The following is a 72089-nucleotide window of genomic DNA, read 5'->3' on the forward strand; positions in this document are numbered from 1 at the left end:
AGATATCTTATAAACTATATGAGATATCTTATATGATATATAAGATATCTCATATACTATATAAGATATCGTATAAAAACTAGATTATATAAGATATCTTATATATTATATGAGATATCTTATATATTATATAAGATATCTTATATATTATATAAGATATCTTATACATAAAAAATATATCTTATATATTATATAAGATATCTCATAAAATTTATAAGATATCTTATATAGTTTATAAGATATCTAATATAATTTATAAGATATCTCATATAATTTTCTTAATAAGGTATCTTTAAATTATATGAGATATCTTATAAACTTTATGAGATATCTCATAAAATATACAAGATATCTTATATACCATATATAAGACATCTTATGAAGTATATAAGATATCTTTTATACAAAATTTTATAAGATGTCTAATAAACTTTTATAAGATATCTGATATACTTTATAAGATTACTTATAAACTTTAGAAGATATCTTTAAAGTATATAAGATTTCTCATAAAGTATATAAGATATCTTATACAAGAGTGCACACGCTGAAATGTCTCGGCTGCTTTTCTTGCCATTGATTTTATGCTGATAGTCCTAAATATAAAGTTTTACTAAAAATTTCACATAAACTTAACAAGATTAAAGAAAATGAGGTCAAGGTCAGATAAACCAAGCCAGAAATACATGTACAAATCATTCCATACACCAAATATAGTTGACCTATTGCTTATTGTATACAAGAAACAAACCAAACCATGAAAACTTTATATTGAGCAAAGAACCATGAAAATGAGGTCAAGGTCAGATGATAACTCCCAGACAGACATATACACCTTACAATCATTCCATACATTTGGTATGCATATGCAACATCATCCACGCAAACTAAATATGAGACCGTGGTTAGAAATTCACAGGATCCAATAACAATTATTTTCTTTATGAAAATAAGAAGATGCATGTGATATATGATTATAAGATATCTTATAAACTTGAGAAGATATCTTATAAACTTTAGAAGACATTTTATAAAGTATATGAGATATCTTATAAACTATATGAGATATCTTATATGATATATAAGATATCTCATATACTATATAAGATATCGTATAAAAACTAGATTATATAAGATATCTTATATATTATATGAGATATCTTATATATTATATAAGATATCTTATACATAAAAAATATATCTTATATATTATATAAGATATCTCATAAAATTTATAAGATATCTTATATTGTTTATAAGATATCTAATATAATTTATAAGATATCTCATATAATTTTCTTAATAAGGTATCATTAAATTATATGAGATATCTTATAAACTTGATGAGATATCTCATAAAAATTTACAAGATATCTTATATATTATATGAGATATCTTATATATTATATAAGATATCTTATACATAAAAAATATATCTTATATATTATATAAGATATCTCATAAAATTTATAAGATATCTTATATAGTTTATAAGATATCTAATAAAATTTATAAGATATCTTATATAGTTTATAAGATATCTAATATAATTTATAAGATATCTCATATAATTTTCTTAATAAGGTATCTTTAAATTATATGAGATATCTTATAAACTTTATGAGACATATCATAAAATATACAAGATATCTTATATACCATATATAAGACATCTTATGAAGTATATAAGATATCTTTTATACAAAATTTTATAAGATGTCTAATAAACTTTTATAAGATATCTGATATACTTTATAAGATTACTTATAAACTTTAGAAGATATCTTATAAAGTATATAAGATTTCTCATAAAGTATATAAGATATCTTATACAAGAGTGCACACGCTGAAATGTCTCGGCTGCTTTTCTTGCCATTGATTTTATGCTGATAGTCCTAAATATAAAGTTTTACTAAAAATTTCACATAAACTTAACAAGATCAAAGAAAATGAGGTCAAGGTCAGATAAACCAAGCCAGAAATACATGTACACCTTGAAATCATTCCATACACCAAATATAGTTGACCTATTGCTTATTGTATACAAGAAACAAACCAAACCATGAAAACTTTATATTGAGCAAAGAACCATGAAAATGAGGTCAAGGTCAGATGATAACTCCCAGACAGACATATACACCTTACAATCATTCCATACATTTGGTATGCATATGCAACATCATCCACGCAAACTAAATATGAGACCGTGGTTAGAAATTCACAGGATCCAATAACAATTATTTTCTTTATGAAAATAAGAAGATGCATGTGATATATGATTATAAGATATCTTATAAACTTGAGAAGATATCTTATAAACTTTAGAAGACATCTTATAAAGTATATAAGATATCTTATAAACTATATGAGATATCTTATATGATATATAAGATATCTCATATACTATATAAGATATCGTATAAAAACTAGATTATATAAGATATCTTATATATTATATGAGATATCTTATATATTATATAAGATATCTTATATATTATATAAGATATCTTATACATAAAAAATATATCTTATATATTATATAAGATATCTCATAAAATTTATAAGATATCTTATATAGTTTATAAGATATCTAATATAATTTATAAGATATCTCATATAATTTTCTTAATAAGGTATCTTTAAATTATATGAGATATCTTATAAACTTTATGAGATATCTCATAAAATATACAAGATATCTTATATACCATATATAAGACATCTTATGAAGTATATAAGATATCTTTTATACAAAATTTTATAAGATGTCTAATAAACTTTTATAAGATATCTGATATACTTTATAAGATTACTTATAAACTTTAGAAGATATCTTTAAAGTATATAAGATTTCTCATAAAGTATATAAGATATCTTATACAAGAGTGCACACGCTGAAATGTCTCGGCTGCTTTTCTTGCCATTGATTTTATGCTGATAGTCCTAAATATAAAGTTTTACTAAAAATTTCACATAAACTTAACAAGATTAAAGAAAATGAGGTCAAGGTCAGATAAACCAAGCCAGAAATACATGTACAAATCATTCCATACACCAAATATAGTTGACCTATTGCTTATTGTATACAAGAAACAAACCAAACCATGAAAACTTTATATTGAGCAAAGAACCATGAAAATGAGGTCAAGGTCAGATGATAACTCCCAGACAGACATATACACCTTACAATCATTCCATACATTTGGTATGCATATGCAACATCATCCACGCAAACTAAATATGAGACCGTGGTTAGAAATTCACAGGATCCAATAACAATTATTTTCTTTATGAAAATAAGAAGATGCATGTGATATATGATTATAAGATATCTTATAAACTTGAGAAGATATCTTATAAACTTTAGAAGACATTTTATAAAGTATATGAGATATCTTATAAACTATATGAGATATCTTATATGATATATAAGATATCTCATATACTATATAAGATATCGTATAAAAACTAGATTATATAAGATATCTTATATATTATATGAGATATCTTATATATTATATAAGATATCTTATACATAAAAAATATATCTTATATATTATATAAGATATCTCATAAAATTTATAAGATATCTTATATTGTTTATAAGATATCTAATATAATTTATAAGATATCTCATATAATTTTCTTAATAAGGTATCTTTAAATTATATGAGATATCTTATAAACTTTATGAGATATCTCATAAAATATACAAGATATCTTATATACCATATATAAGACATCTTATGAAGTATATAAGATATCTTTTATACAAAATTTTATAAGATGTCTAATAAACTTTTATAAGATATCTGATATACTTTATAAGATTACTTATAAACTTTAGAAGATATCTTTAAAGTATATAAGATTTCTCATAAAGTATATAAGATATCTTATACAAGAGTGCACACGCTGAAATGTCTCGGCTGCTTTTCTTGCCATTGATTTTATGCTGATAGTCCTAAATATAAAGTTTTACTAAAAATTTCACATAAACTTAACAAGATTAAAGAAAATGAGGTCAAGGTCAGATAAACCAAGCCAGAAATACATGTACAAATCATTCCATACACCAAATATAGTTGACCTATTGCTTATTGTATACAAGAAACAAACCAAACCATGAAAACTTTATATTGAGCAAAGAACCATGAAAATGAGGTCAAGGTCAGATGATAACTCCCAGACAGACATTTACACCTTACAATCATTCCATACACCAAATATAGTTAACCTATTGCTCAAAGTTTAAGAAAAACAGACCAAAACACAAAAACTTAAAATTGAGCAATGAACAGTAAAAATGAGGACATGGTCAAATAAAAAAAAAACCTGCCAGACTGACATCTACATCGTAAAATATTTCCATACACCAAATAAAGTTGACCTATTACATACAGTATTAGAAAAACAGACCAAAACACAAAAACTTAAATTTAACCACTGAACCATGAAAATGTGGTCAAGGTCAGATGACACCTGCTAGTTGGACATGTACACCTTACAATCATTCCTTACACCAAAATAGTAGACATATTGCTTATAGTATCTGAGATATGGACTTGACCACGAAAACTTAACCTTGTTCACTGATCCATGAAATGAGATCGAGGTCAAGCGAAAACTATCTGACAGCACGAGGACCTTGCAAGGTATGCATATACTAAGTATAGTTATCCTATTACTCATAATAAGAGAGAAATTAAGAATACTAAAAATCTTAACTTTTTTTCAAGTAGTCACTGAACCATAAAAATGAGGTCAAGGACAATGGACATATGACAGACGAAAACTTCATAACTTAAGGCATTTATATACAAAGTATGAAGGATCCAGGTCTTCTACCTTCTGAAATATTAAGCTTTTAAGAAGTTTTTAACGCCGCCGCCGCCGCCGCCGGATCACAGGCTCGTCAAAAAACTAGGTTATATAAGATATCTTATATCTTATATGAGATATCTTATATATTATAAGAGATATCTTATATATTATATGAGATATCTTATATATTATATGAGATATCTTATATATTATATGAGATATCTTGAAATTAGAATAAAAAGTAAAACGGCTTGCCATAGGTGTTAGTAAGTTGTTACTTTATAGACTGAATTACGAGTTATCTTTGATATTAGAAAAATAGAAAGCCGCGGGTTAACGGCTGGTCCGGATATGCTTGGTAAAAAAGGAGCGGAATCTTCATGGGGAAAAATGTGACCCGGAAAACATTCGCATTCAAGTATCTTATTCAAAAGAAGTATATTTTGCTTCGGCTCATGATATTTAATATGAAAAACAAGGTAACTGGGCTATACGCCAATGAGACAGCAACCCAGCAATCGATACAAATAACCAAAACAAAACTAGAGGTAAACTTACTGTATTCTGCAATAGACAGACGTATTTACAATGTCAAGCTCTTTTTACGCTGTGTGCCTCCAAATTTAATAAAAATGTAAAAATCAATTAATCCTGTCTTTTAAATAAATCGGAATACTAACTAGTTTTTGTCCAACTACTTTAAAAGATAGTTGTCAATTAGCATGTAGTGATTGTGCTAGATATAGTTCTCACAGTCCTCTTCTCGTCATACTGACAAAACAGTATATTGTTTAGCGCTTTCCTTGTAGAATTGTTCATGAGTCCAAATATCATCCAATTTAATGCACAATTTAACAAGCCAAATGTTGTGAAGTATGTTTTTAACAGCTTTACCAAATTGCTTTCTTCCAAAAAATACACTCTTAATATAAACAGCACAGTAAAAGGGGCCCAACATATTGCAAATAGTCCCAATATAAAAATCATTGCCTTGGTCTTTTTCATGTTTCTGTAGATGCTCGAATTGAGGTTTTTGTTGACACAAGCATTACTAGTGTGATTTAATCTGCCAATTTTGTAATATTTAAGATGCTTTAAGATTTTTCGAGCAACCAACGAATACAAAACGGTTGATATTATAATCAGTGTTGAGTAAAATGTCAGTACAAGATCTAGGTATCCTTTTGGGAATATTAACTTGGATTTACACTTTACACCAGCCGTCCAAATATTCCAACCAAGTAGCGGCAAAAGGCCAAGAATTATCGCAATTGTCCATCCGGTTGTTATGCTTATGATTAATCTCGTCTTGGAGGCTTTTATAAAATGTTTTAATGGGGACATAATAGCTGAATATCTCTCAAGACATATTATAAACAAATTTGTAACTGAAGCACCAACGAATGTAATAAAACATGTATATTGTAATAGACAGGTTATTTTCTCGTCTTTTAGATTGGTGAATATCATGTTTAAGACATCATATGGTAGTACTATCCCTCCTATAAACAAATCCGAAACTGCTAAACTACCAATCAAAGCATTACTACGAGTCCTCAATGTTTTACGAGTGAAAAAACTTAAAAGAAGCAAAATGTTGCCAAAAACTGTAGGCACGATTAATGTTCCTTCAAACACTGTTAAGCAATATTCGTGTAAACTACCTGGATACATTTCGTCATTTGTATTATTATTCATATTTTTATCCAAACCTCTAAGTGTTCAGTTTTGATGAAAAATCAAATACCTCACATCAACATAATTACACGTCCATCAATCATAGTGTTATTACAAATCATGATTGCATGTAAGTAATTTGTAGGCGAAGTGTAGTTGTAATAAACCAGTTAAAATTTTTAAAAAAATAGAGCACACGCTGAAATTTCTCGCCTGGTTTAGTAATCATGATTAAATTTATAATGAAAGTCTTAGAGAAAAAGGTTGTACAAGTATTACATAAAATTAACTTTATCAATGATCCATGTAAATGAGGAAATGGTCAGATGAACCCTGTCAAACGGACATGTATGCCTCTCAATATTGTGTAAAGCTTCTGAGAAACGGACCTTACCAAGAAAACTTTACCCAATGAACCATGAAAATGAATTCAAAGTCAGAAGAACACTGCCAGACAGCTCGCAATGGTCTTGTTCATTGTTGATGGCCGTAGGGTGACCTATAGTTGCAAAATTCTACGACATTTGGTCTGGTGGAGAGTTATCTCATTGGAAATCATACCACATCTTCTTATTCTTTGAACACTTTGTAATCATTCAATACACCGCATTAGTTAACATAGCTGATAGTATCTGAAAATAAACTGCTTCGCTGAGCGCAGCTGGATACGCCCGCAGAGGTCCAACCCTGAACAGTTGGGGCAAAAATGGACACAATATTCAAGCTTGATACAGGTCTGAATTTGGATTGTAATTAAATATTTGACATATTATAGGTTTCTGAATAAATGTAGTCGAAGAACTTGAAATTGGTGATATGACTTGAATTTATATTCAATTAAAGATTTCTTGCTGTTGTTCAATACACTGTACTGTTGCGCAATACTTAGTAAATCTGTTGTCAGACTATAAACAAACAATAACTTCTCAATATTTTATCAGAAATTTATAAAAAACTAAAGGGAGGTTATCTTAATAGATATAAATCAGTCATCAAAGTTTAATGAAAACTGCTCTAAGCACTTTAAGGATATTGTCCAAAAACTTGAAAATCAATCCTTTTTTTTATTAAACAAATCTTATAACTCGGAAACGTAAAATCTGAAATTTATAAAAATCAAAAGGGAGCTTACAACAATAGATATAAACAATTTACCAAAGTTTCATAAAAAATGCTGAAAGCATTTTTGAGTTATTGTCCGAAAACTGGAAAATCCCCCTTTTTGAAAAGAATAAAACCCCATAAATCAGAAACGTATAGTCTAAAATTTAAAAAAATCAAAAGGGAGCTCATGTCGATAGCAATAAACAATTCACCAAAGTTTCTTGCAAATTGGTGAAATTGTTTTTGAGTTTTTGTCCAAAAACTGGAAAATCCCCCCCTATTTTAATGAATAAAACCCCAAAACTCGGAAACGGTAAATCCGAAATTTATAAAAGACGAAAGGGAGCTCACGTCAATAGATATAAACAATTCACCAAAGTTTTATGCATATTGGTTAAAGCGTTTTTGAGTTAATGTCCGACATGTTGACGACGGACGGACGGACAGACGGTCAACGGTATACCATAATACGTCCCGTAAACGGGCGTATAAAAACGGACTTAACCATGAAAATATAACGCCGACTTTGACCCATGAAATTGAAGTCAAGGTCAGATGTCCGACAGAACTGTACACCTTGCAATCATTCCATACACCAAACATAGTTAACCTATTGCTTATAGTATCTGAGAAACGAACTAAAGAACAAAACACTTAACATTTACCAGACTCATGAAAGAGGCAACTGAAACCTTTTAAACAGATATGTTCATCTTACAACATTCCATACACCAAATACATTTTACTTACATATAGTATGAGATATGGACTTGACCACGAAAACTTTACCTTGATCACTGATGCATAAAATGAGGTCAAACTGATAAAATCACCACTTTTAAGATATGATGAACAACTTTACCCAAAAGGAAGTCTTGTACTTCTTTCCTATCCCTCATCATTCCTTTGATCAACTTATAAGGCGGAGGATCGAAAACATCCATACCAAACTTATCCCCACTTCATATTGTTGATTTATTCTATATTTATATGAATCAAGTTCACTGTACACTGTGTATAAGAGTTCTATAGATCACCTTGAAACAGTTATAAGAAGCTAACAAGCGTTATAAAAATGTTATAGATAAAAGTTTACCAGGCCAATTGGAGAGCAGCTGGCAAAATCTATAAAATTTCTATAGATCAAGTATATCTGGACACATATGTATGTAAGAAGCTGACAAAATTCAATATATCTATAGGTCAAACACACCCCAACACACTGATTACTAGTAGTAGCAAACAAACTCTATAGCGTTTCTATAGATGAAACACACCCTAACACACTGATTAGTAGCTAACAAACTCTATAGCGTTTCTATAGATGAAACAGACCCTAACACACTGATTAGTAGCTGACAAACTCTATAGCATTTCCAAAAATCAAACACACCTGAACACAGATTATTAGATGACAAACAAGCATTTCTATAGCTCAAACGCACCCTAACACACTATTTTGTAGCTGACAAAATGTAATATTTCTATGAATCAAACACATAAAAGATTGATTAGTAGCTGAACAACTCTATAGCATTTCTTTAGATATAAGTACAACTTGTTCCTTTTTGAAATGACCAGAACATGGCTCAAACCCCAAGTATAATATTAATTATAAATAAACGAAGACTGTTCGACTAGTTGTAATTTAATGTTTGTTGATAAATATGTTCCAACATATGTAACAAAATATGTAAAATCTGTTTGTAATATAATAATTTTACAAACAGAATAAAAAAATTATACAGATAAAGTATATTTAAATAGATCTAATGTTGTCTTTTATAATATATTTCCAATAAACAAGTATTAGAATTCTCAGAATAAAAAGGTTAATTGATTTCTATAAATTGGTGGTAATAAATAATATAACCAGTTAAAAAAATTATGGCAATTAAAAATTAGCCCTTTCCCATTAAATATTTAAAAATTTACAATGTATATCAAAATCACATAACTATTATAAATAAAAATAAAAATACACACATTGTTAAGTGATAAAATATAATTCATTTGAAAGACAAATTTATAACAATATCATGAAAATATAATAAACAATTTTAATTATATAGTAACAATTTAACAAAAACAATTATTGATTGTCTGATAAATTCTGTCTCTTTTAATACCTGATAATATTACACAATATAAATATGTTGATCTGTAGATGTCTTTTGTTTTTATTTGAACTGTTAGGTTGCTGTCTCTTTAATGTATACCTTGCAACTGCTTTTGATTCATAAGAAAGACAAATTGTTTTAGCATAAAACAAAAATACTTTTTAAAATCTTTTCATATGAAAAAGTAAACAAGATTGCATCATAAAAAGAAAATTACATAAAAGCTTAATGAAAACTTAAAAGTAACCTGTAGTTTTTATCTTCCTTATGGTTTAGTTGTCTCATTAGAAATCCTTCCACACCTCTTTGTTTTCATATAAGATTTCTGTACAAAAATGTATAATTTGGTAATCACTTTCCCAAAATATCACTCAAAGCTAATGCTTAAAACAAAAGCCTGTCAAAACAAGAATAACATTTTAATTAGTACCATTGATAAAGCAATCAAGGACCATTACTCCTGATTAACAAAAGTGAAATTTGTTAATATCAAACTTGACCTCCATTTTGTCATTAGTAACAACATATATCAAAACTTAAAACGCATTAGTCAAAATTTTCTCAACTTATTGCAATGGAAATGACTTAAAATGCCATTTTCCAATCAATCAAGGACCATAACTCCTGAAAAGCAAAAGGGAAAATCATCAATATCCACCTTGACCTCCATTGTGTTATCAGTAACAATATATTAAAATTTGAAAAAAAACTTGGTTGATCAGATCTCAAGTTATTGTATAAAGTGGCATTTTCAAATCAATCAAGGACCATAACTCCCGAACCGCAATAGTGACCACCATCAATATGAAAGATGACCTACAATTTGTCATCAGTAACAACATAATAATATTTGAAAAGCATCAATGTAAGGTTTATTAGTTATTGCACAGAAACAAATGGAGATAAGCATCCACATGCCCTACCCTTCTGTTGTACAACCCCAAATCAATAACTGGAAATCCAATGGAAAACATGTGAAAAATTAATTGTGAAATATAAAAAATACTTTCATTTACTTATTCACATGAATTAGAGAAATCAAGCACTTAAAAAAAAAACAGGAAATAAAATTTACATATGAGAGAAGAACAATTGACTTCATGCAATTAACAGGAACAAGCATATATAAATAAGGAAAACCAACTGTAATACACATATTTAACATAACTATAGTGTGCAAATAACAATCTGTGGATTAATATTTATAGCTTTCTTCGCATATCTCATCAAATATACTAAATATTAATGTGATTCCATAGTCTATTAAAAACAGCATGCTGTGAAAAAGTCTTTCTCACAACTGTCAAAAACAAATAATAGTAGCAAGTCAAATAAAAAATTTATAAGCGGTTCCTCGAAACCCAGTATCTCGCCTGCTATTTGCTGCTGTCAGTGTAAAAGTGTTATATTGACTTTAAAAAGTGAGTCCATTTATCAGTACAATACAGATATTAAAAAATAATTCAAACTTTTTCTTTAGATGCTATTTCTTGGTATTGAAGATTAGCTAATCTGTCCAAGTTTCATAACAATCCATGAAGGTTTACAAATTTATCATGTCAAACAAATTTAATCCAAGACTGTCTGTAAATGTTTACTGTAAAATAACTAGGTCAATCTATCAGAAAAATACTGAAAATGAAATAAAAACATATTTTAAAAAGTTTGCTTCAGACATTATCTCTTAATCATAAAAAAGCTTCTGCCAAAGTTTCATAAAATTATATAAAGCTTTGACAAAGTAATTGACCTGTAACAAACTTTAATCCCAGACTGTATCAACTTGGTAACTGTTAAATAACTAAGTACATTTATCAGTAAAATATGGAAAAATGAAAATGAATATTTTCAAAATTTCACTCTGGATACTTTATTTTGGTCATAAACATCTTAGCTTCTGTCCAAATTTCATAAAATTCCATGAAGGTTTGACAAAGTTAATAATGTCTAAAAACACGTTAACCACAGACTGAACCTAAATGTTGATGATGCTGACGCCGACGACAGAATCTAGGATCGCTATGTCTCGCTTTCTCGACAAAAATATTAAATAGTTTAAAAATCATATATTTTATATTTTTGAAACTACCCTTTTCAAAAGAGATATAGTTGAAGACAATAATAACTTTGAAAGCATTAATGAACTAAAAAGAGTCATGCTTTGAAATTGGAATCTTTTTAATACAAAAAAAACCTACACATTGCACAATTATAGTGTAAAAAAAGTTAAGACACTTACCCTGTTTAAAAGAACACAATTAATAAAAAAACAGTAATAATTAATAAAATTTCATAACAAAGAATTAAATGTTTCTAAAAATATTTACCAGTATTACACTATTACTGCATGAAAAAAATTAAAACTAATGATTACAAATTTAAGTTATTCCCATTTTTTTATATTGTTTACTGTAATATTTTTGTAGTTCAATGTAAATGGGTAAACCCTCTATATAGGCAAAAACTAAGAAAGAAAATTAGTTTAAATGATCTTGATTGATTGAATGTTCATTGACTGCATAATTTCCAATCACAAATATTTCATACATTTTCAGGATGATCAATTTTCTTGTCAAAAGTGAAATATTGCAGATTCTTAATTATTCGTGGGATACTAATTTTTGTGGATTTCGTGGGTATAGGTGAACCATGACTTTCAACATTCAACAAAGTATAAGTTTCTATAGACTTGTATGCAGACTTTGGCAAAAAAACAAAATCAAATATCTACGAAAATACAATTTTTCCTCAGTCCACGAAAATTGGTTTCAACAAAAATAAATGAATCCACAGTAGGGCAAAAATATTAAACCCATCTTAAATAGAAAATTATAGAAAAAAATCAGAAAACCAATAAAAGAAAACAAATATTTTCCTTTTGATCATACTGTAGAAATGATTAATGACTTATTTGATTGACAATTGAATGGTAACTTCTATGATGTATCAATATCAAGTACTAATTCAATCTAATGCCCACATTATCTACATCTGCTACTTTTGATCGTTAAATTATATGTTAATTTGTCTTACAGCATCTGTAATTACATGTAAGTGTCATATTAACATCAATTTCTGTATTCTATATAGTAATTGTCTTTACAGCTTCAATAGTTTTATAGTGATGAAAACTGCTTTGTATATCTTTAACTCAATAGATTCATCAGAATCTCTCAAAGCCTTACTCCTGGTTTAGAAGTGTTATCCCTTAACTTAAGTCATTTTATCCAAGACTAATCTCTCAAATACTTAACTTCATTTAATTTATTTTAATAAGAATCTTACTAATTCTATCTTATAAATATCTTGTTACATTGTTTAACATTCTTCGCTATGCCTATCAATTTATTTCCCAGTTTTAACCATTTTCCTTGTTAATTCTGCCACAAGTTTTTTGTTTAAATTCATAAACGTTCTATGTCTAACAACCTCTGCCATATGATTCTGCATAAAAAGTTCACACACATCTTTCATGTTATCTGAAATCATAAAACAAGTATTTAAATGATTGATTGATTGATTGTTGTTTGTTTTACATCCAGTGGTGTTTCTCATTTAAATTGTTGCCTCAATCTAATGATGGAAGTAATAACTTTGTATTTATGTACTAGAGAAAATAAAAGAACAGCATTTAAATTACCCCGGTCAATGCAAATATTTTTCTGCCCAAGGGAAATAACTCCAATTTGTAGGTGTGAGATCACTAACAGTGCATTGCTTAATATAATTTTTGTTTCCAAGTGGCATAATAACCAACTGTAAAAACAGATGATCAGCACTGATTATCCAACTAGTCCAAAAACTTGCAAAAATAAACCTTTGATAAGGATTTCATAAAAGTCTGACAAAAAAAATAGGCGTAAGAGTTCTTACTATGCAATATTCTTGATTAACACCATTATAATATTCTTTATTTGACCTTTTGATCTATGTCGCTGAACACATTGCAGGCAGAGTTGCCTCGATGTTATAGAAGCATAGGTTGTAATCCCACTGTGGAAGGACAAATAAGCAGATCAGACATTATTGGGCTAAATTTGAGATGCTGTTATACATACTGGTTGGTATGATGTTTCTTTTGAAAAATATTCCATTCGATTCCTCTTTGTAATTCTTGCTGTAAAAAGATTTTGGCTTCAAATTATTTTCCATAAATTCAAGGAACAGATGTTTGATTGTGATTTAAAAATTCAGGCATCAACCCGTACGAAATATTTAGCAGGATTCCTACCAGACTATAGCAGGAATTCACACGGAATTAGCAGGAAATTTTAAATTCCTGTTACTTTTTAGACATACTAGGAAAAACTTCAGTTTTTCTGACAGGATTTTTCACTTTCCTACAACAACATTCCTGGTTTGGGTAACAGGAATATTTTTTCCTGCCAGAAAATCTTTCTACCAGGAATGTTTTCTTATCTAAGCAGGATTATTATCTTGACTGCTGTTGGTTTGTATTCAATTATCTTTAACTGGATTCCGGTTTGCTTATAACATTTATTTTGCTGTGTAATAAGAGACCAGGTTCCAGTTAACAAATTCAAAAGTTGGAGGGTAAAAGATTCAGATTGTGTATAAACAATACTGCAAAGATTGAATAATTACCATGAGGGAAATATTTGAATGTAAGACAGGATTGCTTATGAAGGTATTTAAATTTAAGCTACATTTTTTCATGTTTTAGAGGAAGTTTTTAATTTCTAATTTGCATGATAGTCAAATTAATTCAACTTATCGAAAAATGGAAATCTAAGTCTTCAATCATATTTTGTCTAATATATATTATAAGTTCATCTGATCTACATTTTTGTTGTAAACATATATACCAATACTTTAAAAAAAAAAAATTGAGAGTGAACAAAAAAACTGATACATCTATTTCCATCATAATTAAATTCAAAAACACATTACAAACCTGGTTTATAACACAACTTTCATATGTGGTAGCTACTTCAAAAATCTAAGTGTCAAATTTTGTAACAAGAATTTTTAACATGTATTTTTTCTTTGTTCTTTGTGGCTAAGATTCAAACTAATGAATGACCCAGTTGTGTATATGTGTATACACCTAAGTTTGTAATGTATATTTTTAGATTCCTGCTAGAAAATCAATTTTCCTGGTAGGAATTTATGAAAAAAATCCTACCAGGAATATTCAAATTAGCAGGAAAATTTGTAGGAATTTTACTTTCCTACCAAATTATTCCTGCTAATTTGAATATTCCTGGTAGGAATCACATTATTCCTACTAAGAAAATCCTGCTAATTTAAATTTTTCGGCTGTTTTTCCTGGCGGATTCCTGCTACAATCAAGCAGGAATAGGCACACTTTCCTGGTAGGAATTCTTAACAAATTCCTACTAGATTCCTTGTACATTCCTGTAGGACCAGTTCGTACAGGAATTTATGACAGCTTTTGGCCTGTTCCTTTTTAAAATTTCATTTGAACCCAAAATAAGACTATGAAAATTGAGCTCTGAAGCATACAATTCTTGCCAGATTTTTATGAAATTGATATCAAAGGTTTATATCAGCAGTAAATTTGGAAATCAGTGCCAATCAACTATTTTTAAAGGAGTTCTGTCCCTTGGAAATATAAATTATATGGTATATCGCACTGTAAGTAATCTGAAGCCTACATTTTTTTGTAGGATTTTTTGTGTCAAGGAAAGCAAGACATAGTTGATGCTTTGACGGCCGCGACGGCAGAGGATGCGTCAACAATTGTTGAGTTTTCTGCAGAAGTCAGTTTGATAGGAACTACTTGTGATAGATCAATGATACTTTCTATAAAGTTGCATTACTATCAGTACATATCAGTTTGACAACTATTTTGAGGCCCTGCCCCCTAAGTCAAGGTCCAGCGACTTTCAATTATTAAGCAATTTTCAATGTTAAGTTTTCTGCTTAAACTAGTTTTATAAGAACTACTTGTGATAGATCAATGATATTTTCTACAAGTTGCATAAATGACATCTTTGGGATCATCACGTTCAACAGAAAGATGTCTTGGACTTACCACTAACAGGAAGTCCGTATATCACATTTTGATAAATATCTATAACATTGTCTATTGTTAATGAAGTATTCAGTTGTAAGATAGCCAGCGCCTTTAAACCATCCATAGCAAATCTATCAGCAACTAAAAACAAGGTAAATTAGGATTACATAAAATACACCAAATATAAGTTATTCTGTGAAATTGAGGGAGTGTATATAAATTACTAAGTATGATTTTTATTTTATTTGTGTTTAATAGACTTGTGTAAATTGTATACAAAGTTGGATATTTAATATTTTCATGACTCTGAAATAGTTAGATTTTAATATGTAAATATAATTCTAAGGGAACAGCCATTTAACTTCAAGGCGGGTGTGGGTTATGGTTTTTTCCTAAAAAAATATTCTGATCCCAATTTGATGAAAAAAAATATTGTGGACAAGCAGATCACAAAAAAAAAAATTCTGAATCCAGATTTTCCCCATGCCTTATAGTGTTAAATTTGAAAAAAATAATTTTGATTGATAGCGTTGAAAAACTAAAAAAAAATGTGTGCGCTTTGCACGAAAAAAAATTTCTGACTCAGACAAAAAACAATAACCCCCCCTCAAAGTTAAATGATTGCTCCCTTATACAATCTCAAGAAAGAAAATAAACTGTAAGATTTAATGGAAGTTTATCAATCATTTTAAGCTTCTTTTTTACACATAGATTTCTGCCTATCATTATCGTCATCATCATAAAAAAAACTTGTTATAAAAAGATTTTTTTTATGGAATGTGAATCTTTAGTGAAGTAATTTAATACTCAATTGTAGGCAAATTGATATTTTTGTATTTCTAATCAATAATTACTTTCTAATATATCATAGTAAAAGTTGTAAGGTAAGTATATATCCTTAACTTACTTCTCCAGACATGTGGTAGAACATGTGGTGAACAAAATGGTCGAATTCTGTTTGTGTATACATAATGTAATACAACAGCAAATACTCCTGGCTCAACATCCTTCAGTTTTATTGGTGACTGAGCCTAAATTGACCAAATAAATAGGGTTATAACATTTAAATTTATCATTCTGTTTCAAATATTAGCAAAAAAATAAGTATATGTCAATTATACCTCTTTCATGACAGGCATTTCTGATAGCATATGTATATGAATAAAATTATGATTTTAATTGATACCCCTTTAGGTTTACCTTCTAAAATAACTTTCAATTTACCTTCACAAGAAATAATACTTTTCAATTGAAAGAAACTCTCATGGTTTCTTGAAAAAACATCTTCAACACTCACACAAAAATAAAGTAAAGAACTCAATTAAAAAATTATCATCAGGCAATGGTCAATTTATTTGACTTGACCTTGAATGACTTTTTATTTTTCATTTATAAAGAAGACCTAAGAGTCTCTCTATGAATGGTCCTTTACTACAGCTATACCTGGGTTTGTTGTTGGTTGTAATATTGAGCTGGTCCAGGCACTTGTCCAGACACTGGTCCTGAGGGCATCTCAGGTTGGTATTGAGTTACAGAGTCATACGATGGAAGTGCATTACACATCTGTTCAGGTTGATACACTTCTTCAGATGGCAGGGGAGGGGCAGTTGGTTGTGTTGTTCCTTGTCCATGAGCCTAGAGAAAGATAAAAATTATACTCATACATGTATATATATCAATACTCTAATTTTCAGCTTAGTGATACTTTAATTTTCTTGCTGTCTTTGGGGTTAGTTATTATGACACAGTGAATAAAGGCAATCATGCATAGTAGGATCACCCTTTAAATGAATTTGTTAATTATTTTTGTAGATCATCAGAGGGAAATTAAAAAAAAATATCTACAAATAGTCTAAAAATTAGTATATAATAGAAACAGATTCTTCTGCCACTTCTTGTATGATCATAATCCCACCACTTTCAACAGTTAAATTTCTATCATTTAAAACACTAGGCACTCCTGGTGTATGGTCTTCAGTGGCTGAGAGGTATGTAGTTCATCTACAGCGATCACTAGCCTATCAACTTTAAGGTTGTGAGTTCAAACTCCACTCATATTGAGGTGTGTTTGACTCCTATCTTAATTGACAAGGATTGCCAGTCTTCCTTTGAAGGTCAGTGGTTTTCTGCGGCTTCTTCCACCAATAAAAACTGGCCTACATGATACACCCAAGAGCACTGAAAGTGGTAATAAACACCAACAAACAACCCTGATGTATGTTTTTCTATTAACCTATTGTTATTTCTCTTGATAATGATTAAAAAAGAGGGAAGAGTGAGTACTAAAAAAACCCCTAGTTTAATACAGCATCATTTAGGTGTGTCTAGTCTAGTTCAGAAAACTTAATCAGCAGTGGTTATCTTTTATTATATTATGGTGTTTTTCAACTAATAGATTTCCGTGTTGAAAACAAATCTGGAGTAGTCTCTTTTAAATTTTATTCACAACCCTCCTAGAATCTAGGTTATTCCGAGTTTGACATATGGTATGGTATAGTCACGCTTATCTTTTATTGTTGGGGACAGTAGTTTGTACACCTATCAACGTTTTTGTTTTAGGCTATAAAGTTACTGTTTGGTAGCTTGAATACCATTTTCCTTACTCTTGGTGTCTTTTGGTTTTTTTTTGTGTTGTCTCATTTAAATTAATTTAGAACTTGTCTAGACTCTGGACAATTTATGGCTCACTGACCTATGCTACTTGCACCTGTATTTGTTCCAGACAGAATGTTGACCTCAAGATGTCTTTTGTGCACTTATTTTATTGTTGGGTTGTTTTCTTATTGATGAATTCCCACATATATCATTTCATTCTTTTCTAAAGTTATCTAAATCTTCCTAACAATTTTGATATCAACTCTTACCCTTGAACCATTTTCTTCAAAATGAATCATAGCCCTGAAGTACTCAGATCTGATACACAAGATGGCTCTGTGAGCAAGGAATTTAACTCCATTTACATCAAACTGGATATCACTAAACACTGAACTATTGACAAGTTTGGCTAAATCATTCGTGATATCATTTGGTGCTGGTGGGATGTCTAAAATAAATCAGTTGGTTTTAAATAATGTATGACATTATACATGTATAATGAATCACACAAAGTCTACATTCATTTATAGAAATCTAAAGAAATGATTCAGTTTTCCATTGGCTTCTGACTAGATAATAGTGAAGGGATTTGTTTTCAACAGCATCTAAAGAACAAAAGAAATGTACTGTTAATGTGCTTATCTATTATTTCATGAAACTTGTAATGTTAAAAAATGAACATGTATACAAATAGTTCAAATTCAAAGACATCTAAAAAATGTCTACCGATAAAAAAAATATTCCTTTCAATCTTGTGTACCGTAAGTTGAAAAGTAAACTTATGGTCCTATACTATGGCCACAAATGGTGCAACTAATTTCATGATAATGAAGAGACACAGGGGGGATTCTGAATGGAAAATGTAGTACAAAAATTTAATCTGTCAGAAACCTATAAAACTATAGACTATGTCAGATTTGTAAGCAACGAAGGGTCAATTGTCAAATTTGTATAATAAAGCAATCATGACAAAAATCTTGAATGATAATGAGGACTATCATCAATAAAATATAGCATGTTCCAAAAATTCTTTAATTGTGTAAAATTTTCATTAGCATCAATGAAAAAATGTTGTTTGACAAAAGATAAAACTCTATCCGCATATTGTAAAAGTAATTTTGGTACATGATCATAATTCAGTGATAAGATAAACTCTAATGTATTTAACAGGGTATTTTGTACATTCTCTAGACAATTTACAGCTTTAGGAATGAAGAAATTGCTTTGGACAAGTTATTCTTATTAATCAACATTTCCTAGAAATTCTTTTGTTGGCTAAATCAGCTAAGTTCCATTCAGGGTTATCTTTACTTGAATATCAAAGATTTTAAACTGTTAAAATTCTGAATAAGCTGGTGATATGTGTGTTTATTGCTAATCACGGATGTTCACTTGTCATTTTTTAATTTTTTTGTTAGATATTTGGAATTCTCTGGTTGTACCCATGTAGTGCCATTAACTGTATGTGCCCCCTAACCCCTACTTTTTCTTTTCATAATTTCATAATATATAGTTTAAAAATCCATTTTTAAAATTCTTATAAAACCTTGTTATTTTGTCATAGTTTTTGAAAGAAAAAAAGTAACATTGTTAAATGTATGAAAAACAAAGAGAGAATCTTTTCAAAGGCTTAAATCTCAAAAACAAGGACAGGGACCTTTAATTTTTTCTGCTTTTTTAGTTCTGTTATTTACATACTATCAATTTATAGCAGTTTTTTAAAAAGCTTGTTATTTTGAAACAGACCAGTGAACATCCTTAAATAGTGTATTTAATATTGTATCATAATTCATATGAATTAAATTACATTTGGTCTGTGTTATAAATAACGTACTTTCAATTTGTAGTTGAAAAAAGAAGTTCATTTGTGTAAAATAGTTTTTATTTGAAAATTGGTATGCAGATTGTTTTTTTTATTTCTTTGTTTCTTTTGGAAATCAAGATAAATTGTTATTCTATGTTATCATGAAAGTCAAAAGAAATAATAATGATTGAGAATTTTTTTAAACTTTCGTGTCTGTTTATTATCTAGATCAATTTTTCCAAACGGCACATGCAAATGCACAGCTTAAAAAAACCTATGTAATAAAAAACAATAATAATATGTGCATGAGTTGAATCTTTTATTGAATATTAAACTAACCATAGATTATCAATTAATAAATAAATTTTTATTACTTAATTATAATCCAGTGCCCTTTCCAGTTTATCCTGCAATCAGCCAACTATTGTACAAATAGCAGGTACACAAATAAATTTTTGCTTTATTTGTACTTGTACAAATAAAGTCTCCTGTTACCCCTCTTCCATGTTGAGCAAGCGGTAATGTGAATATTTCTTTTTGTGTACCAGTTCATTTTGGGGTCCTCTTCGCGGTCCGTGATTAAACAATGTCGATTTCTTTGAAAAATTAGAGACAATGATTTAGATTTTAACAACTAAAGTTTCAAGTGTTGGGTGTAAATTTCAGGATAAAAACAATATATGTACATTGTCGGAAAATATAAAATTTATTTGTACTCGCTGGGAAACAGGAGAAAAGCTCGGCGAGCCTCACTTTTCGTCCTGTTTCTAAAGCTCATACAAATAAATTTTATATTTTCCGACAATGTACATATATTGTATATTTATTTCAAAAGTCCTCAGATCTAGATGTTCTAGACACTTTTTGAATGAACTCAGATTAGATTGCTTTAACTTACTTACCAAAATTGAACTTAGTTCCTGAGATTTTGATGGCATCAATTTCCACCCATGATCCAGATACAGTACAATCAACATTAATTCTCAGTGCGTTACATCGAAAATTCAATTTCTGTAGAAATAACAAAAAGATAAGTTGTGCATGTTCATAAATATGGTGTATCTGGTATTTCACGTTTTTGTTATATTGTGCATTATATAAAGTAATAGAATAAAACCCTAAATGCATTTACATAACAAAAAGTGATGCTTGCTATTTTTCTATCAGGGCTTTTTCACAAAAGCCCTGATATTATTTTCATATTGACCTAACCCTCTAGTCTAGAAAACAAACCCATTCTAAAATGACCATAAATAGCACCACAATGATGTCCCAGATTACAACACTAAAATCTTTAGAAGATCATAATTCGAAAAATGAATGGATCAAAACCATTTCTGAAGACATTAAGAAAGTAACAACCATTTCCTGCCTTATAAACATTCTGTCTAAAGCTTTATTATCAAACAAAACAACCAATCCTTCAAACTAAAGTTGAGTAATATGCAGTAAAACTTTCAGTTCAAATAAACAGATGGAAAGAAGAACATATAGACTGATAGACTAAATGGATGCAGTAAAACACCAGCTGAGACTTTTTCAAACAAGGTCCTTAAAATTCTCTACTGAAATTTGTATTTCTTACTTAACAGATATTTTTTTCCAGGTCCAGGAATATAATTCAACAATATCATAACATTAATATATATTTGTTTTATAAGTGAATGAGAACATTACTAGCTAGTACTTTTCATGCTGTCAGCAGGTTTGTTAGATATAAACTATTTATTTATTACTTTTCTCCATGGTATGATTTGTGGTGCTAGAGTTATTGTGCATTTGTATAGGCTATGTTTGTGGTTATGTTACTCAGCAGTGAAGTGCATGTGCCTTTAACAAGTACAAATGTAATAGTAGTGAATGGCAGAGGTTAAATTTAATACAGAATGGTAGAAACTAAGATCCTGGTTTCAAATTTAAGTGAAAAACAGATTTATCACATTATCCGAATCTTTATGAACTTTTCAGGAATTTTACACAGTGCTTAAGGAGGACAGTTAATTGTTACATAAAACTTTGATCAAGCTTAAACAATAGTTAGTATTAACGGGTCTTTGCTCACTGCTGATTACACACTAGCAATTAACTTTCCAGTTTATATTCAATTCAGGTTAATTCCGTTTGTCCTTTTAGTTTCTACTAAAGTCTAAATTTAAAGCAAAAGGCTTGAAATTCCACCTGAAATGATGGTGAAAATATCCTACTGCTGTTCTGACAGAATGCCCTTGTTGTCTCCCACACCGTACACCACTCTCCATTTGGACGTTTGGCTAAAATTTTCTTCACTGCTCCTGCATGATATGTCTCATAAATATCTATTTTTTCTATGAAAATCTTTTCTGCAAATTCTACCTAAAACAGGAAACGAACAATATCAATAATATTTTTGAACATTTAGGGAAATTAAGTTTCTTTTAGTGTTTAATGTTTAACAGTCTGAAATGAAAGGTACATGTCCAAAATTTGAATAACGATAGATCCAGTAAAAATTGCAACACATACCAGATGAGGATCCAGGATTTTAAAAAAGGGGGCCCACAAACTAGGCAACGTTAGGTGTGGAACATGTTAAAACTCTACGCATTAAGCATATATGTAGCTCCATAAGAGGGTCCCGAGCCCCCTGCACCCCCCTCCCCCACAAAAAAAAAATCCCTCCATGCATACAACATAATCAAGATGCAGGATCATTTTATCACCGTTGCCAAGATTTGTATGTATCTCTACAGACAACATAAAAAATTTTAATACTGTCAAATATACTTTTAAACTACAACAATTTTTAAAATCATTTATTCTGATATATGAAATTTACCTCAACAAACTGATTAGCATCTAAGGTCCCCTGGGCCCATGATCCTGATATATCACCATACTTTGGATAGACTCTTGGTTCTCCAGCAATACAAGATGCAGGCCAGCTGACAAATTAAAAATACTCATGACAAACATACCTTCAAATACAAACTAAAAATTACAAATTAAACAGCTTAAAAAACAAACTGGAAGGCATATCATTTTACCATCCAAAGTTGAACAGCCACAGTTATTGCAGAAAGGCATAAATTATAGCAAAATGAAATGCTTCAGGAAATACAATTATACTATAATAATAACAATGTAATTATATTGTTTTCATACCACAGTACTTAAATCAACAATGGCTGATCATGCATAACTAGTAGCAACATAAGCTAAAAGTTGTTTTTATGTATATTTTTCTTAAAATAATAAAGATAATTACAATGAAACTTCAAAAAAAGAAATATTTAAAAATTTGTAAACATTAATTCATTTTTGTATTGTAAATAAATAACTTACGAGTTATCATCATATTGGGAAGAATAGTTAACAACTCTGGATACCCACTGGTCAACATTGTTTGGGTTATGCTCTGGCTGGTTATTGATAACTGGCGAAGGTGCTGTCTGGTTGTGAGGATATGGTACTGTTCCAGTAATTTTTATAGCATCAATTTCCACCCATGATTTTGATGCTGTACAGTCTATATTAATCCTCAAAACCTTACATAGAAATGAAAGTCTCTGAAAAATTCAAGAAACATTAAAAGCTGGTGTTATATATTAAAGTTTAAAATTAAAAACATACATTTAATTAATTAAAGAACCTATTTGAGCACACTCACATACCCCCTCCCCCACGTTGTCACTGGGCAAACAAAATCTCACCAGATTCCTGAGTTCAAAGACTCATAACTCCTACAAAAGTCAACTGCTAAAAATTTCTTGTGAATATGCACATCTGCATAAATATCTCCTTATCATCTACAAAGTTTCATAAAATTTTGATTTGTTGTTAAAGAGGAGTTGCGATAACAAACTGTTGCAGTAGTATATTGAGGCCAAAATTCTAAGTTTAAAGTGGCTTAACTCCTAGGAAAAAAAATTGAAGCCTAATTTTCTGTAAATATGCACATCTACATAGTATGTCCTTATTATCTACATAGTTTCATGAAATTCTGTTTCAGAGGAGTTGCATTGACAAACCGTTGCAGCAGTACATTTAGACCAAAAGGGGCATATGATAACTCATAGAAAAAAAATTGAATCATAATTTCCTGTTGATATGCACATCTACATAGTATGTCCTTATCTACATAGTTTCATGAAATTCTGTTGTGTGGTTTCAGAGGAGTTGTGATGACAAGAACAGGACTGACGGATGTACAGGTCAAAAACATTATACCCTTACGGAACTATTATTATGTGCATGTAAATTTTGTGATTTCAGAGAGTTGTATTAATTTGTCAGAGGACAGTTGATATCATGCTCTTGTAATAATATCTTACTTTCTTAACTATTAGAAATGTGTATTATGCTGGAGTTTTTTAATTGAAGAATTGATTGTGTTAATGAAATACAATTAAGTTATCCATTCAAGATTTGTATGATCTGTCCAACATTCATTTACAAAAAATCTATCATTTCATTAAAATAACTTCTTTTTGTGAACACTGGTGTTGCAGTCAAAAACATAAATATATATATATTTAAAATGTTATTGCAACTGGTCAATTCAAAGAATTTTATCTACACTACAACTACTTAAATTTTGAAATCAATAATACTGCTCAGCTTGCTTCATTTGACTCTATTTTAGATTTTACAACTTGGTTTTAAAACTGCATGGACATTTTTTGTTAAAGTTCTGTGTAAAATCTAATTACAAGCATAAGAAAAAAGACATGCATCATCCTATTTCTGTTGTAAAGTCTTTCAATAAAAGATGACATAGATTTATCTTATATCTTATTGACTTAAAAAACACTGTTAGAATACAATTTGATTTTAAACTGATTTTAAACTGATTTCATTGTTTTAAAGTTTATTTATAAAATGGATTAAATTATTTTCAAATTTCAAATCAAAATTAAGATTTTGTTAAATCTTGAAAGTTACCTGATATAAAATGAAAATCTTTTACAACTTATATCATACACAAGAATTTAAAGGTACAAATATAAGCATATTACCTTTAAATCTGGTGAAAATATTCTGCTGCAGTTCATGTTAGTAACTGATTTTGTGTTCCATATAACTTCATAATTATTGTTTGGTTTCCTAGCAGAAATTGATTTTACAGCCCCAGCATGGTAGGTTTCATATATTTCTATCTTTTGTATGTAGATTTCTTGTTCAAATTCCACCTAAAATTTTATAAAATAAACTGTTGATATATGTCTCGCCTGTATGTAATTTGATAGTAAAATGCAAATGTTGATTTTATAATGGCAATACTTTAACATGTAAACTATGCAAAACATCCAAAACAATGAACTTTGACTGAAGGTGCAGGGCCAAAAGTATCAGTGGAAATGGGATATACCAATCCTAATACAACTTTATACCAACTATCATTGACTTATCATACATAGTTCACTTTAAACTGGCCTTATTAAATCACAAAGTCAATGAACCATGGTGGAGGGGTCGAGCCCAATAATCTCAATGCAAATAAGATATGCCAATGCAAATACACCATATGAAAATATCCTCATTCTCTATAAAAAAAAAACCTAAGGTCACTGTATATTTGGCATTCGAGAAAAAGGATAACTCTTTTCACCTCACAGCAAGCTTTACAGGATGCCCTCTTAACAAGAATACAATTAAACTAAGGAATTAAAATTTGTTTGAAAAAAAAAATATATCTAACAAAAATTTGTAATCAAAGAATGAAAATTCTAAAGTGGTCTAGCTTAATTATTATATTATTGATATAAATATCTTAAAATAGTTAAATTATGACTGATAAAGAAAACATTTATGAATACATAATGTATGAATATAAACTGCCTTTATATTTGTATCATCAGCAACACCAAAAATACAGTACTGACAACACTCCATGTATGAGTATTCAATGTGATGGCTTTCCATATACAGATTAAGGAGTTGTTGAAATACTGAAGTTTTATCTGTATCATAAAAAAATTCAAGTTTTGCCATACCTCAATAAACTGTTTTGAATCTTTTTGTCCTTGGGCCCATGCTCCAGGAATATCACCATATTTTGGGTATACTCGAGGTTTACCTATTATACTATCAGCTGCCCAACTGAAAGGAAATATATCAACCAATCAAGTTTTTGTGTTTTACATGCAATATCAATATATATATGCAAAAAATGGAATAAAACAAGATATGGACAACATCAATGAGACAGAGAGACCTAGATAACTAAAATATACATCTAGGGGTTTATTCCTGGTTACCTAACCTTAAGGTCTTTTCCTATGACACATTTTATGACAAACTCTAAATTTCAAAAAGTATGGACAAGATGTGAATAAAGAACAAAATTCCCTTTAGGAACAATATGGCCTTTGATTTCAAATTTATCATAAAATATCAAAAAGGCCACAGTAATGGTTCTTAAATGGATCTATTTCAAAAGTTTTAATGCTCAAGCTAAAAAAAATCTATTTACAAAAGTATGTTGTACTGGCTACAAAGTCATCACAATTTGGAGATAACTGGAGATATTGTCAAAATATTATGATTTTGTGGCGTTTGTGCCTTTTTTCAGGCTTTTAACCTTAGTGAAAAGCTTAGCCAAAACCTACAATCCAAAATATTATGTAACCAAAAGGTGTCAAGATTTATATTTAACCCATTGATATAATAGTTATCTGGATCAGGGATTGAGCACTACCAAAGTTAATTAGGCTAAAAAAAATTATAGTATTTTGGCTTGATTATGAAAAATTAAACTCTTAGGACCAATCTTATCCCTTCGTGAACTACTCCTCCAAAAGAATAACTGAATTAAATACATAACTCTAAATAGACATAAACAATCAAAACAGCCACAACCACTCACTTGAGACAGGTAAAATTTAAACAAGTGTCAGAATTAAAGTGATTGTACTCTTTAATAAATATTTAATATAATTCATAATAGGATTTCTCATATTTTATGAGGTTTCATCAAAAAGTTCATGTCTTTTACTTTTATAAATGAGATAGCTTATAAATCAAAGTGTTTGTTTAAACATTGAATCACAATGGAACACTTTTTGGTAATGATTGGAATTGAATTGGAGTTATCTTTCCTTGTCCATAATTGCACTTGAACTTGAGTTTTTATTTTGTTTTTTTTTTAGAACAGATAGATTCAAACACAATGCAGAACTTGCAAAATTTTTAATAAAATAACTATCTTAACAAGTATGGTGACATGCATTATATATATATCATTTTGTAACTTGAATATCTGAGTATATATATCATTAATCAATTGCTTGACATGGGTATGGAGATGATCTTCATCTCAATGCATAATTGTGTTTGAACTCTCAAAGGTAGAGATGAGGATTTAAAGATATATCGTTATCAAGCTAATATTAAAGGGTTTTGATAGTTGCATTTCATGCAAACTTCACCCAAAAATGGATGTTATAAATAATATGAGATATCTTGAACATTGAATAAATACAAATATTAAGTGCCATAGACATAAATGTTTCTGTTATATAACACCTTCAATTACGGTGCCTGTTTTGCAATTTTTTTCACCAGATAAAAATTTTCATATTTACTTTAATATTGCCTTAAGCATGACATTTGAAGTTATGATCTTTAATAAATTAAGGCATATGTAGGACCTTAAGTTTTCATATATCTGTATATATGTAAAGCAATGCATATATTTAGTTATGTTCTATTAATGGATGATGTTCCATCATGAAAACAATAGCAATTTCTTTAATATCCAAATCACAATGTCATGCATGTTGAATCTGCAGACTGTGAGTACCACATTCTATACAACAACACAAAGTTACACAATGTAATGATCTCACTACAACAGGCCATGTAAAAGTTAATTCTTACATGGACTACTGTAGTTAAATTATCACATAGATTATTAAAATGAAATCATTAAAACAGAATAAGATCATTACATGATGGACTCCAATATAGCATCAAAGTCATTAAAGACAATATGAAATTATAGTTGCAGAATAAATACAGTTAGTATAGATACCTGAAACTGATACTTTAATCATGAGCTATTGCCTATCAATTTCGGTCATTAACCATCTTTATTGATCAAAACAGGCTGCATGTATTGGATATGTAATACATTCGTACTTACTTCCCACTGTTATACTGTGATGAATAACTGATCACACGGGAAACCCACTGTTCTTTAAGTTCTCCAGTCATTGTTGTTTGCATTACTGTTTCACTACAAATATCAGTGAATTTAACAAATTTGTATATGATATGAGATGGAACAAGAATATGTCCATAGTACATGGATGCCTCACTCGCACTATCATTTTCTATGTTCTGTGGACCGTGAATGTGGGGTCAAAACTCTAAATTGGCATTAAAATTAGAAAGATCATATCAAAGGGAACATGTGTTCTAAGTTTCAAGTTGATTGGACTTCAACTTCATCAAGAACTACCTTGACCAAAAACTTTAATCTGAAGCGACCAAAAACTTTAACCTGAAACGGGACAGATGGACGAACAGACCGACGGACAAACGAAAGGACGCACAGGCCGAAAAACATAATGCCCCTAGGTGGGGCATAAAAATATTGCATGTTCTTTTGTAGTGATGGTAAGCCTATTTTTAAAGAATCTAAGAATAGTGTAATATAAAAGTCATGTATCTTTTGGTATAAAGGAAATAAAATCTACATCACATTTCAATGAATAAATGGGATGCTTTCATTGTCCATTAAATAGGAACAGCATCTGTTAGAAATTATTTATAAGTTATACCTGTAGTTTAATCAGATAATCTTGGTTTTCAAGATATCCATAGTAAAATTCTTTATTTACAGTGATTTTCTATGCACATAAAATTTTGAAAAAAAGTGAATTATATTGTCCGATATTGATAATTCAAAATTAATCTGATAACTAATTTAAAACCCCAAAACTGATTTAAATTACCCAAAAAGTTTAATTATATGGTTCAAAACTGCTTGTATTAATGATAAATCCAATCTTTATTGCAAAATTACACCCATAAGGTTCAAGCAATGACAAATAAAGTACTTACATACAAGAATACAACATAATAAAGACTATAATTTTGAGATAAATGTCACTTTTACTCCAAGTACAATTTAACTTTTGGAATACCATTTTTGTGTCTTGCATGCAAATTCTCTTACATAACAATATGGCAGATGTGATTATACAAAAGGTAGATACATTTTGTAACTCTATTCAAATTACATCCTCCATATTGTTATACAAGGACCTTGCAGACAAGATACAAAAATCTTATTCCTGAAGTTAAATTGTACTTTAATTGAGTAAAAGTGACATATATCTCGATAGTTTAGTCTTTATTATCAATAAAAGCTGTAATAAACCATAAAAAATAAGAGTTTTGGGGTAATATCTATCATTTTGAGGGGTTTTTAATCAGCTTTTTAGAGTTTTCAGGTAATATCTAACATTTTTGGGGGGTTGTGATCAGCTTTTAAGAGTTTTCAGGTAATATCTATCATTTTGGGGGGTTTTAATCAGCTTTTAAGAGTTTTCTTGTTATCTGAGTACCGGTCCCATACTGTAGTTTCAAATAAATTGTTATATTGTTTTGTTGGGTTGCTAATATTTTGTGTGCATCAATAAGACAGCAACCCAACAAAACAATATAACAATTACAGTTACAAACAACAATGATTGTGTTTAAACCAGGGTTGGCAAAAACCTCTTTTTATGAGTATTGCCCAGCCCAGTGGGAAATACTTGGAAAACCCGGGTTTTATTGGGTTTTGTCGGGTAATCCTGGGCAATACTGGGTAATATGAAATACTGGTCTGAATTTTAAAGAGAATCAGTGATTAATCACAAATGCAATACATTAAAGATATTTATAGATAGAAATAAAAAATAGTATTTTAATTTATGATATAAAATAAGAAGATGCATGTGGTTATGATTCAGACTACACGAAATTTGTCGGACGGACAGACAAATCCGGTGAATAATGGATTGGTCTGGTAAAATTTTGTTGAATTCCAGTCCGAATGTCCGGTGTTGTTTTTTTTCATGGATTTTTCTAGCATTCTAGCAAAATTCCCAAATGATCTCGAAATTCATTTTCATCATTATTATTCATGACAGCGATGTTTAATTTGTTCAACCGCTAGCTTTATGCCGAAAATCGCCAACAAGTAATGTGTAAAATTATCCGAGTAAAAACATATCTGACTGTAGTCTCGTTGCACCAGAGTTATCGTTCTTACTGCAAACAATAAATACAATAAATAAATTTTAAAAATCCAAGCAGGTTACAAAATACAGCTATGAAATATAAACACTAGAATTGAAAACCAAAAGATATATGAAAAAGACGGAAGAAACAGGAAATATTTTATACAGAAACTCTAAATAGTTTTAGTTCACAAATAATTTTCAGGTCAAAATCCAATAAAATGTGACATTACTTTTCTTTATCACTGAAATGCATTCAAGCAATTGTGCACAACTTTTATCCCTTTTACACTCTTGTCACATGATTTCGTTTTTGTGCATTTTTGGAGAGGAGTAGGGCACAACAAATCATAAGTTTTTTTGTATTTTTTCGGATACTATATAATTAGATGTAAAAAAAAAATTGGTCTGGTAAAATTTCTTTCGGTCTGGTAAAGCTAGGTTGTTTACCAGACCAAATGTCCTGTAAAAATAAAATTCATTCGTGTAGTCTGTATGATTGCCAATGAGACAACTCTCCACCAGAGACCAAATGACAAAGAAGTTTACCACTATAGGTCACCATACAGCCTTCAACAATGAGCAAAACCCATACCACATAGTCAGCTATAAAAGTCCCCAAAATGACAAATGTAAAACAAAAAAAACGAAAAAAATTAAAAGCCTCAGATTTATGTACAAAACAATGAACAAAAGATCACTTGTTTGAGACTCTTATCATAAAGATATTAATCTGAGAAAGTATTGTTCCAGCAATTCTAAGACAAGTGTACATATGAGGACTCATTAGACAAATGTGAAAAGCTTTTCTCAATAATCCTCCTAAATCTATTAATTCAGCAATCTGTCTAGATTGGTCAAACTGTTAACATATAGCCAAATAATTCAATTCATTTTTTTTAAATATATATAACTATAAAGAATTAACAATTGTATGTAAGGAAAATTACTTTCAAACAATTTTTGTTCATTGCTAAAAATGTTTACTAAGCAGTATATATATATATATATGTACTTCACTAATCAATAAGTAATTATTCAGATTATAACACGCGTACAGATTTGTTTATCTAACAATAATCAGACTTACGTTTCTATAAGTGTTCATGACCTGTCCCCTTAGTGTGTTTGCCCAGCCCAAGTAGTACTTTGCCAATCCTGGTTTAAACCATGAAATTTACTCTTGTACAGAAAAATTACCTTTGCATAAATTGGAAAAAAAAGTTTTGATAAACCTAAATCATCATATTAATTGTCTCTCTTGGAATTTTTTTAAGTAACAAGGCTGACATATCAATTCAAAGTACATTTTGAAATCACTTGGTCCCCACAACTTTTCAACTAAAAATCCTTTACCAGCTATACAATTAATGTATATTCGATTATAAATTGCGCAATGTCTGACAGACTTTCAGCTGTTCAGAAAATGAACAGATACCAGGCTTCAGCATGACTGCTATGTATTAACATATAATATAATTTGTAACAGTACCGCAGGGAGGATAAAACAAATAGGCATAACTAAATTGTATTACCCTACACCCCCAAGACATAGTTGCTTGTCTTGCTGTAAATAATTATAAAGTAAACTAAACTAAAGTAATTGAACAGCAAAATCCAGTTAAGTTTTTAATTTTCTAAAACATTAAATGCATCTGAATTTTTATTTATCTAGGTCATACTATTCCAGATGCACGGGTTTGTCTGTACTCAGAGTAAATTTTGAGGTGTTAACACAGCCACTTTAGCCATAAGGTCCACATGAACCTTAACAAGAGGTCAATATAATTTGACAAAACTTTAAAATATTACAATATATTGTTGTAACTGGTCTCCCTACACTTTTGAAAACTCAGCTTAATGTATGATCTATGTGATCTGTTTTAGTAATTGCATATTTTGCAAGTAGTACATGCAGTAAGGAGTTACCCATTAAAAGAAATCTTGGACTTGGAGGTTACAATACACCATTAGATTTTATGGGCGCAGCCATTTTATGAGCATAACATGGTATTCAGAATTAAGAGTATAGCTAATCCTGATTGGTTGATATGTGCGCCCGTTATTTTTTGTAATTAGAGACTTCGTGCATTCTGCATTATACCGAAGGCCAAATAAATTATTTTCCTTAGCCCTAACGGAACTGAGATGTCTTTTAAACGCTAGGATGAGACACGTATTTTTAAGTGCAAAATTGATAGGCATGGGAGATAAGTACAAATTACGCTAAGAAAAGCAACGCGAACCTATATTTTTTGGACCAAAAAATACTGTCTTAATAACTTTTCTTTAATTCTAGCAAGGTTTCGTTAAAAAAATCAGCTTTCTAAAGTCTGTATCTCGAAAAAGGCTATCATTGTCGCCTATGGGGAAATTAATTGTTTATTATAATCTATACAGCGTCGACATTTCTTTATCATAGTGCTCAAAAAGTGTCAAAAACAGTAATTTTACTTGGTATTTGATTTGAAACCGTATTTTTTGGTGACAAATGAATTATTGATGAACTAGTTTTTAAGCTATAGTCTGTTTCATATTTGTATAGCGTTTTACCTTAGAAACAAGGGTGGGTTCGACTTTTGACTTACTGTGGAGAGAATATGTCATTTTCTGAACTTCTGCTGATTTGTTTGAAAAAAGCACATACACGTCTAGAGTTTGGATATACAAATCGATTTTTAAACATGACAATCTCGATCCAAGTGCTGTTATCGAAATTACCAAATTCAGTGAAAATGTACAGAAATGATCCCCTTCGAACATTGAAATGTTCACTCGAATGGCAGACTATAAAAATTAGAATAGGCATGACATTTTGTAGTTAACGAATAGTTTTCGATGTTTCAACACAAATATTTACACATTTTTCATATTTTGAAATGCTATAGTCTGTTTCAAAAATGTACTTTTATACGAAAATGGTTTCATTTAAAACTGTTGTTCAAAATTCACCGTAGTAGTTACATATTGGATCGGTTTTGGTATCAATATAATCAGTACTTGATGACATATAAAGAATCATTGGAGAAAGTGGACATTATCTTCAGGCCCTTTTTAGCAGTACCGCATTTACTAAAAAAATCAGAAATTTTTTTTCCACATTTTTTGACTGGGGTTACCTCTGATAAAAATTTGTGAAAATTCAGAGAGTAATGCCAGAACGATTTGAAGATGATTTTTGTGTGGCATATATATTTATGCATCTAACGAACTATGAATTGCATGATTCTAGAAAGTATTAAATAGCGTATAGGTTACAATACACCATTAGATTTTATGGGCGCAGCCATTTTATGAGCATAACATGGTATTCAGAATTAAGAGTATAGCTAATCCTGATTGGTTGATATGTGCGCCCGTTATTTTTTGTAATTAGAGACTTCGTGCATTCTGCATTATACCGAAGGCCAAATAAATTATTTTCCTTAGCCCTAACGGAACTGAGATGTCTTTTAAACGCTAGGATGAGACACGTATTTTTAAGTGCAAAATTGATAGGCATGGGAGATAAGTACAAATTACGCTAAGAAAAGCAACGCGAACCTATATTTTTTGGACCAAAAAATACTGTCTTAATAACTTTTCTTTAATTCTAGCAAGGTTTCGTTAAAAAAATCAGCTTTCTAAAGTCTGTATCTCGAAAAAGGCTATCATTGTCGCCTATGGGGAAATTAATTGTTTATTATAATCTATACAGCGTCGACATTTCTTTATCATAGTGCTCAAAAAGTGTCAAAAACAGTAATTTTACTTGGTATTTGATTTGAAACCGTATTTTTTGGTGACAAATGAATTATTGATGAACTAGTTTTTAAGCTATAGTCTGTTTCATATTTGTATAGCGTTTTACCTTAGAAACAAGGGTGGGTTCGACTTTTGACTTACTGTGGAGAGAATATGTCATTTTCTGAACTTCTGCTGATTTGTTTGAAAAAAGCACATACACGTCTAGAGTTTGGATATACAAATCGATTTTTAAACATGACAATCTCGATCCAAGTGCTGTTATCGAAATTACCAAATTCAGTGAAAATGTACAGAAATGATCCCCTTCGAACATTGAAATGTTCACTCGAATGGCAGACTATAAAAATTAGAATAGGCATGACATTTTGTAGTTAACGAATAGTTTTCGATGTTTCAACACAAATATTTACACATTTTTCATATTTTGAAATGCTATAGTCTGTTTCAAAAATGTACTTTTATACGAAAATGGTTTCATTTAAAACTGTTGTTCAAAATTCACCGTAGTAGTTACATATTGGATCGGTTTTGGTATCAATATAATCAGTACTTGATGACATATAAAGAATCATTGGAGAAAGTGGACATTATCTTCAGGCCCTTTTTAGCAGTACCGCATTTACTAAAAAAATCAGAAATTTTTTTTCCACATTTTTTGACTGGGGTTACCTCTGATAAAAATTTGTGAAAATTCAGAGAGTAATGCCAGAACGATTTGAAGATGATTTTTGTGTGGCATATATATTTATGCATCTAACGAACTATGAATTGCATGATTCTAGAAAGTATTAAATAGCGTATAGGTTACAATACACCATTAGATTTTATGGGCGCAGCCATTTTATGAGCATAACATGGTATTCAGAATTAAGAGTATAGCTAATCCTGATTGGTTGATATGTGCGCCCGTTATTTTTTGTAATTAGAGACTTCGTGCATTCTGCATTATACCGAAGGCCAAATAAATTATTTTCCTTAGCCCTAACGGAACTGAGATGTCTTTTAAACGCTAGGATGAGACACGTATTTTTAAGTGCAAAATTGATAGGCATGGGAGATAAGTACAAATTACGCTAAGAAAAGCAACGCGAACCTATATTTTTTGGACCAAAAAATACTGTCTTAATAACTTTTCTTTAATTCTAGCAAGGTTTCGTTAAAAAAATCAGCTTTCTAAAGTCTGTATCTCGAAAAAGGCTATCATTGTCGCCTATGGGGAAATTAATTGTTTATTATAATCTATACAGCGTCGACATTTCTTTATCATAGTGCTCAAAAAGTGTCAAAAACAGTAATTTTACTTGGTATTTGATTTGAAACCGTATTTTTTGGTGACAAATGAATTATTGATGAACTAGTTTTTAAGCTATAGTCTGTTTCATATTTGTATAGCGTTTTACCTTAGAAACAAGGGTGGGTTCGACTTTTGACTTACTGTGGAGAGAATATGTCATTTTCTGAACTTCTGCTGATTTGTTTGAAAAAAGCACATACACGTCTAGAGTTTGGATATACAAATCGATTTTTAAACATGACAATCTCGATCCAAGTGCTGTTATCGAAATTACCAAATTCAGTGAAAATGTACAGAAATGATCCCCTTCGAACATTGAAATGTTCACTCGAATGGCAGACTATAAAAATTAGAATAGGCATGACATTTTGTAGTTAACGAATAGTTTTCGATGTTTCAACACAAATATTTACACATTTTTCATATTTTGAAATGCTATAGTCTGTTTCAAAAATGTACTTTTATACGAAAATGGTTTCATTTAAAACTGTTGTTCAAAATTCACCGTAGTAGTTACATATTGGATCGGTTTTGGTATCAATATAATCAGTACTTGATGACATATAAAGAATCATTGGAGAAAGTGGACATTATCTTCAGGCCCTTTTTAGCAGTACCGCATTTACTAAAAAAATCAGAAATTTTTTTTCCACATTTTTTGACTGGGGTTACCTCTGATAAAAATTTGTGAAAATTCAGAGAGTAATGCCAGAACGATTTGAAGATGATTTTTGTGTGGCATATATATTTATGCATCTAACGAACTATGAATTGCATGATTCTAGAAAGTATTAAATAGCGTATAGGTTACAATACACCATTAGATTTTATGGGCGCAGCCATTTTATGAGCATAACATGGTATTCAGAATTAAGAGTATAGCTAATCCTGATTGGTTGATATGTGCGCCCGTTATTTTTTGTAATTAGAGACTTCGTGCATTCTGCATTATACCGAAGGCCAAATAAATTATTTTCCTTAGCCCTAACGGAACTGAGATGTCTTTTAAACGCTAGGATGAGACACGTATTTTTAAGTGCAAAATTGATAGGCATGGGAGATAAGTACAAATTACGCTAAGAAAAGCAACGCGAACCTATATTTTTTGGACCAAAAAATACTGTCTTAATAACTTTTCTTTAATTCTAGCAAGGTTTCGTTAAAAAAATCAGCTTTCTAAAGTCTGTATCTCGAAAAAGGCTATCATTGTCGCCTATGGGGAAATTAATTGTTTATTATAATCTATACAGCGTCGACATTTCTTTATCATAGTGCTCAAAAAGTGTCAAAAACAGTAATTTTACTTGGTATTTGATTTGAAACCGTATTTTTTGGTGACAAATGAATTATTGATGAACTAGTTTTTAAGCTATAGTCTGTTTCATATTTGTATAGCGTTTTACCTTAGAAACAAGGGTGGGTTCGACTTTTGACTTACTGTGGAGAGAATATGTCATTTTCTGAACTTCTGCTGATTTGTTTGAAAAAAGCACATACACGTCTAGAGTTTGGATATACAAATCGATTTTTAAACATGACAATCTCGATCCAAGTGCTGTTATCGAAATTACCAAATTCAGTGAAAATGTACAGAAATGATCCCCTTCGAACATTGAAATGTTCACTCGAATGGCAGACTATAAAAATTAGAATAGGCATGACATTTTGTAGTTAACGAATAGTTTTCGATGTTTCAACACAAATATTTACACATTTTTCATATTTTGAAATGCTATAGTCTGTTTCAAAAATGTACTTTTATACGAAAATGGTTTCATTTAAAACTGTTGTTCAAAATTCACCGTAGTAGTTACATATTGGATCGGTTTTGGTATCAATATAATCAGTACTTGATGACATATAAAGAATCATTGGAGAAAGTGGACATTATCTTCAGGCCCTTTTTAGCAGTACCGCATTTACTAAAAAAATCAGAAATTTTTTTTCCACATTTTTTGACTGGGGTTACCTCTGATAAAAATTTGTGAAAATTCAGAGAGTAATGCCAGAACGATTTGAAGATGATTTTTGTGTGGCATATATATTTATGCATCTAACGAACTATGAATTGCATGATTCTAGAAAGTATTAAATAGCGTATAGGTTACAATACACCATTAGATTTTATGGGCGCAGCCATTTTATGAGCATAACATGGTATTCAGAATTAAGAGTATAGCTAATCCTGATTGGTTGATATGTGCGCCCGTTATTTTTTGTAATTAGAGACTTCGTGCATTCTGCATTATACCGAAGGCCAAATAAATTATTTTCCTTAGCCCTAACGGAACTGAGATGTCTTTTAAACGCTAGGATGAGACACGTATTTTTAAGTGCAAAATTGATAGGCATGGGAGATAAGTACAAATTACGCTAAGAAAAGCAACGCGAACCTATATTTTTTGGACCAAAAAATACTGTCTTAATAACTTTTCTTTAATTCTAGCAAGGTTTCGTTAAAAAAATCAGCTTTCTAAAGTCTGTATCTCGAAAAAGGCTATCATTGTCGCCTATGGGGAAATTAATTGTTTATTATAATCTATACAGCGTCGACATTTCTTTATCATAGTGCTCAAAAAGTGTCAAAAACAGTAATTTTACTTGGTATTTGATTTGAAACCGTATTTTTTGGTGACAAATGAATTATTGATGAACTAGTTTTTAAGCTATAGTCTGTTTCATATTTGTATAGCGTTTTACCTTAGAAACAAGGGTGGGTTCGACTTTTGACTTACTGTGGAGAGAATATGTCATTTTCTGAACTTCTGCTGATTTGTTTGAAAAAAGCACATACACGTCTAGAGTTTGGATATACAAATCGATTTTTAAACATGACAATCTCGATCCAAGTGCTGTTATCGAAATTACCAAATTCAGTGAAAATGTACAGAAATGATCCCCTTCGAACATTGAAATGTTCACTCGAATGGCAGACTATAAAAATTAGAATAGGCATGACATTTTGTAGTTAACGAATAGTTTTCGATGTTTCAACACAAATATTTACACATTTTTCATATTTTGAAATGCTATAGTCTGTTTCAAAAATGTACTTTTATACGAAAATGGTTTCATTTAAAACTGTTGTTCAAAATTCACCGTAGTAGTTACATATTGGATCGGTTTTGGTATCAATATAATCAGTACTTGATGACATATAAAGAATCATTGGAGAAAGTGGACATTATCTTCAGGCCCTTTTTAGCAGTACCGCATTTACTAAAAAAATCAGAAATTTTTTTTCCACATTTTTTGACTGGGGTTACCTCTGATAAAAATTTGTGAAAATTCAGAGAGTAATGCCAGAACGATTTGAAGATGATTTTTGTGTGGCATATATATTTATGCATCTAACGAACTATGAATTGCATGATTCTAGAAAGTATTAAATAGCGTATAGGTTACAATACACCATTAGATTTTATGGGCGCAGCCATTTTATGAGCATAACATGGTATTCAGAATTAAGAGTATAGCTAATCCTGATTGGTTGATATGTGCGCCCGTTATTTTTTGTAATTAGAGACTTCGTGCATTCTGCATTATACCGAAGGCCAAATAAATTATTTTCCTTAGCCCTAACGGAACTGAGATGTCTTTTAAACGCTAGGATGAGACACGTATTTTTAAGTGCAAAATTGATAGGCATGGGAGATAAGTACAAATTACGCTAAGAAAAGCAACGCGAACCTATATTTTTTGGACCAAAAAATACTGTCTTAATAACTTTTCTTTAATTCTAGCAAGGTTTCGTTAAAAAAATCAGCTTTCTAAAGTCTGTATCTCGAAAAAGGCTATCATTGTCGCCTATGGGGAAATTAATTGTTTATTATAATCTATACAGCGTCGACATTTCTTTATCATAGTGCTCAAAAAGTGTCAAAAACAGTAATTTTACTTGGTATTTGATTTGAAACCGTATTTTTTGGTGACAAATGAATTATTGATGAACTAGTTTTTAAGCTATAGTCTGTTTCATATTTGTATAGCGTTTTACCTTAGAAACAAGGGTGGGTTCGACTTTTGACTTACTGTGGAGAGAATATGTCATTTTCTGAACTTCTGCTGATTTGTTTGAAAAAAGCACATACACGTCTAGAGTTTGGATATACAAATCGATTTTTAAACATGACAATCTCGATCCAAGTGCTGTTATCGAAATTACCAAATTCAGTGAAAATGTACAGAAATGATCCCCTTCGAACATTGAAATGTTCACTCGAATGGCAGACTATAAAAATTAGAATAGGCATGACATTTTGTAGTTAACGAATAGTTTTCGATGTTTCAACACAAATATTTACACATTTTTCATATTTTGAAATGCTATAGTCTGTTTCAAAAATGTACTTTTATACGAAAATGGTTTCATTTAAAACTGTTGTTCAAAATTCACCGTAGTAGTTACATATTGGATCGGTTTTGGTATCAATATAATCAGTACTTGATGACATATAAAGAATCATTGGAGAAAGTGGACATTATCTTCAGGCCCTTTTTAGCAGTACCGCATTTACTAAAAAAATCAGAAATTTTTTTTCCACATTTTTTGACTGGGGTTACCTCTGATAAAAATTTGTGAAAATTCAGAGAGTAATGCCAGAACGATTTGAAGATGATTTTTGTGTGGCATATATATTTATGCATCTAACGAACTATGAATTGCATGATTCTAGAAAGTATTAAATAGCGTATAGGTTACAATACACCATTAGATTTTATGGGCGCAGCCATTTTATGAGCATAACATGGTATTCAGAATTAAGAGTATAGCTAATCCTGATTGGTTGATATGTGCGCCCGTTATTTTTTGTAATTAGAGACTTCGTGCATTCTGCATTATACCGAAGGCCAAATAAATTATTTTCCTTAGCCCTAACGGAACTGAGATGTCTTTTAAACGCTAGGATGAGACACGTATTTTTAAGTGCAAAATTGATAGGCATGGGAGATAAGTACAAATTACGCTAAGAAAAGCAACGCGAACCTATATTTTTTGGACCAAAAAATACTGTCTTAATAACTTTTCTTTAATTCTAGCAAGGTTTCGTTAAAAAAATCAGCTTTCTAAAGTCTGTATCTCGAAAAAGGCTATCATTGTCGCCTATGGGGAAATTAATTGTTTATTATAATCTATACAGCGTCGACATTTCTTTATCATAGTGCTCAAAAAGTGTCAAAAACAGTAATTTTACTTGGTATTTGATTTGAAACCGTATTTTTTGGTGACAAATGAATTATTGATGAACTAGTTTTTAAGCTATAGTCTGTTTCATATTTGTATAGCGTTTTACCTTAGAAACAAGGGTGGGTTCGACTTTTGACTTACTGTGGAGAGAATATGTCATTTTCTGAACTTCTGCTGATTTGTTTGAAAAAAGCACATACACGTCTAGAGTTTGGATATACAAATCGATTTTTAAACATGACAATCTCGATCCAAGTGCTGTTATCGAAATTACCAAATTCAGTGAAAATGTACAGAAATGATCCCCTTCGAACATTGAAATGTTCACTCGAATGGCAGACTATAAAAATTAGAATAGGCATGACATTTTGTAGTTAACGAATAGTTTTCGATGTTTCAACACAAATATTTACACATTTTTCATATTTTGAAATGCTATAGTCTGTTTCAAAAATGTACTTTTATACGAAAATGGTTTCATTTAAAACTGTTGTTCAAAATTCACCGTAGTAGTTACATATTGGATCGGTTTTGGTATCAATATAATCAGTACTTGATGACATATAAAGAATCATTGGAGAAAGTGGACATTATCTTCAGGCCCTTTTTAGCAGTACCGCATTTACTAAAAAAATCAGAAATTTTTTTTCCACATTTTTTGACTGGGGTTACCTCTGATAAAAATTTGTGAAAATTCAGAGAGTAATGCCAGAACGATTTGAAGATGATTTTTGTGTGGCATATATATTTATGCATCTAACGAACTATGAATTGCATGATTCTAGAAAGTATTAAATAGCGTATAGGTTACAATACACCATTAGATTTTATGGGCGCAGCCATTTTATGAGCATAACATGGTATTCAGAATTAAGAGTATAGCTAATCCTGATTGGTTGATATGTGCGCCCGTTATTTTTTGTAATTAGAGACTTCGTGCATTCTGCATTATACCGAAGGCCAAATAAATTATTTTCCTTAGCCCTAACGGAACTGAGATGTCTTTTAAACGCTAGGATGAGACACGTATTTTTAAGTGCAAAATTGATAGGCATGGGAGATAAGTACAAATTACGCTAAGAAAAGCAACGCGAACCTATATTTTTTGGACCAAAAAATACTGTCTTAATAACTTTTCTTTAATTCTAGCAAGGTTTCGTTAAAAAAATCAGCTTTCTAAAGTCTGTATCTCGAAAAAGGCTATCATTGTCGCCTATGGGGAAATTAATTGTTTATTATAATCTATACAGCGTCGACATTTCTTTATCATAGTGCTCAAAAAGTGTCAAAAACAGTAATTTTACTTGGTATTTGATTTGAAACCGTATTTTTTGGTGACAAATGAATTATTGATGAACTAGTTTTTAAGCTATAGTCTGTTTCATATTTGTATAGCGTTTTACCTTAGAAACAAGGGTGGGTTCGACTTTTGACTTACTGTGGAGAGAATATGTCATTTTCTGAACTTCTGCTGATTTGTTTGAAAAAAGCACATACACGTCTAGAGTTTGGATATACAAATCGATTTTTAAACATGACAATCTCGATCCAAGTGCTGTTATCGAAATTACCAAATTCAGTGAAAATGTACAGAAATGATCCCCTTCGAACATTGAAATGTTCACTCGAATGGCAGACTATAAAAATTAGAATAGGCATGACATTTTGTAGTTAACGAATAGTTTTCGATGTTTCAACACAAATATTTACACATTTTTCATATTTTGAAATGCTATAGTCTGTTTCAAAAATGTACTTTTATACGAAAATGGTTTCATTTAAAACTGTTGTTCAAAATTCACCGTAGTAGTTACATATTGGATCGGTTTTGGTATCAATATAATCAGTACTTGATGACATATAAAGAATCATTGGAGAAAGTGGACATTATCTTCAGGCCCTTTTTAGCAGTACCGCATTTACTAAAAAAATCAGAAATTTTTTTTCCACATTTTTTGACTGGGGTTACCTCTGATAAAAATTTGTGAAAATTCAGAGAGTAATGCCAGAACGATTTGAAGATGATTTTTGTGTGGCATATATATTTATGCATCTAACGAACTATGAATTGCATGATTCTAGAAAGTATTAAATAGCGTATAGGTTACAATACACCATTAGATTTTATGGGCGCAGCCATTTTATGAGCATAACATGGTATTCAGAATTAAGAGTATAGCTAATCCTGATTGGTTGATATGTGCGCCCGTTATTTTTTGTAATTAGAGACTTCGTGCATTCTGCATTATACCGAAGGCCAAATAAATTATTTTCCTTAGCCCTAACGGAACTGAGATGTCTTTTAAACGCTAGGATGAGACACGTATTTTTAAGTGCAAAATTGATAGGCATGGGAGATAAGTACAAATTACGCTAAGAAAAGCAACGCGAACCTATATTTTTTGGACCAAAAAATACTGTCTTAATAACTTTTCTTTAATTCTAGCAAGGTTTCGTTAAAAAAATCAGCTTTCTAAAGTCTGTATCTCGAAAAAGGCTATCATTGTCGCCTATGGGGAAATTAATTGTTTATTATAATCTATACAGCGTCGACATTTCTTTATCATAGTGCTCAAAAAGTGTCAAAAACAGTAATTTTACTTGGTATTTGATTTGAAACCGTATTTTTTGGTGACAAATGAATTATTGATGAACTAGTTTTTAAGCTATAGTCTGTTTCATATTTGTATAGCGTTTTACCTTAGAAACAAGGGTGGGTTCGACTTTTGACTTACTGTGGAGAGAATATGTCATTTTCTGAACTTCTGCTGATTTGTTTGAAAAAAGCACATACACGTCTAGAGTTTGGATATACAAATCGATTTTTAAACATGACAATCTCGATCCAAGTGCTGTTATCGAAATTACCAAATTCAGTGAAAATGTACAGAAATGATCCCCTTCGAACATTGAAATGTTCACTCGAATGGCAGACTATAAAAATTAGAATAGGCATGACATTTTGTAGTTAACGAATAGTTTTCGATGTTTCAACACAAATATTTACACATTTTTCATATTTTGAAATGCTATAGTCTGTTTCAAAAATGTACTTTTATACGAAAATGGTTTCATTTAAAACTGTTGTTCAAAATTCACCGTAGTAGTTACATATTGGATCGGTTTTGGTATCAATATAATCAGTACTTGATGACATATAAAGAATCATTGGAGAAAGTGGACATTATCTTCAGGCCCTTTTTAGCAGTACCGCATTTACTAAAAAAATCAGAAATTTTTTTTCCACATTTTTTGACTGGGGTTACCTCTGATAAAAATTTGTGAAAATTCAGAGAGTAATGCCAGAACGATTTGAAGATGATTTTTGTGTGGCATATATATTTATGCATCTAACGAACTATGAATTGCATGATTCTAGAAAGTATTAAATAGCGTATAGGTTACAATACACCATTAGATTTTATGGGCGCAGCCATTTTATGAGCATAACATGGTATTCAGAATTAAGAGTATAGCTAATCCTGATTGGTTGATATGTGCGCCCGTTATTTTTTGTAATTAGAGACTTCGTGCATTCTGCATTATACCGAAGGCCAAATAAATTATTTTCCTTAGCCCTAACGGAACTGAGATGTCTTTTAAACGCTAGGATGAGACACGTATTTTTAAGTGCAAAATTGATAGGCATGGGAGATAAGTACAAATTACGCTAAGAAAAGCAACGCGAACCTATATTTTTTGGACCAAAAAATACTGTCTTAATAACTTTTCTTTAATTCTAGCAAGGTTTCGTTAAAAAAATCAGCTTTCTAAAGTCTGTATCTCGAAAAAGGCTATCATTGTCGCCTATGGGGAAATTAATTGTTTATTATAATCTGGAAATATTTTTGTCGTCTGTTCAGGGGAATGTAAGTAAGGGGGAAGGAAACCAATGATACTATGCTTGGAAGATTTCGTTCGAACCTCTCTGGGTTTGACTATAATTTATGAGAAAATATCAGAGCTGTTCGAAAAATAATTTGTGTCATGCTATTGGTTTAAAAGTTTTGACGGAAGTATGACAATAAGTTATAACATGAATATTTATATATTTGAACTCTGTTTTTCTATCACTAAAAGGTCAATACACAGTTTTGTTTATCTAGGCGGCGTATGAATCACAACCACGCGCCACATCGTTCCTCCATAATACTGTTGTAGATAGTATAACCAGAGACATATAAATACATGTCTCTGGTACAACCATTACTGACAGTGTTTTTTTTTATTAATTAATTTGTTTTTTTCTGCTTTTTGCTGTTTTTTTTTTTTTTTTTTTGTGTGATCGAATTAATAGCAGATAGTTTGTTGTTAATCTGCAATACTTCATGTACACCTTATACTTGGTCCGCGGTGTATTCGACTGACTGTTTCATTTTACAAAGGATTTGATTTCACTATACTAATCAGGGGCGTAGCTACCTTCTTAATGAAGTGGAATCACAAACTATAGGGCGAGGGGTCTGGGGGCCGCCTAAGGCCATCAGTAGGTCCAGGGCAAAGCCCTGATAGGGGGGCCAGGGGGGCAAAGCCCCCCGGAAGCTCCGCATATATAGCGTTTCAAAACAATCACAACCGAAATAAAACTTGGACATTTTTGTTGTGGTTTTTTTGTCAACTATTTGTTTAACTTCGAGTCGAATGAAGACTTAATATTGTCGCTTGCGTTTTTTGTACGTGAAAGCTTTTAAAATCACGGAGATTTGTTCCATATGCTAGTATTTGTATTGAGCAAAGTAGATTTAAAAAAACAAACAATAAACATAAACACAATACTATATGTGGAGTTTCTGTTAGAAAAACATCATGGATACCAAATAATTGGTGGACACATTCTCATATATTTTGCTTAACATATGTATTTAGATGTTTAAAAAATTTGTGGGTAAACTCTATAAGAGAGAGATGGGAATTTCGAATTTTACGTAGTTAGGAATATTCGAAGTTGAAATTAATGAACTTTTTCAGAGTAAATGGTACTTTGATCACGATCTTTTTCATGATCTGCGTTTTTAATTAGCCAGCTAATTAACAAATGCATATGCATTCGAACAGTTGTATGGCAATATTTAGATGATAACAGCGAAGATACGTGTAATAAAAGTTTGGTGAATCTTACGAAAAAGAATCAGCAGTTTAGTGTCCTACTCGGACAGACAGTTCTTTTTAAAATTGAATGACCTAATAGTCCAGTAAAACGAGTTAGAATTAACAATTTATGTAAATGGTTTTACAATCAACCATTCGTATAGCCGGCCCATATAGAAACGACTTCGAATTATCGAATCTATATAAAAGATTTTTTTTTTGTAAAATAAATAAAAACGTAAAACATGTACTGGAAAATGTGTACTTTTTTTTATAATAACAGCAGTTCCAACTTCTCATCTACTAGTATACGGAAACTATTGATTGATTGAATGGTTATTAATGTCCGGTAGCAAATATTACATGCACACAGGACGAGATACGTTGACGTGATGTGAAAATGAACTAATCGTGTTGTCAAGACCTACATACTTAGTCAATATTGAACTAGTTCACAAGGTTACAGTCATTATTCCCGGATCGCTACGAGCTGAAGAGTCTTCATTCTAGTAAGGTGTGTGCTTTGGGGCGAAGCGGAAAATAATAATTTTCAAGTTTTTTTGTTAACCCTAGAGGGATTATGTTGATTATGTCACTCAAAGCGAGTATACGGTATGGTTGCGGTACCAACAACTATGTAGCTGGTATTTTCTAAACAATGCCCGTAATATAAAAAGTTCCTCTAAGTTTACACCAGTTGTATGTATTTATCGTACACATACATGTCTTACAGGATTAAAAATTCCGCTGCATGTGTATTCCTCTTGCTTTTATTCTTTGTGTAGTTTTTAAAATGCATACATAGAAAGACCAATTCCTATATGTTAACTTTGTCCCTCACTCTCTCTCTCTCTTCCTTTTTTTTTTTTTTTTTTTTTTTTTTGTGAAAACGACGTGGATGCACGTGCTGCCATGCCTCCGGGTAGCTACGCCCCTGCTAATCCTTGATTTTACCATAGATGTATGTTTTTTTTAATACAGCTATGATTTTACGTACGGTTGTTTTTTTCTCTCTTGTTACACTAGTCCGGAAACGTGCGCATTATCCTTTCTTATCAAAGGTTTTTGGTGGTATTTTCATTTTTCTTTCTTTCTTTTGGAAGGGGGGGATGCATTTGATAGTAAAAACGGTATATAGAAAATAAAATATAAGAAATAGTAAAATAAGCATTGAAAATATCAGAAAACAATAATAGAAAGTATTGACTCCGAGGTCATAAATGATTGGGCTATTATATTATAATTCATGCAATTTAAATTTTATGACTCCCTTTCTTTTTCTTTTTAATAATCGCTGTAGCCGTAACCTTTGATATTGGTATTGTGTTTGAAGTTTAACACACGGTTTTCATTACCTTTATGGTTTATCCCTTTTCAAAGAATTTGTCAGTTTAACTGATTGTATTTTTTTCTCATTATGAATTTAAAAATTTGAACTCTCGGTAGGTGGTACTTCGGTACGTAATCCTTTCACAAAACTCAATCTAAGATATGCAGATATACGAATGAATATATTTTGTATAAATTTATGATTTCCCTTAATACGTTATTTCATATCTTACTTTTTTAATACACGGGTTGGCAAGCGATCCGATAGGTATTTATTTTTCTTTCATTGGATAAATAATCCTACTTATTTGTATTGATGACGAAAAGGGATGTTACCACAGATGTAGGCCAGCCCTACATGCATTTGCTCCAGTTCCAATGTGTTTTTTCAAAATACTCTTGAAGAGTAATATATATGCATTGCTTTACACATATTTTACCCTGTTTTCATTTTCAATCAATGTTTCATATACCATATCCGTTGCTGATCCAGAATTTAAAAAAGGGGGAACCACTAAAAAACATCAGGAGTGGGGCATACAGTCTATATGCAATAGACATGTATTCCCATAAGGGTGGGCGGGTCCACTTGTCTACCCATCCCCTGACCTCAATCCAATTATGTATGGATTAAGGGGGAGGGCGTAGAATGCGTACGCCCCCTTTAATTGGATAATATAGCATTGTTTAGCATTAAATCGTACAAGCAATTCTGGACCGCCCCAAATCTTTACAAATTCTATCAGAATCAGAAACGAAAATAAAATATGAAAGCCAGCAACCAACGACAATCATCGAAATACAGCAGCACCTGTGTTGAAGACCCATTGGTGGCTATGGGCTGTTTTCTGCACTTTGGTCGGGTTGTTGTCTCTTTTAACACATTCCCCGCTTCCATTCTCAATTTGATCCTCCATGACATGGGACAAACGCATACAGAACCTGGCAGGGTTAATAATGTTTGTTAGTGCCCAGTCCTCCCTGTGACTCGAGACAGTGGTCAATTTAATTCATGACCCACTCTTTGTGACATTTTAAAGATAAACAAAACTTCGTCAGAAAGACACAACAAAGTATATAAGTTCAGCACTGATCCTGATATGAAGCTGTTATCAGTCACAGCAAAATGGTAAACTACAGGCTCAATGCGCCTAAACTGCTGATCTTTTTTTGTTTCAACTCGTCTTTTATTGACATACAATATTTAAGCAATATTTTACACACCACTAAGCACCATCGATCATGTCACTTTGGTTTGAATTGGTTCAGTAGTTTCAGGGAAGCTCTTTTAACTAGACAATAGTCTGTGTCACTCACTTGGATCTATTTGCATCTTCAAAAATGGCCACTCTCTTACATTATAGACCCGATTCTAATTCAGCACGCATATCTTATTTGTAAATCATGCATATTGCTGATCATTTTGGCTGGTTACAGTTTCTCTTTTAAACTACTATTGAATTTGCCCAAAATGCAAAAATTGATTAAATCACTATTTAATGGTAATAATTCCTTAAAGACTCATCCAAAAGTGTTTGCTGTGTACAGACTGACCAGAATAAAAATCAACAAAGTTTATACTAGACACCATAAGAACCATTCACCTCAAGTTTGGTAAAAAGTTTACAATGGACAACAAGTAAGTTTATACAGTAGTTCAGTGGCTTTATGGGGATGTGAGCTAAAAGGTTTACAGACGACTAACAATGAACTGAGTATGAAGACACAATTAGTCACTTTTGCCAGATTAGCTTATAAAAAAGGATTCTCTCATAACTCATCTATTTTTAATGTGTGTATATGTCAATGTATACATTGTTTATTGTATTAATTTGAGTATTTTCTTGATCCAAAACAAACTTGTTTCATAGGTGGCTTTCGGTTGTTGTCTGCTCTTTGGTCGTGTTGTTGTCTCTTTGACATATTCCCCATTTCCATTCTCAATTTTATTGTTTCATAAGTTTATGACACTTGCCTTCCTCATGTCAGGTCAAACTTGATATCATTATGATGCCAATGATGATTCCAACAGTCTAAATTGTTATCAGGTGTCAAATATTTGCAATATTACAAAGCCTTGATGCAGATTTTTTAAAAATTTGTTGGACAAAATGATATATTTTCAAAGGGAATAAAAACAAAGAAGGCAAAAACAGCATTATTCTTTAAAACATATAAAACTTCTGTATCAGACAATTACTTTATTTTTGGATATATTGTAATGTATGTGTCAGAATTAGATCCTATCAAACTAACTTAAGCAGTAAACTTTTTTGTTTTAAATATGTACTACTTTCCAGTATGTTCCTTTTGGACTTAGCCAGATTGAGTGGTGTTACATCTTACAAAGTCTATCCAAATTATTCTTGCAAAGAATTCCGCTAAAGCCGGTGCTAGGGGCTGTCTTAGACTTGCAGTGAAGTGAGAGTTTTTTTGCTCAGAGTTGAGGTCTCACTGTGACTTTGGGATGAAGAACAGCAATAAAAGCACTGTTCCTTTGCTTTTTTGTTGTGCATTTACTGATTTTGTGTCATGGATGGATACTCCATATCCTTTGTTTTTCTATTAATATTGAAAATCTCTAAATCCAAGTCACTGCACCATATCCTAGAAACAGGGCCTCAAAATAATTGTCAAACTGATATGTACTGATAGTAATACAACTTTATATTAAATATCAATGATCTATCACAAGTAATACCTGTCAAACTTACTAACTTAAGCAGCAAACTTAACAATTGTTGATGCCAGAGCCATCATCGCCAGAAAAGGAACCCTTATGTCTCACTTTCCCGGACTTTCATCGCAGGCGAGAAAAAAATATATAGTTGATTGTTTATAGCTTCTCATACAAAGAATAAAATTATTAATGTTTAGATAACTTATAAATAAAAAGTCAAATAAAGATAAAGTCACATATACATGTACATAAAACTATATAAGCTCAGTATTCAGAATGAATTCAATTAATTTGCTTTCATACACTCAAATGGAAAAAAAAGTTAGGTCTTTAAATAGGAATATAGAACTCCTTACACAATTTATTCCTTGTGAAGAAGCTAATGAGGAACTGAAGAAATAAATTAATATCAGTCATTTCTTATGATTCAAAACAGCATCTGTATGTAACTCCACAAGCAGATGAGTCTCCTGCAAAAATTGAAATTAAGAGATGAAATAGAGAATAAAACATTTTATAGCAGTAAAAGGTAAACTGTTTTATCAAAATCAAAACATAACAACTTTATTTTAATTTAACTACAAATGGTACAGTGGCCAATTACAATGCAAAATATTAATACCGATTTAATTTTACTATTGAAATGTCCCCTATTCAAAAAGAACAAACACATTTACTACTGTGAAAACTCACCTATTTCACCTGTACTATAAAGACTGTTTAATATCTTTATCCAATCAGTTTTTCCCACTTACATTAAGTGACCAACAGTGAACAAACAATCTGTAAATAAAAAAAAAATTGAAATATTACAATACCAGTAATATTCTTTGAACTGGAAAAAAAAGTTTTTTGTTCAAATAATGTTCTTTGATCCATTCTGTTATGTCAGGGTCTTGCATAAGGTATGGGTTTTACTCATTATTGAAGACCATTTGTTGACTTATAGTTGCTTTAATCCTGTCATTTAAACTCTATTGGATAGTTGTCTCATTGGCAATCATACCACATATATCCTTATTTTATACAATACTTGTTCTGTGCATTTAGTATATGAAATTGTTTGAGAAATTGAAGAAATTGATTTTTTTTCTCCTCTTAAAATAACTCAAGGTTTTTCTGTGTAAAATGTTTATATATGGCAATGGTATTATGAAACTACAATATGTTTGAACTGTTCTGTGTAAAATTAAAATTAAATAAAACATGACAATATTGACAGATAGTTTCCAATGTGGCACATATTTTATCTGTCCAAGGACAATTATATATTACTTAAGAAAAATTTGTTGGGTTCTTATATACTTCTAAGTATTAAATATCTTACAAAATGTAGTCAAAAAATCCCTAACAATGTAATTTTCCCTATAATATCTATTAACAAGCAGCATAACTCCTGTAAAAACAATTTGACTGCACAGTTCCAGGACCTTGCTGGTACAATGTATTAACCTTTTATAATGATTTTAATAACTTCTGACACCAAAAAATGTACAATGTATACCTACCATCAGATGGACGCAAGGTACTTCTACAAAATATTCTATATCCCCCATCCAGCATGGGTCAAGAAAACAATAACCACATTACTCAGTACATGCAGTACAACATGCATTTAATACCAACTTCTGGGGGTATTGCCTAACCTTAGAAAATCAGGTTTATAATAATTTGCCAACCCTGTAAAATTCAATGGCAAACTTTACATGTTATGTAATGTGAGTATGAACACTGCTTTGTGCTAGACAGGCGCACTTAGTCAGCTTTTTAACATGCCATTTCTACTGTAAACATTCTACAGGAAGACATGAGCGGCTTAAGGTATCAGACATTTCACAGAGATGGAAATATTGTTTCCATTTGGAACTTATATTCTGAAGGAACTTCTGTTACGTGACAGGACTAGTAGTTGGAAAAGATTTTGGCGCAGACTCAGTGAGACTGTCTAAGAAGAGGAATGTACAATATGTATTTCTATTAAATAATTAATTGCAATTTTGCTATATATATACATGTAATATATGAGCTTTTCTATTGTGGTAATGTGAATAAAAAAGATACTGCCAGGGTATATATCTATGTATGCTGAGACAGCAACCATACGACATGACTAAATGACATCTAGGCCCTACATGTACATATAAATTTGGGATAGATGATCAGATGGACACATATATGATAGCCAAGGCAGCTGACCTTGGCTATGGATTATACCTTCAGATAACTACCAGACACACCGCATAACTCAACATCCAAGCTGAACATGTATATTGTTTTGTACATCATGCATGTTAATCACTAATTATTGCATTATGGTTGTAAATTGCAAATCACTTTTGCTTCTGAACATCCTTTTCAGAAATAGGGACTTTTTCTAGAGTTGGAAATGTACTGGGTGGTAAACAATTATTGACGTTGTGTTTCATTAGCATATCAATAAAATAACAACATGCAACATGTGCAACTGAAAACTCGTTTTTTTGTTTACCGATCTTACTTTTTCAACATATAATATCAAGTAACAATAATATATCAATAATATTTTAAGTTATAACTTAAAAAATATGAAAGTATATCTTTTATACGCCAGAAAATTGAAAAAGTTGAAATCCCCATTATCTTGGGATTTCAATTTTAACATTTTTCAATAGCACAACTTTTTTGCTATCAGATTTAACATATTTGCACCGTGTGATTATAATAGGCATATAGATAAACCGAAAGATCATGATCTTAAATAAATTATGGCAAAGTAACAAGTCATTCTTCTTCATACGATCTACATAACCAACCTTTTTGTAAACACAAAACTTGATTTTCCCCGGATAGCCGCCATGTTTGCGTTAGATTAATGAGTTCTTTCCCCTTACTGGTCTGTTCGTTAACAACGGAAGTAAACGATAATGCATAGTATATCAAACTAATGTCGCAGCACAAACGTTAGTGTATCCGGAACTATTTTACTCTAACCAGAGAGAGGAGATGACACGCTTCTGGGGTAAAATACTGAGTTGGTTATGTGGGATATACGGGATTACAAAAAGGTGGGGTGTGGGGATATAGGGGATACAAAACTGTGATCTGGGAATAGACTTAGAAAAAAGTGGCAAGTCGGGAAAAAACTTACCCTCCCCCCGAAACTGAAAACTGGAAATCATGCGAAATACCCCTTGTCACCTCCTGAGACTACAGTGGTATAGTAGTCTCAGATCTAACTAGTCTATATTGATGCCATTTTTGTTCTATCAATTCTGGTATATTTTTTCTACCTCCCTCTCAAGAATTAGTATCATTGACACTGTATTAAATTAGTGATTGGAGCCGGCAGAGTTACTGTATGATTTTCAATAATCAGAGACAAACAATCTCACAGACTGAATAAACATCATTTTATTCTTTAGTTTTTCTATTTCTCGTGATTTTTTATTCAGTCTTAATTGACCTTTTTTTTTTAGATATTTTAGTCGGCCGGTCCTCAGTGAATTGTCAAAATGATATGCATGAAACATTTGCTACTGGACGTTCAGCAAGCACAAATCAACCAATCAATTATAGTGATAAGTCTTTATGAATCAAAACCAGAAGTTATTCACTGAAATGGACATTATAGAGTGGCAAAACATAGTATAAATTATTGTACTAGAAGTTATTAACTGACCTGGATGATAAGCTGATTAAACTTTAATCAGCTTATCATCCAGTTGAACTGCCCCGAATTAAAAACAACAGGATATGGAGGGTACATGTACTATTAAAAAAAAGTTCAACTTCTGACAGAAAATAAAGCAAAACAAAATCTCGATATATCATACTTAAATCTGTGTTTTCTTAATCTTCAATCATTTGTTTATTCAAAAGTACTACAGTTGTGTTGGTCAAATTTCAGACAGCTGCATTGTTCGCAAACTTTGAGGTAAGGGGTCAAAATCGAAAATCACAATTTTAACATTTTTTTTGCACATTGTCTAGTTAAAAAAATATACAACGCACAAAAATGACGAAGTGGCGAATCTCATAGTATAACATTTCCCTCGCAAAAGAAATGAGATTTAATTTTTTTATAATTTTTATATTTAGTTTTCTTCTTTAATCAACACCATCATTTTCTTCAAAGATATGAGCCCTCAAAGTTTGTCCCCCAACTACTCTCAATGGAAGTGTTGCAAAACTGTCTTTGAGTAGTAAACATATAGAACAAAAAATCGACATAAGGGTATGGTTTCTTTAAATAATTAAAAAAACAGAATATAAGATAACAGTCTAATTATTAATAAAATATAGATCTTTTATTCCGTTATGCTCATACTTTGCCGAGTAAGTGAACTGAGATTACTAGTGTTATAGAAGTCTCAGAAGTGAGTTACGATAGATATGCATTTTAATCAGATTGTGCTAACTGTCTTTTTTTAATACACTAATATGGTATCCAGTATAGAATCCATGACTTTTAAACTATCCAAAGGTCCACACCGTTATGATATCACGGTTACATTTATGGCAGTCAGTGTTCGATGGATCCCGTGTACATGTATAAAATATCGATGTTCATGCATTCAATCTACGAAACAATAAAAGGTCAACCAAAAATAAATAATTGCTGACACAAATATGCCGTATTTCGCCTACCTGTCTTTTGTGTGTTATTTAAAATTTTAAATTGTCATTATATTTTAACAAGTCATTGTTAATTGGTAACTAACAAAGTTATCAGTTCGACATCTTTCATTAATTTTAATGTTGAATAATTGATTAAGTGCCTACATATATTGTCAGAAATATTGGTTTTGGGGTGACTGTATATTATTCACTTGGTGATTCAAAGGAAATATATGTTTGTAACTACATTTAATTTGCTATATATGAAATGGAATTCCATCCATATGTTCCAAAACCGAAAACTAAGTCAGAGAAATCACAACTTAGAAGAAAGAAATTGAAGCGCGAATATGATGAATGGATTCTTGGCGATCAGCTTTATGAGAAGAAGAAGGCAAGTTCTATTACTCTTGGAGGTGTTCCTGGAGTGGTTGTGGAGGAGAGGAGGTTAAACAATTTGTTGTACGAACTGGCTCGCCAAAGACACGAATACAATTCAAAGCATGCCTACAACAAAAAAATATTTTTGGATAAACAAATGAATAAATCTGATGAACTGAGACGAGCACTTGTCCATGAAGCTCTTAACAGAGGTTGGAGCGTCGGCGAGCGAGATGTCAGTTTCGATGATTCATCTGAGGGAATATCCGTGACACACGGTTACGTACCAAAGAATAGTGAAAAGGGGATATTATCGAAAACGCGTGTTGCTTTGCTTGATAAAGACAAAGAAAAGAGTGGTGGAGTGGACTTTCAGTGGCTAACATTGCCTCCAATAGACGATAAACCAAATTCACAAGGAACATATATCAAAACTGTTAAATTCGACAGTGTTCTAACAACTAGTTCCCCTCGCCTTAGTGCTCATGAATCTTACCAAAGAAGTAGGGAGCCAACATTTGAAAGATTCCCTGGTCTGCACAGAGAAAGGTCTAAGAGTTTACCTACCTCATCTCTTATTCCATGGTCACAAATGAAATCGACAAATATACAACCAGGGAAATGTCTGCCAGCTGTGTCGAAAGATTCCAGATTCAAACAACTGGAATCTCTACTTTATCCAACTTATCACGGATCAAGGAAATTGAAATCTGTAGGCCTTCCATCTATTGTTGAGAACTGTAATTCTCTTAATATTCCCGCAAAAAATAACAAACAATCGAAAAAGGACATGGAGAAAGGCATTCGTGAGTTTTTAGTTCAAATGGGTATAACCAAGGCTTAATATTTAAGCAAAAAGAAACCTTTTATAAACATGATAAACAATATGTATAAAACATGGGTTCAATGCAGAATGCTAGGACTTGTTGACATTCATACTCATATAATTTCAAATAATTTAATTGTATGTCATTGTATACTTCCATAATTATTATAACAATTTTCAAGGCTTGAATTTGAACAAGAAGTTATCTACGTATTACAGAATTCCTACTGGTGTTATCCTATAAGAAATCTTCGCATCTCGAATGCATGATTATCCTTAGTGCATGTTCCTTATAAAGGAAGCTAATACGGATGCAGGGAGAAGAAGAAACTCTTTAATTTTGTTAATTATATATATATATCTGCATTACCTTTAAATCTACTTTTAAGTTTTGTTGCAATAGCATATTGATAAAAAAAAAAATGGAAAGAATCATGTTCATACAAAATCTAAAGATCTTTCAGGTTACCAACTTTCGGGGTGTTCCATACAATCCATAGCATGTTAAAATTTCCCAAAATATACCTATATTTTACATCTAATTTTTCGAGTATACCGGCCGGCTCTTGTTAAGTGAATATAGAAATATTGTCTTTTCGTGAAAATAACAATTTAAAATTCTGTATGTGCAGGTTAAAAATTAAAGATAAATATTTTTATAAAGTAGGTTATCCGTTAAAATATTTTTACTATTTTTTAAACTTTTAAGAAAAGGTCGTCTCGATTTCTGCATAGGTACTTGGGGACAGGACAATTTTTTTTTGCCCTCACCCTTTTTTCCAAAATACGTGATTTTTTGTTATTATCAATTATTTTCGCGTTATTCTGTATTATATAACCTAAATATACTAGAAATCACTTGTATTTGCTATTTACTATCATTTCCAAGTTAACTATTCACATCGGTATATATTATATAACTGAAATAATTGAAAAAAAACAAAAAAACACGGATTTTGGAAAAAAGGGGGAGGGCTAAAAAAAAATTGTCCCGTCCCTAAGTAACAATGGATATTTGAACATGTTTTTGATTTGCGATCTTCTCGATCTCTTCAATTAAATGTTTACATCGGGATAAGGTCCGTTTGAATTTGCTAAGTAACTTAATTTCAAAAGTGTTAATCTTTGTTGCATATCAATCGATTCCGTTGGAATTTTCCCCTGAACTTCTCTGAACTAGCTACATAAATATACGGATTATTGGCATCTTCAAGAGAGGTATACAGTCAGAAGAAAAATAAATTGAAGTCAGTACTTCAGGAATTAATTTTCATAGCAACATTTTAAACCAATTGTTTTACCAGGCTCCTATAGTCTGCTGTACTTGTCGTTTGCTATTTGAGAAGAGAAATGATAACATTAAATGGAAATTTTGTTTTTATTTCAACTGATTTTTATGTTTGATATTTACCAGAACGTTTCCTTGTGAATTTATAATTGAAAGCGCCCTTGCTAAAACAGGACATACATTGAAAAGACCAGGTTTTCAGTATTTACAGGGGAGGTAATATTTTGTCACTAGATTTCCCACTGTGTGTGTTTTGCACTGAAACGTTAAATATTATTTTCTTTTTTTTTAGATTTATAGGTAAGTAAAAAATATAGAGCTTTTAAAATTTATTTTAAAATTTTTTTTCAAATTATAATTCGAAGGTAGAACACACGAAACCAACTGTGTTTTAAAGAAAATCATAAATAACAAGGCAGGTGAACAGACAAACAATAAGGGAGACAAGAAACAACAAGGCAGGTGTACAGACAAGCAATAAGGGAGACAAGAAACAACAAGGCAGGTGTACAGACAAACAATAAGGGAGACAAGAAACAACAAGGCAGATGTACAGACAAACAATAAGGGAGATAAGAAATAACAAGGCAGATGTACAGACAAACAATAAGGGAGATAAGAAATAACAAGGCAGGTGTACAGACAAACAATTAGGGAGATAAGAAACAACAAGACAGATGTACAGACAAACAATAAGGGAGATACGAAATAACAAGGCAGTTGTACAGACAATCAAGAAGGGAGTTGTGAAATTACAAGGTACGTGTACGAATAAATAATAAGAGAGATAAGTTACAACAAGGCAGGTGTACAGACAATCAAGACGGGAGATAAGAAACAAATACGACAGGTATACAGACAACCAAGAAGGGAGTTGTGAAATTACAAGGTACGTGTACGAATAAACAATAAGTGAGATAAGTTACAACAAGGCAGGTGTACAGACAATCAAGAAGGGAGATAAGAAACAACGAGACATGTATACAGACAATTAAGAAGGGAGTTATGAAATTACAAGGTATGTGTACGAATAAATAATAAGAGAGATAAGTTACAACAAGGCAGGTGTACAGACAATCAAGAAGGGAGATAAGAAATAACAAGACAGGTATAGACAACCAAGAAGGGAGTAATGAAATTACAAATAAGAAAAAAAAAACAAGGCAGGTGTACAGACGACCAAGAAGGGAGACAAGAAACAACAAGGCAGGTGCACAAACAATCAAGTCGGGAGGTAGTTAAGAAAATAAAAATATTGTGTACGAACAAACAATAAGAAAGATAAGTTAAAACAAGACAGGTATACAGTCAAACAAGACGGGAAAATAAGAAACAACAAGGCAGTTGTAAAAACAACGAAGTAGGGAGTTATGAAATTACAAGGTATGTGTATATACAAATAATAAGAGAGATAAGAGACAAGACAGGTGCACAAACAAGCAATAAAGGTAATAAGAAACAACAAGACAGGTGTACAGACATTCAATAAGGGAGATAAGAAATTACAAGGCAGGTGTACAGACAAACAATAAAGGATACAATAAATTACAAGGCAGGTGTACAGACAAACAATAAAGGATAAAGAACAACAAGACGAGTGTTCAGACAAACAAGAAAGAGGATAAGAAACAACAAGGCGAGTTTTCAGACAAACCATTATTAAAAGAAGATAAGAAACAACAAGGCAGGTGTACAGACAAACAATAAGGGAAATAAGAAACAACAAGGCAGATGTACAGGCAAACAATAAGGGAGATAAGAAACAACAAGGCAGATGTACAGACAAACAATAAGGGAGACAAGAAACAACAAGGCAGGTGTACAGACAAACAATAAGGGAGATAAGAAACAACAAGGCAGGTGTACAGACAAACAATAAGGGAGACAAGAAATAACAAGGCAGGCTGTACAGACAAACAATAAGGGAGATAAGAAACAACAAGGCAAGTGTACAGACAAACAATAAGGGAGATAAGAAACAACAAGGCAGGTGTACAGACAAACAATACGGGAGATACGAAACAACAAGGCAGGTGTACAGACAAACAATAAGGGAGATACGAAACAACAAGGCAGGTGTACAGACAAACAATAAGGGAGATAAGAAACAACAAGGCAGGTGTACAGACAAACAATAAGGGCGATACGAAACAACAAGGCAGATGTACAGACAAATAATAAGGGAGATAAGAAACAACAAGGCAGGTGTACAGACAAACAATAAGGGAGACAAGAAACAACAAGGCAGGTGTACAGACAAACAATAAGGGAGATAAGAAACAACAAGGCAGGTGTACAGACAAACAATAAGGGAGATAATAAACAACAAGGCAGATGTACAGACAAACAATAAGGGAGATAAGAAACAACAAGGCAGGTGTACAGACAAACAATAAGGGAGATAAGAAACAACAAGGCAGGTATACAGACAAACAATAAGGGAGATAAGAAACAACAAGGCATGTGTACAGACAAACAATAAGGGAGACAAGAAACAACAAGGCAGATGTACAGACAAACAATAAGGGAGATAGGAAATAACAAGGCAGGTGTACAGACAAACAATAAGGGAGATAAGAAACAACAAGGCAGGTGTACAGACAAACAATAAGGGAGATAAGAAACAACAAGGCAGATGTACAGACAAACAATAAGGGAGATAAGAAACAACAAGGCAGGTGTTCAGACAATGAAAAAAGTGGATAAGAAACAACAAGGCGAATTGTCAGACAAATGATTAAGAAAATAAGAAACAACAAGGCGGGTTTTCAGGCAAACAATAAAGGAGATCAGAAACAACAAGGCGGGTTTTCAGACAAACAATAAAGGAGAACAGAAACAACAAGGCAGGTGTAAGGACATACAAGTAGGGGAATAAACAAACAACTAGGCAAATATACGGACAAACAATAAGGGAGATAAGAAATAAAAAGGTATGTGTACTTACAAACCAGAAGGGGAATACGAAACACTATGCAAGGGTTCGACCAAGAAGAAGGGAGATAAGATACAACAAGTTTACGGACAAACAAGAAGCTTGGTAAATGTACGGACAAACAAGGACTGGAGATAAGAGACAACAGAAAGAGCAAAGGACAAACAACGAAGGAGAAAGAAAAAAACAAAAGCAGTTGTACAGACAAAAATAAAGAGAGATAAGAAACCACTTGCCATATTTACGTACAAACAAGAAGGAAAAGAAACAACAAGGTATGGGTACGGACACACATAAAGGGAGAAAAGAAACAAACAAGGCATGAGAACTGACAAACAAGAAGGGAGAAAAGAAACAAATAACTGTTGTACTGACAAACTAGAAGGGAGATAAGAAATAACAAGGCAGGTGTACGACCAAACAAGAAGGGAGATATGAAACAACCAGGCAGGTGTACGAGTAACCAAGAATGGACTCCGAGATAAGAAAAAACTTGGCAGGTGTGTGATAAACAAGAAAAAAACACAAGAAACAACCAGGCAGATGTACGAACAATCAGGAAGGGAGATAAGAAACAACAGCTTCTCAGTTGTATGGACAAATAAGGACGGAGATAAAAAAAAACAAACTTGGCAGGTATACGGACTTGAAAGAGAGATAACAAACTACTTGGCGGGCGTACAGAAAAAAAAACCAAGAAGGGAGATTAAAATAACTAGGCAGGTGTACGGACAAGCAAGAACGGATAATGGACAAACAGCTTAATATTTTCAAAATTAGCTGAGATGATTTTCCAAATGCAATATAGGATTATTTCAATATTCATTTCATAAATGTGTCAATTCACTTTGTTGATATCCTTGTTTTCATTCATACAGCGAGTCCTTATTATATCATTACAAGCTCCTTAATTACCGGACATGTTATCTTAACTTGGTACAGGTCATTTAAGGTTTACCAACCATGTAATAATCAGATAAGATCAATGTATTCTTAATTTTTTCTCACTCGAGATTTGTTGTACTTAGGGAAAAGTAATGATTCTAACATGACGTTCTTCAAACGCTTTGAGTACACACCCGTGGTAAAATATGAATATATTGTTTGGGCTGTTCCGATCGTACTCCCGCGTCATATGCTTTTTTATGAATGAGCTACCCGACGAACGATGACGTAAGAATATAAGCATTTTACGGGAAAATACACGCTTGTGAAACCGAAAATCATCACAACAAGGAAACGTAAACAAACGATGCTATAATGTGTTAAATAAGCTATTTTTTGTTTACATATAAGACATATAAATACAATTATCATTTAGATTCATCCAAACCGATCTAAATATGTCATTGTAAATAGTTTAAGCATGGCATTTATTCAGTTTGTTTCCGTTCTTTTACGTCAATTTAATAGTGCGTTTATTTATGGGAACGGCAAATAATGCCTTTACCTAGAGCGCTTCGATCTAAAAGAATTGCCGTATTTGTCCTATTAGAATCGAAATAATTCATGGGGGCTTGAATATATCGTGATTTTACCATGGGTTGTCCCTTTATGCCGATATTTTATCCCTCGCTATCGCTCAGGGTAAAATATTTGTCATAAAGGGCCAACCCGTGGTAAAATCACGATATATTCAAGCCCCCATGAATTATTTCTTAAATCATAAACTGCTGTTGGTTGTATATATCGTCGCTCAAGAAATGGAATAATCAGAAACAACACTTCTAACAGGTTTAATGAAGTCTCGTCATCAAGTTCAGTTCAGTAGTATTTGTGAGAAGAAGTAAATTAGTATTTAAAATCGATCAAATATATCGTTTTCGATGTTTTAAGATCTCTTTGCGACATTAAGATAGGAAGGCAGAATGAGAAATATCGTTTAATTTAATTTTTTTAAAGGCAATTTCAATTTACAGATATATACGATATATTTAAACTCGGGAAATCCTCACATATTTCAGTACCATGGGATACATGCTTGATATACTTTCTAATTCGGTTAAAATGAAACTTTCTTCCGATGATCTGAAGACCACATTAACCATGGGCTACAGGCGTGATATACTAACTAGTTCAGTGAAAATGTAACTTGCTTCCGATGATCTGACGACCACTGTAACTATGGGCTAGCTATACAGGCGTAATATACTAACTATTTTAGTTAAATGAAACTTTCTTCCGATGATCTGACGACCACTGTAACTATGGGCTAGCTATACAGGCGTAATATACTAACTATTTTAGTTAAATGAAACTTTCTTCCGATGATCTGACGACCACTGTAACTATGGGCTACAGGCGTGATATGCTAAGTAATTAAATTAAAATGAAACTTTTTTCCAATGATATGCCAACCATTGTAACCATGGGCTACAGGAGTGCTATATATATGCTTGTGACATGATAGCTTCCCTTAGTACATGTAGTAGATAAGGAAGAACTTCTTTACGGATCAGTCAGTTAGAGTGCTGCCTTGTAACACAGAGGTCCCGGAGAAGACAAAGTGATTTTGTATGTAGAATCATGCTCTCCGGTTACATGCTAACTTATTCAGTTAAAATGAAACTTTCTTCCTATGAACAGAGGACCACTGTAAAACGGTATCAATACCATGGGCTATGTGCGTGATACTAACTAATTCAGTTATTGGAAACTTACTTCCGATGATCTGAATACCACTGAAAAATTTCCTGAAAATGTTTAAAAGTCTAGGACCTTTATAAGTAGCTTTTGTGTTAATGGCACGTAATACTACTTGGATTCTCAGCTTCATTCGATCATACTCTAGCAAAACGTACAAGTTTTTAATTGCACAAGCATGGCAAAAGAAGAAATTTATAAGGTTTTGAAACATTACCAGTACAAGATAAATTTACATCGGTGTATACGGTTTATTTTTCAGTATATATACAATGTATTCTAGAGAAAATAATTAATTGCATAATGTATAAATCTGTTGAAATGTTCCCGAAACATTCCCTTCTCATACCTGTATGACAGGCAGCAGATTCAGTTAATGTTTTCCTAATTAGTCACGTTGTTTAACATTATACCCAGATATATCTAATTTTATTCACATCCTGTTGAATTATACATAAATTAATTGTGGATTAAAAACTTCAATTATTAGTCAAATAGAACATAATCCACAGAGGATATGCATTTGAGCCATAACCATAAACTTCTTCAGTCTTTGGTAATAACTTTATCTATATGACTGTAACATGTGTAAGAGTCAGGCCATCACCTCAATATAATACCAATCAGTGTTTCAACATCACGAAATCTCCGTATTTCAGGTATATGTGTTCTAAAATAAAAGTATCAATACGTCATTTTAGGAAATACAAAACGGCTAATTGCCCATACTGATATTCCATGCTTTTTAAGATTGTGTATTTCTTTTTGGTTATCTAATCAAATTATCAATACGTCATGTCTGATGATGATCGATGATGCTGATAATGGATAGATGTTTAACGTGCAGCGGCAAATTAAATGCATTATCAGGACGAGAACATGTTAATTTAATATTAACCTAGTCCAAATAATTATGACGTCTTGAAAGGCTATTTTAATTTTTCTGTGTCGACGCCTTCCTGTTCCTACGTAGGAAGGAGTCACAGAAAAAAATTAAAATAGCCTTTCAAGACGTCATAATTATTTGGACTAATATTAACCCTGCTTTTTACTAGACCGACACGCTGAGCCAGCTAGACTTTTTACGTGCTAGTTCACAAGGTACCAGTCCGTAGAATGACAATCCATGTCTCCCTCGGCAATGGAAATTTGAGCGAAATTGCAGGACATTTGAGAGATAAAAAAGACGTTTGAACTCCAAAGTATAGGAAATTTGAGCGCCAAAATTTTAGGGCATTTGAACGGAAATAAAAATAAGCATAGGACATTTGAGCGAGAGAGAAAATGAAGAATGATGAAGGAGTGCCTCTTCCTCTTCTTAATCCAAATACTGCCCACATTCAACATGATAAATATTCTGGCAAGTTGCGCATGATTAAAAACAGGACTGTTAAAACAAATTGTTCTGTTGATTTAGTTTGAGGTTTTGGTCACTTGAGACTTGAATATCTCAAGAGACTTTGAAAATATCAATTGAAATGGCTTAACTCAATCAAAAGACATATTAACAAAAACAAGTGAACATACACTGAACGAATAAATTTGATCTATGACACAATGTAAATACAAAATAAAACAAGGGGGTTAGGTGTAAAACAATATGAGAAAGACAACCATAACCTTGGACAAAATGCCGCCAAATAAAATAGTACACAGGCATATATGTCTCTGCTGTAATTAATATCACAAGTTAGGATGAAATTTATGAAAAAAGGCAGGACAGTAGTTTTGAGTAATAAAAGGCAGGATGAGCAATTTGGCCCCCCAAAAAAAGGCAGAATGACAATTTATGTAAAAAAAAGTCAGGATAAACTAATAAAAAAAAAACCAGGACCGGATAGAGTGAAAAATGAAAAGGCAGGACAGAGATTACAACTAAAAAAAAAATGCAGGACAAAATTTTTCATTGGCAATGGATATTATTTCATACTTTATTTCTGCAAATAAGATATAACTCCTCCAATTTGATTTTATAATTTTGACATTTTATTCGAAGTGTTCGCCTAACATTTACATCGAACTTTTCTGGGTATTTGAATTTTCTTTGTACTTATGTACGTGTAGTATTCACTTCCATCCTTTAATTAATTAGAATTAAAGTATGATAGAACATTTTTATGACCTTTGTATTACTTCCCTTTGAGGACATTACAAATTTAATAACATCTGCTATGAAATATTGTCCTGTGGAAGGACACTTTTTCATAAGGCAGTGTCTGCGCGTACCCGCATGCGGGTACGAATAGTCAAATTGCCATTCATAGGCTACGCGTACCCACATCCGGTTTTATAATAAAATGCCATCGGATCGGGAATGAAACGTGAAATATATACGGAATTTGTCGCAATTAGTGAATAAATTGATTAAAACTACTCAGAATTTTTATAAATATTTATATATAGGTAAGTGAACAGTTGTTTTCAGTTAATAAATATTCTTAAAATGGAAGAGAGTGATATACATGTGGGGAAGACATTTCAAAGTTATCATGAACTGGAACAATTTGTTCAGACCTATCAGTCGATTAATTTTATACAATTGTATAACAAGAAACTCTGAGTCAATTGCAGCTGCAGAGAAAAGAAGAACTGGAAACACAAAAATTATTTCTGATAAAACAAAGGCCGATGCCAATAATCTTCTAGATGCTTCGTTAATAAATAACAAAATATTTGACGAAAATGTAAACCTTCAGCGCATCAAAAAATATTTTACCTTTGAAGCGTGGAAGCAACTTAAAATTCGGATCAACGAAAGAAGAGAATCATGCGAATGGATATGTATCAAATGTCAAAAAAAAAAAACTACACGATCAGGACTCTTTGGCCTGTGATTGTTGTTTGGACTGGCAACATTTGAAATGTGCAGGGTTGAAATATGTGCCAAAACAATCATATTGGATACGTAAAATTTGTTCCAAATCTTAATTAGCTACATGAATCTTTTATATTAATTGGTTTAATTTGACATTATTACTTGCTTCTTTAATTTTTATATAGACACCCAAGCTTTAATTTTAGTCATTTAAGATATTTTAAAATTTCAGTTTCTGTTTTACATTTTATTAAAAGATTATTTTTAAATCTCATATGGGTATTTTTCAAAATCAGTAAAATTTTATTCTTTAAATTTGCATTTCCATTTTATAACAGTATTAATTTTTATCATGTTCTTCTTTTACAGGAACTGTACAGTTTCATTTTCCATCAGTGTGCATTTAATTTGCAATGTTTATTATGTATCATTATCTAATAAATACAATTTGAAAATATTATTTTCCATACTCTTCACTCGTTCTACACGAAATCCCCATATTATCGACAATTTCCGTATATATTTCACGTTTCATTCCCGATCCGATGGCATTTTATTATAAAACCGGATGTGGGTACGCGTAGCCTATGAATGGCAATTTGACTATTCGTACCCGCATGCGGGAGCGTCTTTTTACCACAGAACACCACAGAATACCACAGAATACCACAGAACACCCAAAATTTACCACAGAACTTCGAAATATTAATACATCAGACATTATTATCATGTTATTGTTCATTCTTTTTATAATTTGACATTTATTATTCAAATAAAATTTAATTTTTCTATTTAGGGTCGACTCACTATCGTACGCCCCCAACTGAATGGCCAATAATTGGGATCATACCGAAAACCCCTAGCAATTAAAATCATAATATACAAAGATAATTTATATTTTAAATACATTTTAATCTTTTTTGTAATTTTTAATTCATTTTTGAAAAATATTTAGATGCATTACGTAATTATTTGTTAAATTTATTTTGTTTATCAGTTTTTTTTTTGTCACTTTTTTTTATTAATTTTTATGTTAAGAGTTGTTACAATAAATAATCAAAATGGTTAATGTGACATTTATTTAAAGTTGTTGCCAACAAATAATTAAACTTTATTAAAGTGATTAAAGTAATTTGTTAAGCTGATATCTAGAGTTGTTTCAAACAATCATTTAAACTTGGGTATAATGCTTGTACATCAAAGTTTTCTCCATTAGAGTTATATATAAAACAATCCTGTGCTAAGGGCTACCAAACACTTTCAAAAAGATATCTGAAGTTGTTGTAGGACAGTAATATTTGAGTTGACTTATAACATATTATAAGTGTGTCTTTTTAATTGTCAAAAGTTCTAGTCCGATGACTGTTTATTGGATTCTTATGTTTTGTGTGTATCTTCTCCAATCATTTGACAATGTTTCGGATTTTTACCAAATTTTATATGCATTTAGAGATCGTTGAACTGAAACTTTATATCGCAATATGTAGCATTTACATATAGATTCTAAATTTTTGAGTCCAAAATTAATGTTGACCTTAGAAAGTTCACAGACACAATTTAAGTATCAAAATTTAATTAGATTAACCAATTTTGACACTTGTCGTAATCACCAATCAAGCCAATTAACATGTCATTCAAGGTTTCAGACCGGAGACATCAAATACATTTAGGGGACGACCATTTGATATTCTGGGGGGGCCAGGAGGATTTGTTTTGGATCGGTTATTTATTTTTGTAAACTAAGAGGACAGATTATCTATTTTCTGCACTATTGAAGCAAGATTTTTCATTTTCATTAAAGCAAGGGACTGATTATTTATTTTCACAACTATATTTATAATATTGAAAAACATAAAATTTTTAAATTATTTGTTTATTATAAATAATTCATGTATAGTCGAGTCATTATGTACCATTTAATCAGAATTAATTATTATCCTCTGCAGAAATGAATCTTCTATATTCCCCAATGCATATACATGTATTGCATTCATACACAGTATTAAAGTTTGGTTGTAACTAAGGCTCTTTTAAAAGTATTGGCAAACATGTTTCGCCTAGCGGAGCGAGGCAAAATTTTTTTGAAGGGTTTTTGAACCACTGAAGGCCCAAGAAGCTATAGAACAAATGATGCAAAATCATGCCTTCTGGGTGTTACCCAGACCCTTTCTTAAACTGAAAATGCAAGTTCTGTTTTAATAATTTTATGACAATATTTTGGTCTCAAAAAAAAATCACGTTATAGATTCAGTGTGAGACTTAAGTTTCTAGGAGCAACATCAAAAGACAAATACATGTATGCATGATAAAGCAAAAATGTAATTCACATAGTTAAGTCTGTGGCTGCTGTGTTTTTTTAAACTCATGATCAAGTTAATAATAAAATTACTAAATTACAAAATGAATGCAACACTAACAGAATACAGAAGGGCAATCAATGAACAAAAGACAAATAAATAAGAAACATTGATCCCGAAAAATCAGGGGCTACGTCTGAGGGAGAACAGAACTTGCTTCTTGCAAGGCACTCACGGTGAACACAATATGATATGGAGATAAGCGTTTGGTTTTGATATTTCCTACATGAGGCATTTGTCTCAATGTAGTTACGGCCCTGATTTAATAAAAGTGGGGTAAGTGTTCCTGAGACAATTAACCTCAAGTTAAATGATACCAATTTTCTGACATTTCAAGTATATTTAAATAATATTTATACTTTTATTATTAAAAGATATGGGAAGTGTTTCCCGATTTTTTTTTGGAAAAAAGATGAATTTATGAAGAATCTGGTGCCATCTCATGCTTTCGATTAGACCTGCTGAGTTATTTATTTTCAATACATTGTAAGTCAGGTAATTTATTTTCAAACTACCACAGAACAAACCATTTATTTTTGTGATTATCAAGGCTGAGTTATTTATTTTCAAAATCCTCCTGGCCCCCCCCAGAATATCAAATGGTCGTCCCCTTAATTGAATTACCTTATAAAATCAGGTGGCAACTAAAATCCAAACAATGAAGAATTTTGTAAATATTCCATTATTAATGATATATATATATAATATATTAAATAGAATGTTCATAGCAGTCTTCCTGTTCAAATTATTGTCATTTAATTTCAAGAATACAATTTTTTTAATAATAAAGATTCAAGATTAAAATGTGACTGTGAAAACCGTGTGGTAATTGTTTTGCTCTAAACTATTTTTTAAATGTTTTTTTTATATTTTCATTATTACAATGCATTAGTTTAGTGTCTCAAAGGTCTCCAAATGTAAAAAATATGCCAAATAACAAAAAAGTCATGATCATTTTTATCTCATCCAGTCAATCGTCATGTCATTGGTGTAACCGAATTTAAGAAATAATATAATTATGAATTATTAGATTTGCGTTTTATAAAGTAATTTAATGTTCTGTGGTATATTTCAGTAGTTTTATTGTAATTTGTGTAGTTCTGTGGTATATTTTAGGTGTTCTGTGGTATATTTTAGGTGTTCTGTGGTATTCTGTGGTGTTCTGTGGTATTCTGTGGTGTTCTGTGGTAAAAAGACGCTCCGCCCGCATGCGGGTACGCGCAGACACTGCCTTTTCATAACTGTTGCTGTAAAATTCTGTCCTTTTAAGAGACAAAATTTCATAGCAATGGACATTATTTAATACTTTAATTCTGTGAAAAACTGTCCAGGCAGACACTTTTACACAGGACACTATTATGTCTTGCATTAAAACATATGTCCGGTGTAAAGACGAGAATTATCAAATAACATATTATTTTTTCTTTTGATTTCCTTTTCTATCATTTATTATATCCTTTTGATCGGCCCACAATAGGAGGCAGCTGTCTACATCCCTTAATATAATTCAAGGTCCTGCAAATGCTCACATTGACCTGTGCAAATACAGTGACTGAGTAGGCTAAATGTTCTCCTTTACACCATAACTTATGGCGGTGCTCTTAAAAAAGGAGGCTTATACAGAGCATACATACATAACCACTATGTAGTTATGTCTTTCCCCATTCGCCATATTGAGCCAAGTCACAACCAAAATGCGTCAACAGTACCCATCAGCGTGTGTGAAAACAGAACCTATGTCAATTAAGAGCCGGAAGTGAAAATAGAACCATATGTTACACATGCGTTATAGCCTACTAATAGACATATATATCTACCCAAAAGATGATGTGAACTGTCACGATACAGGATTTATTATCAAATTAAGTAGCTGATATAAACACACTTTCTACACAATTATCAATGGACATCATTAAACTGCTGAACTGATAATAAAAAAATGCATGAATTAAATGGCAACATTAAAATATCTTTCTCTGTTAAAGCCACATAAATTTATGTTCTGTTTGGCACTGATGAATGAGAGTCTGGATGGGGTTTACAGAAAAGAGAATAATGGTAAAAAAAAAGGTGCAGAATAAATAAAGAATAGAGAAAAATTGGCAAAAATGATAATAAAAAAATAGAGAAGAGTATGGTGAACAATTATAAAGAATAAAGAATAATGGGCATGCACAATACATAATAAATATAGAAAAATGATCTAAAAAATTAAAGAATAAAGATATAAAGGAACCCCTATCCAGACCCTCATGAATATTTGGTTCCAGTTCTATCGTAATTATTTACAAACGCTTGTTGCCCTTAATTTTGAAGATACAATTGTACCAAAAAAAAAGAAATTTATTGAAAGCTTAGGTATTCAATATACATATCTTACCTTTGTTGTATCTCATTATGAAACGTACATCATGGTTTTAGAACAGAAACAGCCCCCAAAAATGTATAAAACAGGCCCTTCGCAGGATCACAACAGATAGAACATGATCGCGTGAAACACTTCACTTCAATTCTGCTAATTTAAATTCAAACGCTTTGATTTTTTATTTTATCGAAGATACACAAATACATAATTATAAAATATTTGAAAAGCTTGGAATTTCATTATGGGCAATTAACCGTTTCGTATTTCCCAAAATGATGTATTGATACTTTTATTTTAGAACAAATATACATAAAATACGGAGATTTCGTGATATTAAAACACTGATTAGTATGATTTCGCGGTGATCGCCCGACTCTTACAGTTTTATAGTTTAACTTTTCACCCCAAACTGAAGTTTATCTCCTCTGTGGATGCTGTTTTATAACAGCTTTGTTTTATCCACAATTAATATATATATAATTCAACAGGTTGGAATTTATGGATGTGAATAAAATTACATATATCTGGGTATAATGTTACACAACGTGATTACAGTATTGTTGTAAACATAGAATTCCGGGCGTTCACATTTTAAATAAATAATTGTTTGTTTCCCCAAACCCGACCCTATCAAGTCAGGTGTGGATAGGTAGGTAGGTAAATTATTTTATTTTTTTGGTAAATTTGTTTTTTTTGGTACTTGTAAATAGGAAATTACAAACCATCATTATAGGGCAGTATTTTAAATTCTAGGGTGTATCAAGCTATCAGTTTCCTCATGTGAGATATATTAAATAAAACTCTATGTATAATTTGAAATAATTTATTTAATTGGGTTTCTCTTGGGTGGTAATTTTCCAATAATGACACAGTCTCTGCAAACTAGTAGAACAATACGATGTGTTTTAATGGCATCTTGAATTTGTTGACCCCACAGCTGCACAGAAGGCACAGATATCGGGCTGTGCCAGGGTAGAGGCATAATACGGAAATTCCACATGTGTATTACAGTCTATCTGTAGGCGCACATTCACCACGCCTTCAAGAGCATCACCTGAAATAAAAGAACAACAGAGATCTTTAATAAATAAAAAATAATATCCTAGAGTACTTTGTATATATATATTGGGAATTTTCAATGAATAAAATGTCTAAAATACTGAGCCTTCTGTTTATTATATTAAGCAGTATAATTTGTCAGAAATCTGTCCAAGTTCAATGTCAGAGAGTGTACTACTAGAATGAAGTATGCAATTTTCCACTGAAAGAAGGATTTAAACATTGAAACCATATCAAACACTGAATAACTCAATGGAACATGCATATAAAATACAGTCAACTGAGAGTGTATGAATATTTTATTGTGTGTTAAATGTGGAACTTTCATTCAATGTTGGTTCACAAAATCATGCTATGCAAGACCATGTTATTATATATTAAAAGTGATAAGAAAATCTTTTGGGAATACTATAAAAGCAAACCTTCAGGTGTGATAACAGATCCACAATAGTAGTCGTACTTGGTTAGCAGTCTGTCGAATGCTCTGGATTCTTGAACAGTTAGAGACTTTTTTGCGGAAAAGCAGCAAATACCAATTTTAAAGCCTTTGGTTCAGTGACTCCATCGGGGATTGAAGCCACCGTACTAGAGGCGAGCACGCTACCATTGTGGCAGCCTTCTTTTTAGAGAAGTATGGGCTGTGTCTGCTTTTACGAGACTAGTGTGGAGTGGTCTGCTTTTATTAGGGACCAAATGATTAATTTAAATCAATTGCTTTCAGGCCTCGGGTCAAATTAGTAAGGGCATAAGGAAATCATTAGGGAATTTAGGTTAAGGGTTTGAAAATTTGCAAGAAAACAAGAAAAAGAATGCAAACAAAGGTGGGGAGACTCTCCTTATCCTAAAAAAGTCTACCTTTGCTTGCAAGAAATAGATGTTGGGACGGTCACTTATTATGCATACCTGTAAACTTGTTAATAGCTTCTTCTTTTCGCTTAGGAAGTTTGTTGACAGCTCCCATCATTTTGTCAAAGGTATTGACAATATTTGAGGAGTAGGCTTCTTTTTCTGTAGAGGTCCCATCAATGTCAATGCAAAATTTCAAAAACTTAAAGTCTTTATTAAAGTCTAGTGCCAGGTTCATGTCATCACCGTAGTGTGGACTAAATATTTCTGTAGAACCACTTTTTTCAGAAATGGATACACGGATGTGTTTTTGTCA

General features: G+C 31.3%; 2 protein-coding genes and 2 long non-coding RNA genes across 6 annotated transcripts in view; 1 reads left to right on the top strand and 3 right to left on the bottom strand.

Annotated features, from left to right (window-relative positions):
- Nucleotides 1–12127: 12127 nt before the first annotated feature.
- On the bottom strand, nt 12128–32285 carry LOC127708195 (uncharacterized). The gene is made up of 13 exons (XM_052213045.1): nt 32266–32285; nt 28248–28340; nt 26098–26203; nt 25120–25293; nt 23447–23670; nt 22941–23046; nt 22304–22477; nt 21028–21136; nt 18591–18769; nt 17170–17361; nt 16634–16757; nt 15745–15867; nt 12128–13204 (listed from the first exon to the last, which is right to left on the bottom strand). The coding sequence occupies exons 2-13, from the start codon at nt 28328–28330 to the stop codon at nt 13071–13073; spliced, it is 1728 nt and encodes a 575-aa protein (XP_052069005.1). The 5' UTR covers nt 28331–28340; nt 32266–32285; the 3' UTR covers nt 12128–13070.
- A 16848-nt stretch (nt 32286–49133) lies between these two features.
- Nucleotides 49134–52531, bottom strand: LOC127708206 (uncharacterized). The gene is made up of 3 exons (XR_007985181.1): nt 52455–52531; nt 50356–50445; nt 49134–50132 (listed from the first exon to the last, which is right to left on the bottom strand). It is a non-coding gene; the product is annotated as an uncharacterized LOC127708206 (long non-coding RNA).
- A 4530-nt stretch (nt 52532–57061) lies between these two features.
- LOC127708207 (uncharacterized) lies at nt 57062–60005 on the top strand. 3 transcript variants are annotated; one of them, XR_007985183.1, is made up of 3 exons: nt 57062–58613; nt 58787–59173; nt 59260–60005. It is a non-coding gene; the product is annotated as an uncharacterized LOC127708207 (long non-coding RNA). The 3 variants fall into 3 exon arrangements; XR_007985182.1 differs by having other exon boundaries at nt 59303–60005; XR_007985184.1 differs by having other exon boundaries at nt 58787–59044; nt 59088–60005.
- A 10768-nt stretch (nt 60006–70773) lies between these two features.
- LOC127709592 (uncharacterized) overlaps nt 70774–72089 on the bottom strand; it is a 1671-nt gene continuing 355 nt past the window's right edge. Inside the window, exons 1-2 of the mRNA XM_052215193.1 lie at nt 71831–72089; nt 70774–70922 (exon numbers count right to left, since the gene is read on the bottom strand). The exon at nt 71831–72089 is cut by the window's right edge and continues 355 nt beyond it. Of these exons, the coding sequence (XP_052071153.1) occupies nt 70774–70922; nt 71831–72011 (330 nt within the window). The 5' untranslated portion in view covers nt 72012–72089. The remainder of the gene's footprint in view (nt 70923–71830) is intronic.

The sequence above is a fragment of the Mytilus californianus genome, unplaced genomic scaffold, assembly GCF_021869535.1.
Source record: "Mytilus californianus isolate M0D057914Y unplaced genomic scaffold, xbMytCali1.0.p SCAF_7, whole genome shotgun sequence".
NCBI lineage: Eukaryota > Metazoa > Mollusca > Bivalvia > Mytilida > Mytilidae > Mytilus > Mytilus californianus.

Bases quoted from the DNA above. Each gene is read 5' to 3' on its own strand.
- LOC127708195 (XM_052213045.1), bottom strand. From the start codon at position 28,330: ATGCAAACAACAATGACTGGAGAACTTAAAGAACAGTGGGTTTCCCGT. The intron at 17,362-18,590 runs GTAAGAGTTGAT...ATCTTTCTCTAG, and splicing joins TTGAAGAAAATGGTTCAAGG to GCTCATGGACAAGGAACAAC. The intron at 15,868-16,633 runs GTAAGTTAAGGA...CCTTGTTTTTAG, and splicing joins TCTACCACATGTCTGGAGAA to TTGCTGATAGATTTGCTATG.